Here is a 72,089-nt window from a genome sequence, read left to right as displayed (position 1 = left end):
CGCCCTGTATATATATATATATATATATATATATATATATATATATCACCGGTTGTCGAAAGATGACTATTAAAAGATTATAATTAATGTTAGTCTGGTTGGGAATTTGGTAAGCTAGACTGGATACCTGGTGAAACAGTTGCTCAGTAACGCAAGGTTAACTTCCCCAGATAGCTCACAACTTTTAACCCGCTTTTATTGTCTTGAATATCAGCACCGCTTTCAGAACAACTTAATGCATCAACATTTCAAAGTATTGCTCAGAAGATTGTATAGTTATGTGTCCAGAAGTCAATAGCTGTTGAGATATGGGCCACTTTTCTTGTGATGAGTAATGGTGTAGGCAGGCTACACAAGTAGTGGCGCACGAAATTATAACAATATGCACGTGTGGGCAGATTCAGATCCTCGAGTAATCACAAAGTATCGATGTATGGGCAGGAGTTGGCAGGCTGCTACAGACATGTACTTTGCCAAACAGATTAAAAGATGCAGAGTATCGACGATTTCTGCGTGCTAAATTGACAACACTATTCAACAATATTACCCTTTGAGAAAGACTACGACTATGGATTATGCAGAATGGGCACTGTTCTCTATGGATTGTGTGACAGTACCTCACCGCAAAGTTACGTGTGTAATAAAATGGAACACCTACAGCCGTTCTCTCGATGTTACTTATTATACGGCCACCCATCTCTGTGATTCAGCACACCATCTTCTGGCCGTAACTGACCCTGAAAGAGTTAATACCAATTGTATACACGATTCCATCAGTGGCCAACACCTATGAGCTACTTTCTGCAGACTGTAAGAACCATCACTGATGGTTGGAAGCACAACATCGTTGTTACAGTCTACAGAAATCAGAGCGTAGATGTTGGCTACTGATGGAATCGATGGTTGGAGACACAACATCGTTGTTACGTTGTAGTTCATAGATGTTATCCACTGGTGGAATAGTGTACACTACTGAAGTTAACGACCTCAGCGTCAGTTAAGGCCTGAAGATGGTGTACTGAATCCCCGCAAGTGGTAGCCATATAATAAATAACATCGAGTAATGAATGCTATCGACAGGGGCTGTCAAATTGATTCCATATTTTTAGGACACCGTTCCTCACAATCGTCTTTTAACCGAACTGCGTGCCTATGGAATATCGCCTCAGTTATGCGATTGGATTCGTGATTTCCCGACAGGAAGGTCACAGTTGGTACTAGCAGATTGAAAGTCATCGAGTAAAACAGAAGTAATATCCGGAGTTCTCCAAGGAAGTGTTATAGGCGCTCTATTGTTCCTGATCCACCCGGTGATCAAAAAGTCAGGATAAATTTGAAAACTTAAACCTTGGAATAATGTAGATAGAGAGGTAAAAATTGACACAAACGCTTGGAATGACATGGGGTTTTATTAGAACAACAGAAAAAAAAAAACAAAAAACAAAGACTCGTGAAAGATCTTTTGTGGGCGTCGTTTGGTGATGATCGTGTGCTCAGACGCTACTTTCGTCATGCTTGGCCTCCCAGGTCCCCAGACCTCAGTCCGTGCGATTATTGGCTTTGGGGTTACCTGAAGTCGCAAGTGTATCGTGATCGACCGATATCTCTAGGGACGCTGAAAGACAACATCCGACGCCAATGCCTCACCATAACTCTGGACATGCTTTACAGTGCTGTTCACAACATTATTCCTCGACTATTGTTGAGGAATGATGGTGGACATATTGAGCATTTCCTGTAAAGAACATCATCTTTGTTTTGTCTTACTTTGTTATGCTAATTATTGCTATTCTGATCAGATGAAGCGCCATCTGTCGGACATTTTTTGAACTTTTGTATTTTTTTGGTTTTAATAAAACCCTATGTCATTCCAATTTGTACCTCTCTATCTACATTATTCCGTGATTTATTCAGTTTTCAAATTTATATTGACTTTTTGATCACCCGGTATATTAACGACATAGGAAACAATCTGAGTACCCCTCTTAGATTATTTGCAGATGATGCTATCATTTACCGTCTTGTAAAGTCATCAGATGACCAAAACGAATTACAAAATCATTTAGATAAGATATCTGTATGGTGCAATAAGAGGCAGTTGACCCTGTATAAAGAAAAGTGTGAAGTTATTCACATGAGTACTAAAAGAAATCCTCCAAATTTCGATTACGCGATAAGTCACACAAACATGAAGGCTGTAAAGTCACTTAAATACTTAGGGATTACAGTTACAAATAACGAAAATTGGAACTTTCACATAGATAATGTTGTGGGTAGAGCAAATAAAAGAGTGCGATTCATTGGCACAACACTTACAAGGTGCAACAGGTCTACTAAAGAGACTGCTTCAATCATACTTGTCCTCCCTATTCTGGAGTTCTGCTGTGCGGTGTGCGATCCGCATCAGGTGGGACTCACGGATGACACCGAAAAAGTACAACGAATGGCATCTCGTTTTGTATTATCACGAAATAGAGGAGGTAGTGCCACAGACATGATACGTGAATTGAAGTGTCAATCATTAAAACAAAGTCGTTTTTCGTTGCGACAGGATTTGTCATGAAAGTTCAATCACCGTTTTTCTGCTCCGACTGCAAAAACATTCTGTTGGCACCCACCTTCGCAGGGAGAAATGATCATCACGACAAAATGTGAGAAATCAGGTCTCGCACAGAAAAATTCAAGTGCTCGTCTTTCCCGCGCGCTGTTCGAGGGTGGAACGGTAGAGAGACGAACGTGGTTCGTTGAACCTCTGCCAGGCACTTTACTGTGAATAGCAGAGTAATCACGTAGATGTAGAAATCGAGAGGACGGCTGTAGGTGTTCCATTTGATTAAATAAGCGAATGGCCGAAGTCCCTCAAACCTTCAGTCAGACGGATGGTGTGGTGTGCGTACTGTAATACCTTCGGTACACACACCATCAGATTACTTGACTTGTCGCTCTAACGAAGTAGTCGAGTGTCAGCAATATGTCTCGTGGGCTTATCGTGGCGTGTTTATCTTCTCCCGTTAGGTCAGACGATAGAAATACCACTTGCACGCTTAGAGTAGCAGGTTGACGGTGACCAACTTTAAACAGAATTTGATTAATTTTCTCACACATTTATTAAAATAATATCAAGCATAAAAATAAATTAACTTGGTTCTGGATGCTATTTACAACTGACAATCTGAAGTTCCTATAGTCTTGGTACGTTAATCTTATACTCACATATCTCTGACACTTGACAAAAGAGTCTATACATTTATCTTCATGGCTATGTACAGGACTATGATAATCTTATTAGGCACAGACTGAAACTTGACTATAGACTGGTACAGACAAATGCAGACTAATGCAGACTGATGCAGACTGGTGCAGACAAATGCAGACTGACTAATCGGAGGTCTGTACACTCGTTATAATACCTCGAGCGTTCAGGTATCACTGCTCGAGTGTGATCCGCGAGGAGAAAAGTTTCTACGTTAGCAGCAGTCTCATTGGCTGCGTTACATATTAACACGCGGATCGGCGGAAGCAGATCCAGAAAATATTAGATACAGGCTCCCAGGTAGATGCTATTTTCCTTGACTTCCGGAAGGCGTTCGATACAGTTCCGCACTGCCGCCTGACAAACAAAGTATGAGTCTATGGAATATCAGACCAGCTGTGTGGCTGGGTTGAAGAATTTTTAGCAAACAGAACACAGCATGTTGTTATCAATGGAGAGACGTCTACAGACGTTAAAGTAACCACTGGTGTGCCACAGGGGAGTGTTATGGGACCATTGCTTTTCACAAATGGTTCAAATGGCTCTGAGAACTATGGGACTCAACATCTTAGGTCATAAGTCCCCTAGAACTTAGAACTACTTAAACCTAATTAACCTAAGGACATTACACACACCGATGCCCGAGGCAGGATTCGAACCTGCGACCGTAGCAGTCCTGCGGTTCCGGACTGCAGCGCCAGAACCGCTAGACCACCGCGGCCGGCTGCTTTTCACAATATATATAAATGACCTAGTAGATAGTGTCGGAAGTTCCATGCGGCATTTCGCGGATGATGCTGTAGTATACAGAGAAGTTGCAGCATTAGAAAATTGTAGCGAAATGCAGGAAGATCTGCACCGGATAGGCACTGGGTGCAGGGAGTGACAACTGACCCTTAAGATAGACAAATGTAATGTATTGCGAATACATAGAAAGAAGGATCCTTTATTGTATGATTACATGATAGCGGAACAAACACTGGTAGCAGTTACTTCTGTAAAATATCTGGGAGTATGTGTGCGGAACGATTTGAAGAGGAATGATGATATAAAATTAATTGTTGGTAAGGCGGGTGCCAGGTTGAGATTCATTGGGAGAGTCCTTAGAAAATGTAGTCCATCAACAAAGGAGGTGGCTTACAAAACACTCGTTCGACCTATACTTGAGTATTGCTCATCAGTGTGGGATCCGTACCAGATCGGGTTGACGGAAGAGATAGAGAAGAGCCAAAGAAGAGCGGGTCGTTTCGTCACAGGGTTATTTGGTAACCGTGATAGCGTTACGGAGATGTTTAGCAAACTCAAGTGGCAGACTGCAAGAGAGGCGCTCTGCATCGCGGTGTAGCTTGCTCGCCAGGTTTCGAGAGGGTGCGTTTCTGGATGAGATATCGAATATATTGCTTCCCCCTAGTTATACCTGCCTAGGAGATCACGAATGTAAAATTAGAGAGATTCGAGCACGCACGGAGACTTTCAGACAGTCGTTCTCCCCGCGAACCATACGCGACTGGAACAGAAAAGGGAGGTAATGACAGTGGCACGTAAAGTGTCCTCCGCCACACACCGTTGGGTGGCTTGCGGAGTATAAATGTAGATGTAGATGTAGAATTTGGTCCGTCTCTAAGACAGCGCCATCTCGTAGTGCGGAGATGGACGAGCGCTGCGCCTGCGCTGTTGTGCTTAGCGGGGCGCGCTCTATTGGGAAAGTTGTGTACGCGCTGACTACGCGGAACTACACTCCTGGAAATTGAAATAAGAACACCGTGAATTCATTGTCCCAGGAAGGGGAAACTTTATTGACACATTCCTGGGGTCAGATACATCACATGATCACAATGACAGAACCACAGGCACATAGACACAGGCAACAGAGCATGCACAATGTCGGCACTTGTACAGTGTATATCCACCTTTCGCAGCAATGCAGGCTGCTATTCTCCCATGGAGACGATCGTAGAGATGCTGGATGTAGTCCTGTGGAACGGCTTGCCATGCCATTTCCACCTGGCGCCTCAGTTGGACCAGCGTTCGTGCTGGACGTGCAGACCGCGTGAGACGACGCTTCATCCAGTCCCAAACATGCTCAATGGGGGACAGATCCGGAGATCTTGCTGGCCAGGGTAGTTGACTTACACCTTCTAGAGCACGTTGTGTGGCACGGGATACATGCGGACGTGCATTGTCCTGTTGGAACAGCAAGTTCCCTTGCCGGTCTAGGAATGGTAGAACGATGGGTTCGATGACGGTTTGGATGTACCGTGCACTATTCAGTGTCCCCTCGACGATCACCAGTGGTGTACGGCCAGTGTAGGAGATCGCTCCCCACACCATGATGCCAGGTGTTGGCCCTGTGTGCCTCGGTCGTATGCAGTCTTGATTGTGGCGCTCACCTGCACGGCGCCAAACACGCATACGACCATCATTGGCACCAAGGCAGAAGCGACTCTCATCGCTGAAGACGACACGTCTCCATTCGTCCCTCCATTCAAGCCTGTCGCGACACCACTGGAGGCGGGCTGCACGATGTTGGGGCGTGAGCGGAAGACGGCCTAACGGTGTGCGGGACCGTAGCCCAGCTTCATGGAGACGGTTGCGAATGGTCCACGCCGATACCCCAGGAGCAACAGTGTCCCTAATTTGCTGGGAAGTGGCGGTGCGGTCCCCTACGGCACTGCGTAGGATCCTACGGTCTTGGCGTGCATCCGTGCGTCGCTGCGGTCCGGTCCCAGGTCGACGGGCACGTGCACCTTCCGCCGACCACTGGCGACAACATCGATGTACTGTGGAGACCTCACGCCCCACGTGTTGAGCAATTCGGCGGTACGTCCACCCGGCCTCCCGCATGCCCACTATACGCCCTCGCTCAAAGTCCGTCAACTGCACATACGGTTCACGTCCACGCTGTCGCGGCATGCTACCAGTGTTAAAGACTGCGATGGAGCTCCGTATGCCACGGCAAACTGGCTGACACTGACGGCGGCGGTGCACAAATGCTGCGCAGCTAGCGCCATTCGACGGCCAACACCGCGGTTCCTGGTGTGTCCGCTGTGCCGTGCGTGTGATCATTGCTTGTACAGCCCTCTCGCAGTGTCCGGAGCAAGTATGGTGGCTCTGACACACCGGTGTCAATGTGTTCTTTTTTCCATTTCCAGGAGTGTATGTACACAACAGATGGACATACAAAAGCCATGTTTCGTGGTCGGTGGATTGGTCTAAAAGGTTGAACAGCATGGCCCCCTTCCCCTTTCATCAGCTCTGGATCTGTTCCATTTCTGGCTCTGGGGACATATAAAGCTTGTAAGACATCCGCATTTTTGGAAGTTACATGAGCTTCATCATTATGATACAGAATAATATCCCCAGAAATTAACTCTACATTGTTAACAGGAAGCAATTGTAATAATCTCATGTACCGAATAACAAAACAATATCTTACCTTATAATGACAGATTTTTTAAAATTAATTTGAGGCAATCTGCACCTAACATTTGCGGTATTACTGGGCCAAAATGAATAGCTATGTAAAATGTCTGTTTAGCACCCTGTGTTTCAGAAGACATTAAGATACGTTATCCACTTGCGTGGGATCACAAAATAGCTTTACCCACCAGCACTTTACACACGAAATGACAAAGCATTACAAGCTATACATATGCCCATCCCAGCGACAACATGCAGACATTACAGGAGCATATGACCACAGCATATGACGCAATCAGAATGGATCCTGACGTAAATTGTAAACAAGTAAAAAAAAAGACACGTCACCACGAATGAAATATCCGAATGGAACTGAATTCGGTGGATGTACAGAAAAACAAATCATTACACTTTCAAAAAATTTTGATGATTTATTCAAGAGAAAGAGCTCCTCAAACTGAGCAAAGCAATAACATGTTGGTCCACTTCTGTCCCTCATGTGAGCAGTTATTCGGCTTGGCACTGATTGACCAAGTTGTTGGCTGCCCTCTGGAGGGAGATGGTGAGCTGGGGAGACGTCCGGAGATCTTGCTCGTCAAGGAAAGCACGTAGACAAGCTGTAGAAACTCTCATAGTGTGTGGGTAGTCATTATCTTGCTGAAATGTAAGCCCAGGATGGCTTGCCATAAACGGAAACTAAACACTCCTGGTTGTGTGGCGCTACGGTGATCGACAGTCAGCTTCGGAAAGCAACATGACTGTCACTCGCCGTAAGGCCCCATAAACGTGAGTGATGGCCCGGGATGCCATTTCTTTTCACAACAGGAGCCCTTCAGTTGTCATCAGGGCACCCACACACCACCGCAATAGTTCGACGATATTCTACACCTCGTTTTGTTGCCCTCGCCTAATGTTCCAGCAAGATAATACATGCTCACGTACGTCGAGAGTTTTCTTTTCCTCTTGTTTGCAAAACCCTGCCTTAGGATGCAAGTTCGCTGAATCTGTTCGCAATTGACAATGTTTGGAGTATTATGGACAGGGACCTCCAACCAGCTTGGGATTTTGATGATGTAACACGTCAATTGCACAGAATTTGGCTCAATATCCCTGAGGAAGACAGCCAAAGACTCTATCAATCAATGACAAACTGAGTAAGTACTTACATAAGGGCCAGAGGCGCATCAACACATTCTTGTATTACTCAATTTGTGCAACTCTTTCTCTTGAGTAAATCATTCAATTTTTCTAAACTGTAATCAATTATTTTCTGTACATACACATCACACCTATTGACTTCTGCCCCATTCGAGTAATTTCTTCAAGCTGTATCATTTTTTGTCTTAGAGTGGTTTTTGGAAGTGTATGTGAGTCACTGTGAAGAAGAGCTAATGACTGTACCATGATGCATGGTAGTCACATGCAGCACTGCTTACAGTGTGTACTTCTGCACAGAGGCAAGTGGGTATCATAGGTCCCCTGTATATCAATAAGGATTTGTTTCATTACATATCATGAGTCAAAATCATGGCCATCTCTAATGAGTTACAGAGAATACGACACATATATTGAGAGATATGGCGACCCTGACAGGACATGTAAATAACGTGCCATGAATACTGCTTTTGTAGGTTCTTCATATTGTAATCAGAAAGGCAGTAAATGGTAAAACCGTTTTTTTTTTATTTTGAAATGAAACTCATGGCAGCCTCACAGATGCCTGTCTAATAATGTATACATTCCAATCTATGAGGTGATCTTGACAGGACACGAAACTCGCGCTCTGCTGCAGATACTGCTCCACAACTTTTGGTATTGCTGGTATAATTGTAGTAAGCGGCAAACAATTTTCAAATCGTTAAAAAAAGGACATACTACAGGGTCTTAAACTGAAGTATACTAGTATAGCTGTGGCTAATTACCGCCACATACATATTGATCAAGATAATGTTTCCAAAGCTTATGATTAAATCACTCAACACATGAACCTGCTAAGAGAAACACTGCCTCACTTTCGACAAAATTTCAATATATTATATTCCCTGAGCATGCTGAAGGATGCATTCAGTAGTACGCTATAAATTGACTTGTGAAAATGTCGATTGAAATATCTTCTATAGTCCCCTCTACAAGAACAGATAGTAGTAATGAAATATCGTTTAATACGTGAGAGATAATGTGATACTTAATTATGCTATTAGTGCACACACATTTTCTTATGTGTATCCAAGGGGGAACCTAGGCAGTTGCCTTCATCTCCGTATTGCTGTTGCTGGCATAGCAGCAGTGTTCAAACATTGATGATTCGCCGACTGCCTGCAGATTTGTGAGAGTGGATGAGTATGATTTGCTCTCAATGATGAATTCTCAGAATTACAAGTAATAGCATGGGCACAGGATTCTATAAGATGTGGTACCCGTTGTTAATAATAAACCATCGACCACTGATGACATAAGACTTTTACTTAGTTGCATACATTCTTCCAGCTCTCATGTGTCTCCAGTATGTACCCTTCTTGTACGTAGTTCTTGTTGGTATTAAGGCTAGTATTCTCGTTGTTTAGGCCGTGACAGTGAGGTATTATATCACCGAAACTCGCAGCCAATAAAATAAGTTGGAAATGAATTTGTAGCTGATGGTGTTCTTGATGTTTTTAAGACTTTTCCGTCGTAGTGTTTGCACAAAAAGCTGCCTATAGCTCTACTTTCTGGCGTTAAATAGCGAACAACATAGTATACGTAAAATGGAAGCGATAAAACAAACTGCCTCCACGCTGAGATACGTATGTAGACAGTACAGAATCAATACATTTAACTATGTCAGAGATAGAACAATAGGCTTGCAACATGTGTATGTGTATGTGATTAAGTAATATCTGTTTTCCGATTTACGATCGTGTCCTGTTTCTTGTTCAGGAAAGTTTTCCTCTTCATAGCGGTCTCGTGTTCCGACCACCATGTTGTAAGCTCACGAAACTGTTACTTCTGTACTCTTATTTGAATAAGAACAAACATATGTTTAACTACATTCTTTAGCCATGTACTTGACCCTTTTTTACTACTATTGCATAAAACATGTATCAATGTTTCAGCCTGTCAAATTCATTGGAGATGATTACTTTGGAGACGCAAAGATCGAGCGCCAGCAATGCAATATCGTTTATGCACGGCCATTTTTAAATGTCGGATCTGCACTCTACTGTTCTTTATGAAGTCCTGTTATCATGCACATTATTTTTCTGCATTGAAAGTAAACATTAACACTGTCTTGTGTCAGCAGATTCATTCCTTCTCCAGGAACGACTTCCATTTCAATGAAGACGACAGGTACTTAATCCTTTGAAAACACGCTCTAAGACAAGGGAAGGTATCTACATCTACATCTACATCCATACTCCGCAAGCCACCTGACGGTGTGTGGCGGAGGGTACCTTCAGTACCTCTATCGGTTCTCCCTTCTATTCCAGTCTCGTATTGTTCGTGGAAAGAAGGATTGTCGGTATGCCTCTGTGTGGGCTCTAATCTCTCTGATTTTATCCTCATGGTCTCTTCGTGAGATATACGTAGGAGGGAGCAATATACTGCTTGACTCCTCGGTGAAGGTATGTTCTCGAAACTTTGACAAAAGCCCGTACCGAGCTACTGAGCGTCTCTCCTGCAGAGTCTTCCACTGGAGTTTATCTATCATCTCCGTAACGCTTTCGCGATTACTAAATGATCCTGTAACGAAGCGCGCTGCTCTCCGTTGGATCTTCTCTATGTCTTGTATCAACCCTATCTGGTACGGATCCCACACTGCTGAGCAGTATTCAAGCAGTGGGCGAACAAGAGTACTGTAACCTACTTCCTTTGTTTTCGGATTGCATTTCCTTAGGATTCTTCCAATGAATCTCAGTCTGGCATCTGCTTTACCGACAATCAGCATTATATGATCATTCCATTTTAAATCACTCCTAATGCGTACTCCCAGATAATTTATGGTATTAACTGCTTCCAGTTGCTGACCTGCTATTTTGTAGCTAAATGATAAAGGATCTATCTTTCTGTGTATCCGCAGCACATTACACTTGTCTACATTGAGATTCAGTTGCCATTCCCTGCACCATGCGTCAATTCGCTGCAGATCCTCCTGCATTTCAGTACAATTTTCCATTGTTACAACCTCTCGATACACCACAGCATCATCTGCAAAAAGCCTCAGTGAACTTCCGATGTCATCCACCAGGTCATTTATGTATATTGTGAACAGCAACGGTCCTATGACACTCCCCTGCGGCACACCTGAAATTACTCTTACTTCGGAAGACTTCTCTCCATTGAGAATAACATGCTGCGTCCTGTTATCTAGGAACCCCTCAATCCAATCACACAATTGGTCTGATAGTCCATATGCTCTTACCTTGTTCAATAAACGACTGTGGGGAACTGTATCGAACGCCTTGCGGAAGTCAAGAAACACGGCATCTACCTGTGAACCCGTGTCTATGGCCCTCTGAGTCTCGTGGACGAATAGCGCGAGCTGGGTTTCACATGACCGTCTTTTTCGAAACCCATGCTGATTCCTACAGAGTAGATTTCTAGTCTCCAGAAAAGTCATTATACTCGAACACAATACGTGTTCCAAAATTCTACAACTGATCGACGTTAGAGATATAGGTCTATAGTTCTGCACATCTGTTCGACGTCCCTTCTTGAAAACGGGGATGACCTGTGCCCTTTTCCAATCCTTTGGAACGCTACGCTCTTCTAGAGACCTACGGTACACCGCTGCAAGAAGGGGGGCAAGTTCCTTCGCGTACTCTGTGTAAAAATGAACTGGTATCCCATCAGGTCCAGAGGCCTTTCCTCTTTTGAGCGATTTTAATTGCTTCTCTATCCCTCTGTCGTCTATTTCGATATCTACCATTTTGTCATCTGTGCGACAATCTAGAGAAGGAACTACACTGCAATCTTCCTCTGTGAAACAACTTTGGAAAAAGACATTTAGTATCTCGGCCTTTAGTCTGTCATCCTCTGTTTCAGTACCATTTTGGTCACAGAGTGTCTGGACATTTTGTTTTGATCCACCTACCGCTTTGACATAAGACCAAAATTTCTTAGGATTTTCTGCCAAGTCAGTACATAGAACTTTACTTTCGAATTCATTGAACGCCTCTCGCATAGCTCTCTTCACACTACATTTCGCTTCGCGTAATTTTTGTTTGTCTGCAAGGCTTTGGCTATGTTTATGTTTGCTGTGAAGTTCCCTTTGCTTCCGCAGCAGATTTCTAACTCGGTTGTTGAACCACGGTGGCTCTTTTCCATCTCTTACGATCTTGCTTGGCACATACTCATCTAACGCATATTGTACGATGGTTTTGAACTTTGTCCACTGATCCTCAACACTATCAGTACTTGAGACAAAACTTTTGTGTTGAGCCAACAGGTACTCTGAAATCTGCTTTTTGTCACTTTTTCTAAACAGAAAAATCTTCCTACCCTTTTTAATATTCCTATTTACGGCTGAAATCATCGATGCCGTAACCGCTTTATGATCACTGATTCCCTGTTCTGCGTTAACTTTTTCAAATAGTTCGGGTCTGTTTGTCACCAGAAGGTCTAATATGTTATCGCCACGAGTCGGTTCTCTGTTTAACTGCTCAAGGTAGTTTTCCGATAAAGCACTTAAAAAAATTTCACTGGATTCTTTGTCCCTGCCACCCGTTATGAACGTCTGAGTCTCCCAGTCTATATCCGGCAAATTAAAATCGCGACGGAAATCAGTGGATGTGATATACAGGGTGCTCCATTGATCGTGACCGGGCCAAATATCTCACGAAATAAGCGTCAGACGAAAAACTACAAAGAACGAAAGTTGTATAACTTGAAGGGGGAAACCAGATGGCGCTATGGTTGGCCCGCTAGAAGGCGCTGCCATAGGTCAAACGGATATCATCTGCGTTTTTTTTAAAAGAATCCCTATTTTTTATTACATATTCGTGTAGTACGTAAAGAAATATCAATGTTTTAGTCAGACCACTTTTTTCGCTTTGTGATAGATGGTGCTGTAATAGTCACAAATATATGGCTCACAATTTTAGAACAGTTGGTAACAGTTAGGTGTTTTTAAATTAAAATACAGAACGCAGGTACGTTTGAACATTTTATTTCGGTTGTTCCAATGTGATACATGTACCTTTGTGCACTTATCTTTTCTGAGAACGCATGCTGTTACAGCGTGCTTATCCGTAAATACTACATTAATGCAATAAATGCTCAAAATGATGCCCGTCAAACTAAATGCATTTGGCAATACGTGTAACGACATTCTTCTCAACATCGAGTAGTTCGCCTTCCGTAATGTTCGCACATGCATTGACAATGCGCTGACGCATGTTGTCAGGCGTTGTCGGTGGATCACGATAGCAAATATCCTTCAACTTTCCCCACAGAAAAAAATCCGAGGACGTCATATCCCGTGAACGTGCGGGCCATGGTATGGTGCATCGACGACCAATCCACCTGTCATGAAATATGCTATTCAATACCGTTTCAACCGCACGCGAGCTATGTGCCGGACATCCACCATGTTGGAGGTACATCGCCATTCTGTCGTGTAGTGTAACATCTTGTAGCAACATCGGTAGAACATTAGGTAGGAAATCAGCACACATTGCACCATTTAGATTGCCATCGATAAAATGGGAGCCAATTATCCTTCCTCCCATGTTGTTGTTGTTGTGGTCTTCAGTTCTGAGACTGGTTTGATGCAGCTCTCCATGCTACTCTATCCTGTGCAAGCTTCTTCATATCCCAGTATCTACTGCAACCTACATCCTTCTGAATCTGCTTAGTGTATTCATCTATTGGTCTCCCTCTACGATTTTTACCCTCCACACTGCCCTCCAATGCTAAATTTGTGATCCCTTGATGCCTCAAAACATGTCCTACCAACCGATCCCTTCTTCTAGTCAAGTTGTGCCACAAACTTCTCTTCTCCCCAATCCTATTCAATACCTCCTCATTAGTTACGTGATCTACCCACTTTATCTTCAGCATTCTTCTGTAGCACCACATTTCGAAAGCTTCTATTCTCTTCTTGTCCAAACTAGTTATCGTCCATGTTTCACTTCCATACATGGCTACACTCCATACAAATACTTTCAGAAATGACTTCCTGACACTTAAATCTATACTCGATGTTAACACATTCCTCTTCTTGAGAAACGCTTTCCTTGCCATTGCCAGTCTACATTTTATATCCTCTCTACTTCGACCATCATCGGTTATTTTACTCCCTAAATAGCAAAACTCCTTTACTACTTTAAGTGTCTCATTTCCTAATCTAATTCCCTCAGCATCACCCGACTTAATTTGACTACATTCCATTATCCTCGTTTTGCTTTTGTTGATGTTCATCTTATATCCTCCTTTAAAGACACTGTCCATTCCGATCAACTGCTCTTCCAAGTCCTTTGCTGTCTCTGACAGAATTACAATGTCATCGGCGAACCTCAAAGTTTTTACTTCTTCTCCATGGATTTTAATACCTACTCCAAATTTTTCTTTTGTTTCCTTTACTGCTTGCTCAATATACAGATTGAATAACATCGGGGAGAGGCTACAACCCTGTCTTACTCCTTTCCCAACCACTGCTTCCCTTTCATGCCGCTCGACTCTTATAACTGCCATCTGGTTTCTGTACAAACTGTAAATAGCCTTTCGCTCCCTGTATTTTACCCCTGCCACCTTCAGAATTTGAAAGAGAGTATTCCAGTTAACATTGTCAAAAGCTTTCTCTAAGTCTACAAATGCTATAAACGTAGGTTTGCCTTTTCTTAATCTTTCTTCTAAGATAAGTCGTAAGGTCAGTATTGCCTCACGTGTTCCAACATTTCTACGGAATCCAAACTGATCTTCCCCGACGTCGGCTTCTACCAGTTTTTCCATTCGTCTGTAAAGAATTCGCGTTAGTACTTTGCAGCTGTGACTTATTAAACTGATAGTTCGGTAATTTTCACATCTGTCAACACCTGCTTTCTTTGGGATTGGAATTATTATATTCTTCTTGAAGTCTGAGGGTATTTCTCCTGTCTCATACATCGTGCTCACCAGATGGTAGAGTTTTGTCATGACTGGCTCTCCCGAGGCCATCAGTAGTTCAAATGGAATGTTGTCTACTCCCGGGGCCTTGTTTCGACTCAGGTCTTTCAGTGCTCTGTCAAACTCTTCACGCAGTATCTTATCTCCCATTTCGTCTTCATCTACATCCTCTTCCATTTCCATAATATTGTCCTCAAGTACATCGCCCTTGTATAAACCCTCTATATACTCCTTCCACCTTTCTGCCTTCCCTTCTCTGCTTAGAACTGGGTTGCCGTCTGAGCTCTTGATATTCATACAAGTGGTTCTCTTCTCTCCAAAGGTCTCTTTAATTTTCCTGTAGGCAGTATCTATCTTACCCCTAGTGAGATAAGCCTCTACATCCTTACATTTGTCCTCTAGCCATGCCTGCTTAGCCATTTTGCACTTCCTGTCGATATCATTTTTGAGACGTTTGTATTCCTTTTTGCCTGCTTCATTTACTGCATTTGTATATTTTCTCCTTTCATCAATTAAATTCAATATTTCTTCTGTTACCCAAGGATTTCTATTAGCCCTCGTCTTTTTACCTACTTGATCCTCTGCTGCCTTCACTACTTCATCCCTCAGAGCTACCCATTCTTCTTCTACTGTATTTCTTTCCCCCATTCCTGTCAATTGTTCCCTTATGCTCCTCCTGAAACTCTCTACAACCTCTGGTTCTTTCAGTTTATCCAGGTCCCATCTCCTTAAATTCCCACCTTTTTGCAGTTTCTTCAGTTTCAATCTGCAGTTCATAACCAATAGATTGTGGTCAGAATCCACATCTGCCCCAGGAAATTTACAATTTAAAACCTGGTTCCTAAATCTCTGTCTTACCATTATATAATCTATCTGATACCTTTGAGTATCTCTAGGATTCTTCCAGGTATACAACCTTCTTTTATGATTCTTGAACCAAGTGTTGGCTATGATTAAGTTATGCTCTGTGCAAAATTCTACAAGGCGGCTTCCTCTTTCATTCTTTCCCCCCAATCCATATTCACCTACTATGTTTCCTTCTCTCCCTTTTCCTACTGACGAATTCCAGTCACCCATGACTATTAAATTTTCGTCTCCCTTCACTACCTGAATAATTTCTTTTATCTCGTCATACATTTCATCTATTTCTTCATCATCTGCAGAGGTAGTTGGCATATAAACTTGTACTACTGTAGTAGGCATGGGCTTTGTGTCTATCTTGGCCACAATAATGCGTTCACTATGCTGTTTGTAGTAGCTAACCCGCACTTCTATTTTTTTATTCATTATTATACCTACTCCTGCATTACCCCTATTTGATTTTGTATTTATAACCCTGTAATCACCTTACCAAAAGTCTTGTTCATCCTGCCACCGAATTTCACTAATTCCCACTATATCTAACTTTAACCTATCCATTTCCCTTTTTAAATTTTCTAATGTACCTGCCCGATTAAGGGATCTGACATTCCACGCTCCGATCCGTAGAACGCCAGTTTTCTTTCTCCTGATAACGACGTCCTCCTGAGTAGTTCCCGCCAGGAGATCCGAATGGGGGACTATTTTACCTCCGGAATATTTTACCGAAGAGGACGCCATCATCATTTAATCATACAGTAGAGCTGCATGTCCTCGGGAAAAATTACGGCTGTAGTTTCCCCTTGCTTTCAGCCGTTCGCAGTACCAGCACAGCAAGGCCGTTTTGGTTAATGTTACAAGGCCAGATCAGTCAATCATCCAGACTGTTGCCCCTGCAACTACTGAAAAGGCTGCTGCCCCTCTTCAGGAACCACATGTTTGTCTGGCCTCTCAACAGATGCCCCTCCGTTGTGGTTGCACCTACGGTACGGCCATCTGTATCGCTGAGGCACGCAAGCCTCCCCACCAACGGCAAGGTCCATGGTTCATGGGGGGGCTTCCTCCCATAATGCCGCACCATACATTAACCCGCCAAGGTCGCTGATGTTCCACTTGTCGCAGCCATCGTGGATTCTCTGTTGCCCAATAGTGCATATTATGCCGGTTTACGTTACCGCTGTTGGTGAATGACGCTTCGTCGCTAAATAGAATGCGAAAAAAATCTGTCATCGTCACGTAATTTCTCTTTTGCCCAATGGCTGAACTGTGCACGACGCTCAAAGTCTTCTGCATGCAATTCCTGGTGCGTAGAAATATGGTACAGGTGCAATCGATGTTGACGCAGGATTCTAAACACTGACGTTTTTTAGATTCCCGATTCTTGCGCAGTTTGTCTGCTACTGATGTGCGGATTAGCCGCGACAGCAGCTAAAACACCTACTTGGGGATCATTTGTCACAGGTCGTGGGTGACTTTTCACATGTGGCTGAACACTTCCTGTTTCCGTAAATATTGTAACAATCCGGCGAACGATCCGGACATTTGTATGATGTCCAGGATACCGAGCCGCACACATAGCACACGCCCGTTGGACATTTTGATCACAATAGCCATACATCAACGCGATATCGACCTTTTCCGCAATTGGTAAACGGTCCATTTTAACACGGGTAATGTATCACGAAGCAAATACCGTCCGCACTGGTGGAATGTTACGTGTTACCACGTACTTACACGTTTGTGACTGTTACAGCGTCACCTATCACAAAGCGATAAAAGTGGTCCAACTAAAACATTCATATTTCTTTGCGTCCTACACGAATATGTAACAAAATGTGGGGTTTCCCGTTTTAAAAAAAGCGCAGTTGATATCCGTTTGACCTATGGCAGCGCCATCTAGCGGGCCAGCCATAGCGCCATCTGGTTTCCCCCTTCAAGGTAGACGAGGTCGTTCTTTGTAACTTTTTAGTTTGATGCTTATTTCGTGAGATATTTGGCCCGGTCACTATCAATGGACCACCCTGTATATGTAGAGACAAACAAATGAATACAATTCCAGATAAATTGGATTACTTATTCACGAGAAAGATCTTCACAAACTGAGCAAGCCAACTGGTCCACCTCCGACCCTTATGCAAGCATTTTCTCGACTTCGAATTCATTGATAAATTTGTTGCATTCCTCCGCAGGCATATCGAGCCAAATTCTGTCCAGCTGGCTTTATATCTTCAAAATCACGCTCCAAACGTTCTCATTGGAGACACATCCGACGATCTTGCTGATCAAGGTAGGATTTGGCAAACACAAAGACAAGACAAGCGGTAGATATTCTCGCCGAGTGCGGGCAGGTATGATATTGCTGAAAAATTATCCCAGCATTGCTTGCCATGAATGTCAACAAAAGGACGCGTTGAATATCGTCGAGCCGGCCCGAGTGGCCGAGTGGTTCTAGGCGCTTCAGTCTGGAACCGCGCAACCGCTACGGCCGCAGGTTTGAATCTTGCCTCGGGCATGGATGTGTGTGATGTCCTTAGGTTAGTTAGGTTTAAGTAGTTCTAAGTCCTAGGGGACTGATGACCTCGGAAGTTAAGTCCCATAGTGCTCAGAGCCATTTTTTTTAAGATCGTCGACCTACTGCTGAACTGTAAGGGCGTCGAGGATTACTACCAAAGAGGTCCTGCTATAAAATGAAAAGGCACCCCAGACTATCAATTCTGCTTGTCGGGCAGGATAGCTGGTGACATGCAGGCTCGTATCCCACCGCTGTCTGGTGCGTCTCCATATACGTCTTCGGCCTCTAATCTCGCTTATTGGAGTCGCACTGTCCCCAGTGATGAGTCTCGCTCCGAACTGAGCAGAGATGTGTCTGGAGACACTCCAGACAGCTTTGGAATACGAACTTGATTGTCGCCCGACTTACAACCAGGAGTGATTATCTGGAGTGCCATTGGTTCTGAGAGAAGGACCAGTTTGATTGTCATCCACGGTAGCCCTCACAGCACAGCGGTATGTCGACGATATTCTGCGCCCCGTTTTGTTGCCCTTCAAGGCAAGCCAGTCTGGGATTCCTGGGCTTCAAGATGCTTCCCGTCCCGCACACGGGGAACGTTTCTACGGCTTGTCTTCTTACTTGGCCAGCAAGAAAGCCGGATCTCTACCCAATTGAAAACGTTTCGAGTGTTGTGGTAGGGTCCACCAAACGGCTCGGGATTTTGACGATCAAAGCGCCAGTTGGACAGAATTTGGCACGATATCCCTCAGGAGGATTTCCAACAACTCTAGCTATCAGTACCAAGCCGAACAACCGCTTGGTTGAGAGCAGACGTTACTGATTTGCTTAGTTTGTGAAACTGTCTCTCTTGAATAAATTTCTAAAACTGTTAGTAGGCTGTTTAGGTTTTTGTGTTGGTAACGCCACGTAGCGCTCTGTATGAAAATCCCTCACTGCGCTTTGTGCAGTCTGTGGCTGGTTGACATTGTTGGAATATTCGCTATTGTAGTGTTGGGTAGTGGGATGTGAACAGCGCATAGCGTTGTGCAGTTGGAGGTGAGCCGCCAGCAGTGGTGGATGTCGGAAGAGAGATGGCAGAGTTTTGATAACGGACGACCTGGACGTGTGTCCGCCAGAAAAAGGAAATTTCTAAAGATGGATGTCATGAACTGATAGATATATATACGATGCCTTTTGAACATTATTAAGGTAAATGCTGTACGTTGTTTGTTCTCTATCAAAATTTTTCATTTGCTAAGTATGCGTATCAGTAGTTAGAGCCTTCAGAATCTTTTATTTAGCTGGCAGTATTGGCGCTCGCTGTATTGCAGTAGTTTGAGTAACGAAGATTTTTGTGGTGTAAGTGATTCATGAAAGGTATAGGTTATTGTTAGTCAGGGCCACTCTTTTGTAGGGACTATTGAAAGTCAGACCGCGTTGCGCTAAGAATATTGTGTGTCAGTTTAGTGTTGATCAGAATGAGTAAAGAGAGAAATGTCTGAGTACGTTCAGTTTTGCTCAGACGTTTGAAAATCAAATAACGTAGCAGTTTACCAGGACTGTCATTTATACATTTTTCTAAGGGGATGTTTCAAAACTGTAATCATTTGTCTATATGTTTACATCATCTCTATCGATTTCCGGCCGATTCGGAAAGTTCCTTTGTGGTGCGTCTATTTTTTTGTCTTAGAGTGTGTTATACGATTCAGAAGAGCGTGATTTTCTGTGATGCTGATTCATTACACCAACATTTTACTTCCAATTCTAGTCACTTATAAAATCGATAGACATGAAAATATAAAGCTGGTATTACAATATCAATTTTCATGGTGATCGGTTGAACACTATAGACATTGATGTGCTGCATCGCCATCTAGTGGCGATTTACAATAAAGTGGTGGGAATAAAAGCCTTCTCCACGAAAAAATGCATATTTCGTAAAGCTCGATCAAACGGTCCCGTATTTGAAATGAATATACCAATATCCATTTTAACTATATAAATATTTCGCATAAGGTGGGTGCTTACAAATGTGCTGAGTAATTTTTCAGTTCAGAAAAAATTGGAAAAATAAGACCAAGGTATAACAAACAAATCACTCGAATCCAGTTTCAAATAAACTGATCAACATAAAAATTCATTGTGTTGGCTTAGAAGGACTATCAGGGGATGACAGAAAAAAGTCGAAAAGGAGTTGTGCGACATAAACGAAAGTTATGTAAGTGTGTTTCTACCTGTGGGAGACGACGTCTGTTCAAATTTCGCACTAGTCGAATGACAGTGGTGCTAGCAGTGCGATAATGTAGATTGATCCTTCAAAGATTACCACTGAAATGTGTTACCTCGAGAGCTGAATTCCAAAAATTTCATTGCTCTACATTAATTATTTTTTGCAGTTGCGATTTTTTTTTTTTTTTTTTTTTGCTGCTGCTTTTTTTCCCGTCAGTGCATTGCTCTGAGATCAACGAGGATGAATATTTCCACGCTCTGCGAGAAGAATAAAGACCAGTCCGAAAGAGTAAGCGTAAATGTTTCTGTGTATGTACAACTACACTGCGCAAAGCACCTTGTGTTTCTGCTATCACTCTCATTGATCCCAGTCCCGTTCCACACGGACTGTAATGGATCCTCAGCGTCCCTCTACAATTTATTTCCTACAATTTCTTGGTGTCTCAGGATAATAGTGTAAGAGGACGTCAGTCTAGCTGTTTTTCTCATAACATGTATAACAAGTGTTCTAGAAGTAATCACCATAACTATCAAGTTGAGTAGATTATCACTAGTCACAATCTGTTGTTTGTATACTAGAAGTACCCGACAGTAATTGCTTGTCCCTATTAATGTACAGCTTGATTCATTCGAGTTTCATGACGGCTCTCCGTCTTATGTAGGTGACAAACTCTGTTCTCGCAGTTGAAACTAATACAAGCTGTTTTAAATAAATTAAATACTTTCATTGTCGTTCTCGTGCTTCAGGTTGGATCCCTGAAAGTGTTATTTAATGCGAGTGCGTTATCGTGTCGTATCGTTACAGTTCTACACCGCGTAACAGCGTTGGTATATTTTATATTTCGGCGTTGGTGTTTTAGTAGATATCACCCCAGGATAGCTGGGAGATTTTTGGTGTGCGTAGTCCTCTCGTGCCGGGCCCCTGGCCATATCAGGCGGACCCGAGTCCACTATGGAGAGGCTCGCGGAGCAGCCTTCGCGACCCTCCGACCCTTGCACCGCCGCCCTTCGGGGAGAACCGCGTCGGATACGCCGCTCGTCCCGGCCTCCCGTCGCGCACAATGCTCCGCCCACTTCACAACGGGCGAAGGATCGCTTGAATCGCGCCAACCGCCACAAATCGCCGGTTGATACCACCGGCACTGAAACCGATCATCATGAAGACTGTCCTCCGTCGCGTGTCAGGGTCCGTTCATCCGCGTCGTCGTCGTCGTCCGACGATTCACCTGACCGCCTAGTAATTGACCTCTCTCGTAGTGAGGCGGCGAACACATCAGCTCTGTCTGACCACCACCCGGCTGTACCTGCACCTCGCTCTACGCCGTCCCGCCACCGTGGCGAGTCTTCTGGTCACCCTGACCCAGTCGGAAAGTCCTCCGGCCGTCGCTCCAGACGCCCCTCCGCCCACGCGGGCTGTGGTGGCAGCGGATCGTGTTCCGATACCCCCCTGCCGGGGGACGCCGCACCGGATGGTCCTGTGGATGAGGAAATGGCTCATGCTCCCGACCGTCCTTCTCAAGAGATCCCATCAAGCCCTCTGAAGAAAGAGAAGATACCCCCAATTGTGGTATATAATGTCACTAATTATACGAAACTGAACACTGAGCTCCAGCGGCTCATTGTCGGCCAATTGAGAGCTGTTTACCAAAAAGATCACGTGAAATACCTGCTTGACAGTAGGGACGACTATCTTACCATTCTCGATTTCGTAAAATCAAAGGCGATGCCTTACTTTACCCACCAGACGTCGGGTAATCGCCGCACCAAAATCGTGATCAAGGACTTGCCACCAGAGGTTACGGCAGAGGAGGTCAAGGAAGAACTGCTTCGACTCGATTTCGAAGATCCTTTGGTCCACCAGTATAGCAAGAGGAATCCTGAGACCAGGGCATTGATCCCCTGCCCTACCCACGTCGTCTCCCTTTCCCGGAGGGAGGACATAGAGCGGATTTACCAAATCCGGTATCTTCTATACACGAAAGTCCGGATTGAATCGTACGAGGGCCGCAACGGGCCAGCCATCTGTCGCAAATGCCAACGTTTACGACATACTGGGAATTACTGCTCCCTGCCGTTGCGGTGTGTTAAGTGTGCTGGCCCACATTTAGTGGAGAACTGCACACTCCCTGCTTTGGAGAAACCTACCTGTGCCAGATGTTTGGGAACGACGCACGATCCCCACCACATGGCATCCTGGAGGGGGTGCCCTATTTACCAGAAGGCACTAAAGTCTTCTCGTCCGCCCAAAAAGAAACCGAGAACAAATCGACCTCCCCCACCGCTACGGGACATGACCAACTATCCTGTTTTGCGGGGTCAGCCTAGTGCACTGTCCTCAGCAGCCACTCTGGTACCAGCCACTCAGGCACCAGATGGCTCGGTGGCTCCTGTGCCGCTTCCTGCCCAGACTGCCACGACATCCTTTGCTGCTGCAGCCCGGTCTCCTCCTCATTGTCTGTCTTCCGTGACAGCTCCCACTACTCACCAACTACAGGAGCCAGCTGCAGCTCCCTCCAGTCCATCTGTGGCTCTATCTCAGCCCTCGGCCCCTACCTCCACTCTGCCTACTACTACACCTGCACCTGCGCGCCGTAGGGGCAAGCAGACCACCCGGGACCCTCCACCAGTGGTGGAGACTGATGCGTCTTTTCGGGCGGACATGCGCGAAATCCTCCAGGTCATCTCCTTTTTCACGAAACCCCACATCCGGGCTGTTATTCGCGACACTGCACAAAAAATCCGTCAGTCGGAGGACGGGCTCTCCAAGGTAATCGCCCTAGTGGAAGGGCTTAGTCAAATATTGTTGTAATGGCGAATGGACCTCCACACCACCACCAGCCCCCTCGGGATCTTGGCACTTGCATTTTTAATGCCAATGGCATAAAACGTATGAAGACAGAATTGAACACCTTCCTCCATGACTATCGTGTGGATGTTTTACTGGTCACAGAAACACACCTGAAACCGGCAGACGATTTCCGCCTTCGCAACATGGTATGTTACCGTTCTGACCGCCACGACCGCCGTGGTGGAGGCACAGCTGTATTCCTCAACAAAGCTCTTGTCCATACCCAAGAGCCCCTCCAGCCAATGGAACACATAGAGGCCACAGCAGTTACCATCTCCACACGCCTTGGTGCCATTACCTTTGCAGCAGCGTATTTGAGCCCAAACAAGCCGCTGCTGGAAGCAGACCTCCGCACATTGTCATCCTTCGACAGGCTCATCATTGGGGCAGATCTCAATGCCAAGCACCCAGCTTGGCATTCTCGCGTGTCGAACCCCAAAGGCCGGCTCCTCCTTGACCTGGAGGATACTTTATCACTATCAGTCTATGGCCCCCACGAACCTACCCATATCCCAGTCCGTACTAACTGCCAGCCAGACGTTCTGGATGTGGCCATCTTCAAAAACATCACCGCTCAGTTTTCACTGGAAGTTCTCCACGAACTGGCCTCTGACCATGAGCCAGTACTCTTGCACCTCACCAATGCTGCCCTTTCATTTGATGTTCGTTCCACTGCGACCCTCACCAACTGGGACAAGTTTGCCAGGGTACTAAATAACACCACTCGACACGACCTCAATTTGACAACACCGGCCAACATAGTCCGTGCTGTGGACTACCTTACTGCCAAAATACAGAAAGCAGTGAAACTCTCCACCTCCACTGCACCTCGAAATTTAACACCCCTGGACGACTTGCCCCCTCTGTTACGAGAGCTGAAGGTGCAGAAGAACCGCTACCGCCGGAGGTGGAAGCAGTTTCGTGACCCTCAGGACAAACGCCAAATGAAACGCCTCCAACGCGAATTCAGCCACCGGTTCGCCGAATGGAGGTCTGAACAGTGGGAGGACAGGATGTCCACTTTCCTACTCCACCAAAAATCTGACTGGGCTGTCATTCGCACCCTGCGGCGTTCTAAGCCAGCGACTGCTCATCCTATTCGCACAGCAGCGGGATTGTCTTATGATACCCTGCAAATTGTGGAAACGCTGGCAGATGCGTTCGAGGCCCAAAACCGCCCTCTGGTCCAGGACCTTTCTCCGAACGAATTACAGGAAGAACATGAAGTCCTGACAGCTGTTGCTGCTTTCCGCAACCACCCACCCCAGTCTGCTCCCCGTCTTACGTCCATGGCAGAAATACAGCGCATCCTTCGATGGAAACGTGGCCGGTCGGCCCCTGGATTAGACGGAATTTTAAATGAACATCTTTGCCACCTTCCCCGCACACCACTCATCTTGTTCACCAAGATTTTAAACTGTTGTCTCACATCTGGCCTTTTCCCCCCTCAGTGGAAACAAGCCAAGCTGATTGCGATCCCCAAGAGGTTCAAGGACCCTACAGTCCCCACCAACAACAGGCCCATCAGCCTCCTAAACACTATGGCGAAGGTCCTTGAATCTGTGATCCTTCACCGACTTTCCCAACCTCTTGCAGCAGCTGGGACGATCCGTCCTGAACAGTTTGGATTCACTTCGCACCTCTCTGCTGAACTTCAGGTCCTACGGATCACTGAACACATCAGCAAAGGCTTCAACACTGCCAAGTCGACAGCTGCCGTTTTTCTGGACTTGCAAAACGCCTACGACAAAATCTGGCAAGACAACCTCGTACACAAGATGCTGACACAGACCCCTATTCCGGATATTTATGTCAAGATCGTTGATGACTTCCTCCGTGGCAGGACTTTTCTAGTGGCTCAACGGGGAATGCGTTCTGGCATTCGCCAATTGTCGGCAGGCACTCCGCAAGGATCGGTGCTATCTCCCATCCTTTTTAATATCTATGTCAATGATATGCCGGTCATCCCCGAGTGCCACCTTGCACAATACGCTGACGACACAGCACTATACACCACTGGCCGCATTACTGAGGCCGTCGTCGCCCGCCTCCAGCGACAGGTGGACGCCACTATCACCTGGTGCCGGACAAACAAAATAGCTCTCAATGCCGCCAAAACTACGGCAGTTTACTTCACGAAACGGCGCCCAGTCCTCCGCCGCAATATCTCGATTGCAGGTGTACAGGTGCCGTGGTCCCCGACAACCACCTATCTCGGGGTCCACATGGACCACAAGTTGCTCTTCCACTGTCATGCGGAGTATGTCAACAACAAGGGGCAAAAGCTAACCAGGGCTTTGTACCCGCTCTTTCGTAGTAGGGAACTTAACCTGCAGACCAAACTCCGCATTTACCGAACAGTTATCCTGCCTGCCCTCACGTATGGATCTGCTGCATGGGCCACGATTAGTGTCACCAGGATGCGGACATTGCAGCGCCTACAGAACAAGGTGCTCAGGTGGAGTCTGCACGCCCCGCCACTCACGAGAATTGTCACTCTCCACGAGGAAGCTGATATCGTCCCCCTAAAGATGACCATACGCAACAACGCGCGGCGGCTCTATGAGAAAGTGGATGCCTTGCGGGACACTGTCCATGGGTTACGCCACGTTGGGACCACACTTCCACGCCGCTGGCATCGACATCCGGTTCCCCTAACCATACTAGAGGAATCGGATTCCGACCATGGCTAACGATAGGTCTGGCACGCCCACCACGGACGCATCATTTGGCGGGACTAGCCCCCATTCTACGTCCAATACTTTCCAATCATACCTGCCCACGTTAGGCTAAATTTTTCTGCCTGACTCATGTAGTACTGTCATCGTCAGAGGGTGGTACGGGACTACAAGTCCCACCGCCACACCTCCAAAGTGAATTGCAGTGACGCAGTCACTGCCCTGTGGATAAATTTACTGCCTCACCAACACAGTTAGACCGCAATAGACCGGTGATGCTGTATTGTAACATATCACAAAAAAAAAAAAAAAAAAAAAAAAAAAAAACATTGTCGTTCTGGTTTGTTTGAAAGTACCATCATGTTCACCAACGAACTTACGGATGTAACTGGAAAGGGACTGATTGGGCAGTCTAAAATAAGAGGGATGGACCAGATTAATGAGAATTTCAAGAGGACAGGAGTAACGTGGGATGCAGTGGTGAGAGAAGAGATATTTCAGGATAGAAATCAATGGAAGCATATGGTTCACGAAGCTCTCTCCAGGCTCGTTGAAAGAAAATATTTCTCACAGTAGCTTAATGGTGTTCACGATGCTAACTCATCCTGTGCATCCCTCGTCTTATTGATGTTCTGGTCTTCAGTTTGAAGACTAGTTAGGATGCATTTCTACGCGCTATTCTATCTCGTGCAAGACTACTAATCATCGAATAACTGCTGCAACCTGCAGCCTTCTTAATCTGCATTTATCTCTTGGTCTCTCTCAACTATTTTTAGGCCCTCCCTCCCCCCCCCCCCCCTCCCCACACATACACTTCCCACCAATACTACGTTGGTGATTCCTCGATGTCTCACAATGTGTCCTATTAATCGATCCCTTCTTCTAATCAGGTTGTGCAACAAATTTCTTTTCTCCCCAATACTATTCAGTACCTCCTCATGAGTTACGTGATCTACTCATATAATCTTCAGTAGCACCATATTTCAAAAGCTTATATTCTTCTCTTATTTAAACTGTTTATTGTCGATGTTTCACTTCATACATGGCTACACTCCATACAAATACTTTCAAAAAAGAATACCTAACAATTAAATTTATATCTGATGTTAACTAATTTCTCTTCTTCAGAAACGCTTTTCTTTCCATTGCCAGGCTATATTTTACGCTCTCTCTGCTTCAGCCATCATCTGTTATGTTACTGCTCAAAAAATGAAAATCATGTACTACTTTAAGTGCTTCGTTTCCTGAGCTAATTCCCTCAGCTTCAACTGATTTAATTCGACTATATTCCATTATCCTTGTTTTGCTTTTGTTGATGTTCATCTTAGATCCACCTTTCAGGACACTGTCCTTTCCGTTCAGTTCTTCCTCCGGGTCCTCTGCTGTCTCTGACACAATTGGAATCTCATCGGCAAATCTCAAAGTTTTTATTTCTTCTCCCTGAACTTCAATTCCATTCCAAATTTTTCTTTTGGTTCCTTTGGAGCTTGCTCAATGTGCAGATTGAAAAATATCTGGGATAGACTACAACCGTGTCTCACTCCCTTCTCAATAATTGCTTCCTTTTCATATCTCTCGACTTTTATAACTGCCGTCTCATTTCTGTACAAGTTATAAATCGCCTTTCGTTCCCCGTATTTTACCCAAGATACCTTCAGAATTTTGTGTCCCGTTCAACGTTGTCAAAATCTTGCTCTAAGTCTACAAATGCTGCAAACGTAGAATTACTTTGCCTTAACCTATCTTCTACGATAAATCATAGTGTAAGAATTGTCTCGAGTGTTCCTAAATTTCTGCTGAATCCAACTGACCTTCCCCAATCTGGCTTCTATAAATTCTTCCATTGTTCTCTAAGGAATTCGTGTTAGCATTTCACAACCATGACTTATTAAATTCACACCTGTCAGCACCAGCAGTCTTTGGAATTGGAATGACTGCATTATTTTTGTAGTCTGAGGGTATTCCGCCTGCCTCATATGTCTTTCTCACCAGATGAAAGAGCTTTGTAATGGGTGGCTGTCCCAAGTGATAACGGAAAGACGTCTACTCCTGGGGCCTGCTTCCGCCTTAGGTCTTTCAGTGCTCTGTCAAATTCTTCTCGCAGTACCATGTCTCCCATCTCATCTTCATCTACGTCCTATAATATCGCTTGCAAGTTCATCTCCTTTGTATAGACCCTCTACATACTTCTTCCACCTTTCTGCTTTCCCTTCTTTGCTTAGGACTGGATTTCCTTCTGAGTTCTCGATATTCATTCCAGTACTTCTCTTTTCTCCAAAGGCCTCTTTAATCTTCCCTTTAGAAGTATCTATTTTCCGTTTCGCCTGCTCCATTTAATGGCTTTTTTATATTTTCTCCTTTCATCAATTAATTTCAGTATTTCCTGTGTCAGACAAGTTCTACTAAGATTCTCGTTTTAGCTATTTGCTCTTCAGCTGCCTTCACGATTTAATCTCTCGGGTCTACGCACTCGCCTTCCGTTGTGTTCCTATCCCCTGTCCTAGTCAATCGTTCCCTAATGCTCCCTCTGAAAATCTCATACTTTCAACTTATCCAAGTACCATCTCCTTAATTTTCATTTTTGTGATTTGTTTAGTTTTAATTTACAGTTCATAACCAATTAATTGTGGTCAGAGTACACGTCAGCCCCGCAAATGTCGTACAATTTCAAATTGCTCCCGAAATCTCTGTATTACCATTATACAAACAGTCTAAAAGCTTCCAGTGTCTCCAGATCTTCTCCACGTATACAACCTTTTTTTCATAATTCTTAAACAAAGTGTTAGTGATGATTAAATTACGCTTGGGCAGAATTCTACCATGCGGCTTTTCTCTTTCATTCCTTTCTCCCAGGCCATATTCACCTACAATTTTTCCTTGCTTATCCTACTATCGAATTCCAGTCCCTTGTCACAATTAAATGTTCGCTTCCCTTGACTATCTGTAGAATTTCTGTTAACGTGTACTTTTTCAATCTCTTCTTCACCTGGTGCTATAAACTTAAACTGCTGTGATCGGTGTAGCCTCTTAATCTCTGAATAACTGCTGAAATCTACAGCGTGATTAACAGCTGTAGAAATAACACTACTGGGCAGAATGACGTCAAACTGCAACGGAATATTATCGGAGAAGGGGGAAAACTTATGGCAGAAGAAAAATAAATAGGTACAAAATGTAGCAATAGATGGCGCTGTAAGCATCATAATTTAATAGTGGTCGACTACAAATGGCAAATTGTAACGTTGTTGCTTTAGTTTGTGGTGTAAGCGGTGCTGATAGACAATAAAAGCGGTTTAAAAGCTGTGAGCTATCTGAGGAAGTTAACCTTGCATTACTGCGCAACTGTTTCACCAGGTATCCTGTCTAGCTTACAAAATTCCCAACCAGACTAACATTAATTATAATCTTTTAATAGTCATACGACAACCGATGATATATATATAAAAAAGAGAATTTAAATAAAAAGAAATAAATCAATTTATATTTGGAAATTTATTTTAACATTGATCATTGAAATTTCAGCATATTAAACGTGAGTCATAACTAAGCTGGTGCCTTATTTAGGACTGTGAAAATGTGAGTTTGTAATCTTACGGAAGACATCAAATATGGAGCCAAGATTGGGAGACTGCAAACAACACTGCATTCATAAAATAACACATGAAGAACGTTGAAACATATGCAAGAAGAAATTAAGCACAACCAACCGATTCAATTTTCAACCACAGAAGTTACGTTCGTAGCACAATCCTGTCCGTCGTGTAATTACCACACACTGGTATACTAAATTCATACTAACTCTCTGTGAAATCTTCCCGAAAACAATAGCTGACGGCTACTTTGATGATTACACCACATGCTTCACGTGGTCAACTTGGTTTACACAAAGAGTGTAACTCCACAATAATTTGATAATTAAAATAAATTAGATCGAAAAGCAATTTACAAAAGAGAAACCTCGAACTGGTTACTAACGTCTTACTATTAACCTGATGGGTCAAACAATTGTATAAGCACGTGGTACTGGTCTCACAAAGTACACCCCACGTGGGCTGAACATAAAGAAAAGTTGCTATATTGCAAAATATTGTCAAGACGAAACGTTATAATCTCACGCACATTCGCATTTAAGATTGATGATCTTAGTTAGAGTTACTGATCAACACGTGGCTCCACTTTACTCACAAAGTAGTGACAAAGCAACTACCGGAAAATAATCTGAACTTCACACGCGAATTACACTGCGTTGCAATTTAAGATAACATTAGATATTTTAGAGCTAAACCTGAAATAAAGGTGATTAAATTTTCAGTTAGGCTGAACTTAAGAAATCCATTGTCCTACGGACTTAGCAGACACGCGCTTAGCCGGAGATCTTACCACTTCAGACGCTCTCCACGAACCGACTGACCTGGTCCCTTCCAGAGGGGGGCTCACAAATACAAACGGAAGTGGCCAGAGGGGCAGCTTCCTATACCAACATGATAAGCGACGGACAGGACCATACTAAGGACAGAAACCTCTTTGCTTTTAGAAAGCGTAGCTACCTGTTCCGACGTTGGTCCTACTGTTCTCTAGCAGACAGGCTTGTCTGCTACCCTCAAGCATGCAACTAGAAATACATTTGCTCATCCATCCTCTCACACAGAAGGGAAGGGGGATGACAGTATCTTATTATATACAGTATATAAAAGAAAGCTGATGTAGGTTCAGTATGAGACTGTGTGACATGAATTACATATAAACTGTGTTTTAAAGTGTAGCAGTGTGACAGATCGTTCTTGTTTGTGTGTAAAAGCAACACGTTCCACTACTCAGTCTCCTCCCAGATAGTCAGAAACGCCACAGTAAATTTAGAAGAGGAATTTATGCCGTAAATGGCAACATATTTCAGAAATCAACATGAAAGGAATCCAACAGAGAACTTTCAAAATGAATCATACAACAATGCCTAAGGTGTACGTTTGATGTCAAACAAACTGGACTACTCAGTGTGAATGGGTGTGCAGGTGTGATACTGTTAGTTCCGTAAGCCCATCCACCACGGTAAGATCACACCACATTGGATGTGAAAAATCGGTTTTTAATTGAGGCTAAAAACAGCATAAAAATCATCAATCAAAACCAAATCGGATAATTAATTTTCGTGTAACTGGCTCAAAATTTGTTCGATATGCTGTCCACCGTTCTCTGCAACACGTTGAAATCGAGAAACAGCTTGTTCCACAAATGATCGAGGTGCTTCCGGGCTCACGTTAGGAATGTATTGCGCAATGCGTGTCTTCAATGCAGGTAATTTTGCAATCGGAACACTGAACACAACACCTTTCAGATAGCCCCACAGCCAGAAATTAAGATCAGGTGATCGGAACGGCCAGGCTGTACGGAAATGGCGGCTCATAATTCCAGCATTTCCGAAATGGCGCTTCAGCAGCTGCTTAACTGTATTTGCAATGCGCTGAAGTGCTCCATCTTGCATAAAAATCATCCCATCCACACATTCACGCTGTTGTAGAGCTGGAATGAGGTGGTTGCGCAGCAGACACTCATAGCGCTTACCAGTGACAGTACCGGTAACAGGACCGGAAGCACCTCCCTCTTCGAAAAAATATGGCCCTATGATAAAAGACGCCGTAAACCCGCACCACACAGTGTTTCTGGTTGATTTGCGTGTGGATTTTCCGTTGCCCATACTCGACAATTCTGTGTACTGACATATCCTGTCAGATGGAAGTGGGCTTCGCCTGTCCAAAAAATCTTCCACGGCCGTTCATTGTCCACTTCCATGCGAGCAAAAAATTCTAAAGCAAAGGTCTCTCTTGTTGGCAGGTCAACAGGAAGGAACTCGTGCACACGCATAATTTTGAACGGATAGCAACGTAAGGTGTTTCGTAGGATTTTACGATCCGTGCTCAATGATATGTCCAGTGTTCGGGCAGTTCTCCGTGTACTGCACGTTTGCGCACCACCACTCGTCTCCTCCTGCATTGCACCTTCCACCGACGTCGAATCAATTCCTTAAAGTCAGTTCCGCCATTGTTGTTGTTGTTGTTGTTGTGGTCTTCAGTCCTGAGACTGGTTTGATGCAGCTCTCCATGCTACTCTATCCTGTGCAAGCTTCTTCATCTCCCAGTACCTACTGCAACCTACATCCTTCTGAATCTGCTTAGTGTATTCATCTCTTGGTCTCCCCCTACGATTTTTACCCTCAACGCTGCCCTCCAATACTAAATTGGTGATCCCTTGATGCCTCAGAACATGTCCTACCTTCTTCTGGACAAGTTGCGCCACAAACTTCTCTTCTCCCCAATCCTATTCAATACTTCCTCATTAGTTATGTGATCTACCCCATCTAATCTTCAGCATTCTTCTGTAGCACCACATTTCAAAAGCTTCTATTCTCTTCTTTTCCAAACTATTTACCGTCCATGTTTCACTTCCATACATGGCTACACTCCATACAGATACTTTCAGAAATGACTTCCTGACACTTAAATCTATACTCGATGTTAACAAATTTCTCTTCTTCAGAAACGCTTTCCTTGCCATTGCCAGTCTACATTTTATATCCTCTCTACTTCGACCATCATCAGTTATTTTGCTCCCCAAATAGCAAAACTCCTTTACTACTTTAAGTGTCTCATTTCCTAATCTAATACCCTCAGCATCACCCGACTTAATTCGACTACATTCCATTATCCTGGTTTTCTGGTTTTACTTTTGTTGATGTTCATCTTAAATCCTCCCTTCAAGACACCATCCATTCCGTTCAACTGCTCTTCCAGGTCCTTTGCTGTCTCTGACAGAATTACAATGTCATCGGCGAACCTCAAAGTTTTTATTTCTTCTCCATGGATTTTAATACCTACTCCAAATTTTTCTTTTGTTTCCTTTACTGCTTGCTCAATATACAGATTGAATAACATTGGGGAGAGGCTACAACCCTGTCTCACTCCCTTCCCAACCGCTGCTTCCCTCTCATGCCCCTCGACTCTTATAACTGCCATCTGGTTTCTGTACAAATTGTAAATAGCCTTTCGCTCCCTGTATTTTACCCCTGCCACCTTTAGAATTTGAAAGAGAGTATTCCAGTCAACATTGTCAAAAGCTTTCTCTAAGTCTACAAATGCTAGAAACGTAGGTTTGCCTTTCCTTAATCTTTCTTCTAAGATAAGTCGTAAGGTCAGTATTGCCTCACGTGTTCCAGTATTTCTACGGAATCCAAACTGATCTTCCCCGAGATCGGCTTCTACTAGTTTTTCCATTCGTTTGTAAAGAATTCGTGTTAGTATTTTGCAGCTTTGGCTTATTAAACTGATAGTTCGGTTATTTTCACATCTGTCAACACCTGCTTTCTTTGGGATTGGAATTATTACATTCTTCTTGAAGTCTGAGGGTATTTCGCCTGTTTCATACATCTTGCTCACCAGATGGTAGAGTTTTGTCAGGACTGGCTCTCCCAAGGCCGTCAGTAGTTCTACTGGAATGTTGTCTACTCCGGGGGCCTTGTTTCGACTCAGGTCTTTCAGTGCTCTGTCAAACTCTTCACGCAGTATCGTATCTCCCATTTCATCTTCATCTACATCCTCTTCCATTTCCATAATATTGTCCTCTAGTGCATCGCCCTTGTATAGACCCTCTATATACTCCTTCCACCTTTCTGCTTTCCCTTCTTTGCTTAGAACTGGGTTTCCATCTGAGCTCTTGATGTTCATACAAGTGGTTCTCTTATCTCCAAAGGTCTCTTTAATTTTCCTGTAGGCAGTATCTATCTTACCCCTAGTGAGATAAGCCTCTACATCCTTACATTTGTCCTCTAGCCAACCCTGCATAGCCATTCTGCACTTCCTGTCGATCTCATTTTTGAGACGTTTGTATTCCTTTTTGCCTGCTTCATTAGACTATGTTAATTTCTTAAATCTGTTGTCATTTACGGCATACATTCAACTTCTAAATTTACTGTGGTGTTTCCGACTCTATCTGGGAGGAGACTGAGCAGTGGTATGTGTTACTTTTACACATAATCAAGAACGATCTGTCACACTACTACACTTTAAAACACAGTTTATATGTAATTCATGTCATACAGTCTTATACACAACCTACATCTGCTTTCTTTTATATACTGTATATGATAAGTTACTGTCATGTCCTTTCCCTTCTGTGTGAAAGGATGAATGAGCAAATGTATTTCTAGTGGCATGCTCGATGGTAGCAGACAAGCTGGTCTGCTAGAGAACAGTAGGAACAATGTCGGAATGGGTAGCTATGCTTTCTACAAGCAAAGAGGTTTCTATTCTTGGTATGGTCCTGTCTGTCCCTTGTCATGTTGGTATAGGAAGCCGCCTCCCTGGTCACTTCCGTTTGTATCTGTGAAGCACCCTCAGGTGGGGCCCACGGTAGTCTGTCTGCGGCGAGCATCTGAAGTGGTTATATCTCCAGCTAAGCACGTCTCTGCTAAGTCCATAGGACAATGGATTTCTTAAGTTCAGCCTAACTGAAAGTTTAATCACCTTTGTTTAAGGTTTAGATCTAAAACATTTTATGTTATCTTAAATTGCAACAGAGTGTAATTCGAGTATGAAGTTCAGAATATCTTCCAGTAGTTGCTTTGTCGCTACTTTGTGAGCAAAGTGGAACCACGTGTTGATGATCCGTAACTCTAAGATCATCAATCTTAAATGCGAATGTGTGTGACATTATAACGTCTCGCCTTGACAATATTTTTCAAAGTAGAAACTTTTCGCTATGTTCAACCCACGTGGGGTGTACATAGTGAGACCAGTACCATGTGCTTATACAATTGTTTGACCCATCAGGTTAATAGTATGATGATAGTAACCAGTTCAAGGTTTTTCTTTTGTAAATTGCGTTTCGATGTAATTAATTTTAATTATCAAAATTATTGTGGAGTTACAGTCTTTGTGTAAGCCAAGTTGACCACGTGAAGCATGTGGTGTAATCATCAAAGTAGCCCTTAGCTATTCTTTTTGGGCAAATTTCACAGACAGTTAGTATGAATTTAGTATGCCAGTGTGTGGTAATTTCATGATGGACAGAATTTCTTTGGGTGAAAATTGAATCGGTTGGTTGTGATTAACTTCCTCTTGCATATATTTCAACGTTCTTCGTGTGTTATTTTATGAATGCAGTGTTGTATGCAGTGTCCCAATCTTGGCTCCATATTTGATGTGTTCCATAAGATTAAAAACTTACATTTTCACAATCCTAAATAAGGAACCAGTTTAGTTATGAATCAAGTTTAATATTTTGAAATTTTAACGGAACAACAATCAATGTTAAAATAAATGTCCAAATATAAACTGATTTATTTCTTTTTATTTAAATTTTCTTTTTATATATATATCACCAGTTGTCGTAAGATGACTATTAAAAGATTATAATTAATGTTAGTCTGGATAACTTCCCCAGGTAGCTCAAGCTTGTAACCCGCTGTTATTATCTTGAATATCAGTACCGCTTTCAGAACAACTTAATGCATCAACTTTACAACTGTTCTGTATTTGCAGTGTTACATGTACACTAACACAATCATGATTTCGGCTTCAAAGTGCCATTATCAAGTGTTTTAAGTGTTATACAGTGCCTAAGTTGGCATACTGTCATGATTGTGTAAGTGTAAATGTAACACTGCAAATTAACGACAGTCTAACAGCGGTACTGCCTTTATGGAAATATACGAAAAAATTATCGAATCAACTCGTTTCCTCCGTCTACCAGGTTGCACACGAAAAGGACCCGTCTTTTCGAATTTCCGAATCATTTTGTCCAGACCGACAGCATTCATCGGTCCAACGCCTTTTTTCAAACCCTTCAGTGTCCAGGACTTCTGCAGAGCGACGTATGCACAGTCATCATTCTTGTAATACAGCCTTGAGAAAGACATGGAGATCGTCGCAGACGCGGATGGAGGATAAAATCGTGTACCCGCCGTGTTTACACCAACTTCAATGGGTCGTGCGCATGACAGGTCTTTCGATTTACGTATTCTGAGACATACAGCGCAATCTATTGATCAATTTTCACACTATTTTTTTTTTCTTCTGCCATATCTTCTCCTCTTTTCCAATAATATTCCGTAGCAATTTGACGTCATTCTGACCAGTGGTGTTGTTTCTATAGCGTTTTCAAAGTTTAACTCTTTATTATAATCACCCTGTATAGCTATTTAAAACTGATAACTCCATGATGTCTTTTCATCAAGCTGCACCTTCAATATCTTTACTCTCCAATTCATTTCATCACTTCTTAGTTAGTGATTTGCTCTCTCCATCTAATCTTGAGCCATCAGATCGCTTATGTACAACCTAAAACGAAGGAATCTAAGATATTTTGGGTCAACACCTCCGCTTTTTTTAGAAAAACAGCCCTAAATGTTATGACGAGCAATCGATTCAAAATTGGCGGGATCGATAGATAATTGTAAATAAAGCATTTTTCATCATCAGGCATGGGGTCCGAAAACGCATACTTTTCCAGAAATCGAGGTAAGAAACTATTACAACCTACACTTCTGTACCCGCATGGTAAACGCTTTGCGCCGACAGCGCTAAGGCCAAGGTAACTGACTGGGAATCGGAGAACCCGGGTTCGAATCTCGAAGAAACCTAGTGGATGTTATTCTTTTCGTTTGTATTTTTCCGTATCTCAATCGATAGGGATAGGAGGGTTAATAAGGTAAGTAAATCAATAAGGAACGATAATAATAAGGTGGGCAAATAACCCTCCTATCCCTATCAATTGAGATCTGGAAAAAATACAAACGAAAAGAATAACATCCGTTAGGTTTCTTCGAGATTCGAACCCGGGAATTCCGATTCCCAGATTCCCACACAGTTTTGATCCATCCACTCTTTTTTTTTTCTTTATTACAGAGACCAACCAGCTCTCTGAGCGAACACACTGAGCTACCGTGCCGGCTTTACCTTGGCCGTTGGGCTATCAGGCTGTCGGCGAAAAGCGTTTACCATGCGAGTACAGAAGCGGCAGTTATAAAAGTTTCTTTCCTCGATTTATGGAAAAGTTCGTGTTTGCGGACCCCATACCTGATGATGAAAAATGCTCTATTTACAATTATCTATCGATCCTTCCAATTTTGACTCTATTGCTCGTAATAACCTTCAGGGGTGATTTTCTCAAAATCTCGGGGGTGTTGACAGTAAATCTCTTAGATTCCTTCGTTTTGGGTTGTACACAAGCGACCTGCCAAATTTGAGCCGAATCGGTTGGCCGTGTCTGAGGCCTTCCCCTTGTAAGCTGTTTATCGTCGACGCTTCGCTTCCACATAACGATACACTCTAAATAAACTTTCAGAAAAGACTTCATAATTTATGTTCCACGTTTATGCATTCCTCTTTTTGAGAGAGAGTTCTCTTCCTGTTACGATGATACTCTGTTTTCCTTACATCGTCGTCATTTCAGGAGACGTAAGCACCAGAAATAAATGGTCAACTCACACTGATGTGGCCACGCCTATTTTCGACGTTAAGGTGCAGTAGCCGCTAACACATGGCAGGTGGCAGCACCAGCACTGAAGGTTATATAAAGCGTTGTAACTAACCTGTTTCTACGGGTTATTACGTTAAGATTAGGGTCGCCACCGACTCTAACCATACAACTAATCAAAGGTTTGGCCGAATCAGAAAACAAATGAATTTGATCACAGTCCAAAAACTCATAAAAATGCATACGTCGTGTCATCGCTCATAGGGGATGCGATGTAATTAATAGCATTGCCCGTGTACTGTTCACGAGAATCAAACATTTAAAATATAAAATGCATCAACACTGTGCATAAGATCAGCTTCCAGCAACACACCTGAAAATCAGACTTAATCTAAAGCAGAATGAGATTTTCACTCTGCAGCGGAGTGTGCGCTGATATGAAACTTCCTGGGAGATTAAAACGGTACGCCCGACCGAGACTCGAACTCGGGACCTTTGCCTTTCGCGGGCAAGTGCTCTACCAACTGAGCTACCGAAGCACGACTCACGTCCGGTACTCACAGCTTTACTTCTGCCAGTACCTCGTCTCCTACCTTCCAAACTTTACAGAAGCTCTCCTGCGAACCTTGCAGAACTAGCACTCCTGAAAGAAAGGATATTGCGGAGACATGGCTTAGCCACAGCCTGGGGGATGTTTCCAGAATGAGATTTTCACTCTGCAGCGGAGTGTGCGCTGATATGAAACTTACTGGCAGATTAAAACTGTGTGCCCGACCGAGACTCGAACTCGGGACCTTTGCCTTTCGCGGGCAAGTGCTCTACCAACTGAGCTACCGAAGCACAATATCCTTTCTTTCAGGAGTGCTAGTTCTGCAAGGTTCGCAGGAGAGCTTCTGTAAAGTTTGGAAGGTAGGAGACGAGGTACTGGCAGAAGTAAAGCTGTGAGTACCGGACGTGAGTCGTGCTTCGGTAGCTCAGTTGGTAGAGCACTTGCCCGCGAAAGGCAAAGGTCCCGAGTTCGAGTCTCGGTCGGGCACACAGTTTTAATCTGCCAGGAAGTTTCATATTAATCTAAAGCATTTGTTTTAAAATAAAAGGGGAAACTAATCATTCAACCTGTGCGTAAAGAAACGCGTTGGATGTGCTAACGGGAAAACTATGGGGTGAGTGGCTTAGGTGCAAAAACGTAACCTCGGAACACAAGAGAAAATTGCGGATAAAATCATTTATTCCTAAGATATGGATGTGAGGCATGTACACAGTTCCTGATAACATTAATTCCTAAAACATTAAAGAAAAGTATCGATGCATTCACATTATAATCTATACCTAAAATCAATGATGTGAATCATTCATACAACTGCTGGTGCCTGATAACTGATAGCAGTAACTCGTGAAGCGGTACACGTTTCGCAGTACAACCGCGTGCCCACGTGGTTTGTGGAGACGCAATTTGTAGGTATCGTGGCCAAGTTGCAACAATATCACATCACACTATCATGAACAGTTAACATTCTTTAACACAAACATGAGATCAGACAGTTAGTGATGACAGTAGCCCAACAAACTCTAATGTTCTAGTACGTGATTGGCTCCCCACGCACGAAAGATAAATAAAGCAAGGAAAATTTACGAAAAAGCAAAGTTATTAATATTTAGAAAAATGAAAGCTTATACAGGCACAGCTGAAGGCAAACACACATTCATACAGAAGCGAGGGCTCACTTCTTATCGACACCTTTGTGTGGCGCTCTTCAGGCGGATCCAAGTCTGCTATAGAAATTTTCTGAAAGAAAAATCTGCCAAAGTTTTGCATTCCCTGCTGCGACAAGGCAAAGCAATCTATCAGAGCTGAAGTAACAGCGCGCCACGCGGTCAGTCTAACTCATCCTTCTTCGACTGGAGCACAGCTGTGGACGCTTCCCGTACCGGCGGCAGACTGCCCCCTTTTTCCTCTCCAGCCTCTTCCACGCTCCGCGTGGCCCGGAAAACCCAAAGATGCCATTTTCGCCACCAACCTAACGCAGGTGGATTTCTCACAAGTAGTGCAAACCTCTTTGCCTACTTGACCACTACGAGATTTGGCTATTGTGTACAACTGCTGCTGAATCTGTACGACTATCGCAGACTTTCTGCAGCAGACTACGCCACCATCTAGCAACGTGACACACAACGACATTCATTCAATCACACCACTATGAGAGTTATGAGAAAACAGAAACAAGGAAAAAGAGAAATGCTAGTGAAAATGGGCTACCGGACTAATGAAAGGTGGCTACAGGACCCTTTCAGCGTGTCGTGTAGAAGCGGAAGAGAATCTACTCATTTTAAAGTGGAAACGGAGTGATTTATCTGACATACAAAGGGACATCTACATATACATCTACATCCATACTCCGCAAGCCACCTGACGGTGTGTGGCGGAGGGTACCTTTAGTACCTCTATCAGTTCTCCCTTCTATTCCAGTCTCGTATTGTTCGTGGAAAGAAGGATTCTCGGTTTGCTTCTGTGTGGGCTCTAATCTCTCTGATTTTATCATCATGGTCTCTTCGTGAGATATACGTAGGAGGAAGCAATATACTGCTTGACTCCTCGGTGAAGGTATGTTCTCGAAACTTCAACAAAAGCCCGTACCGAGCTACTGAGCATCTCTCTTGCAGAGTCTTCCACTGGAGTTTATCTGTCATCTCCGTAACACTTTCGCGATTACTAAATGATCCTGTAACGAAGCGTGCTGCTCTCTGTTGGATCTTCTCTATCTCTTCTATTAACCCTATCTGGTACGGATCTCACACTGCTGAGCAGTATTCAAGCAGTGGGCGAACAAGCGTACTGTAACCTACTTCCTTTGTTTTTGGATTGCATTTCCTTAGGATTCTTCCAATGAATCTCAGTCTAGCATCTGCTTTGCCAACGATCAACTTTATATGATCATTCCATTTTAAATCACTCCTAATGCGTACTCCCAGATAATTTATGGAATTAACTGCTTCCAGTTGCTGACCTGCTATTTTTTAGCTAAATGATAAGGGATCTATCTTTCTATGTATTCGCAGCACATTACACTTGTCTACATTGAGATTCAATTGCCATTCCCTGCACCATGTGTCAATTCGCTGCAGATCCTCCTGCATTTCAATACAATTTTCCATTGTTACAACCACAGCATCATCCGCAAAAAGCCTCAATGAACTTCCGATATTATCCACAAGGTCATTTATGTATATTGTGAATAGCAACGGTCGTACGTCACTCCCTTGCAGCACACTTGAAATCACTCTTACTTCGGAAGACTTCTCTCCATTGAGAATGACATGCTGCGTTCTGTTATCTAGGAACTATTCAATCCAATCACACTATTGGTCTGATAGCCCATATGCTCTTACTTTGTTCATTAAACGACTGTGGGGAACTGTATCGAACGCCTTGCGGAAGTCCAGAAACACGGCATCTACGTGGGAACAATAAGTACATCGTGTATGACAAAATGGCTCTCACCAAAACTGGCACCAGAGCAACTGTGATGCAGTACAGTCCGTAGCTGGCAGGGTGAACGACGGATGCGGATACGTGTACGGGCGAATAGACGTACAACTATTGAGCAACTTATAGCACATACGAAGCAAGGGGCTACGAACAGTGTCTCCTCGACAATCCTTCAGCGAACGGTGCAGGCTGTGGGCCTCCACACGTGATGCCTGGTTCGTGCCCCTGTGCTGACTGCTGTTCATAGGCGACGAAGGCTGGAATCTGCATGCCAGTATCGCAGTTGGAACTCCACTGAATGGTAACAGGTGACCTAGAGAAGTGGCATGAGCCCCCTCTCATATTTCTATCTTACTCTGAGTAATTCGATTTTCCTTTCTAATTGCATGCGCTGAAAAGTTGCTATTCCTTCACACGCGGACTTCCCACGCAGCATCTGTCGTCACCCGGGTGGTGCGGTGACAAGCGGGTTCTGCTGATCTTGAAAGGATTAAGCCGACGGGTGTGAGGGAGTGGAGTGGATGCTTTCCAGATGCCGACATTGTCATAACAGCGGCAGCGACACGCCCAGAGGGGCCAGAAGGAGCGGCTGGGCTAGAGATTCCGTTACTTCGCAGTAACTTAGTGAAAACCGTTTCTGGCGGGCTACCAGCGAGGCGTGGGAAAGAATTGTGTTCCCAGGCAGTCTTGGCGGGCATATTCCCGCGTTTTCTGCAAAATCGGAACTGTGATTGGCTTGCTTAGGGAATAGCTCTGTGACGCAGCAAAATCGATGCAGAAATTGGCGCCAAGTATCTCCATCTACATCTACATCTACTACATCTACATCTACATGATAACTCTGCAATTCACATTTAAGTGCTTGGCAGACGGTTCATCGAATCGCAATCATACTATCTCTCTACCATTCCACTCCCGAACAGCGCGCGGGAAAAACGAACACCTAAACCTTCCTATTCGAGCTCTGATTTCTGTTATTTTATTTTGATGATCATTCCTACCTATGCAGGTTGGGCTCAACAAAATGTTTTCGCATTCGGAAGAGAAAGTTGGTGACTCAAATTTCGTAAATATATCTCGCCGTGACGAAAAACGTCTTTGCTTTAATAACTTCCATCCCAACTCGCGTATCATATCTGCCACACTCTCTCACCTATTACGTGATAATACAAAACAACCTGTCCTTTTTTGCACCCTTTCGATGTCCTCCGTCAATCCCACCTGGTAAGGATCCCACACCGCGCAGCAATATTCTAACAGAGGACGAATGAGTGTAGTGTAAGCTGTCTCTTTAGTGGATTTGTTGCATCTTCAAAGTGTTCTGCCAATGAAACGCAACCTTTGGCTTACCTTCCCCACAATATTATCTATGTGGTCTTTCCAACTGAAGTTGTTCGTAATTTTAACACCCAGGTACTTAGTTGAATTCACACCCTTGAGAATTGTACTATTTATCGAGTAATCGAATTCCAACGGATTTCTTTTGGAACTCATGTGGATCACCTAACAATTTTCGTTATCTAGCGTCAACTGCCACCTGCCACACCATACAGAAATCTTTTCTAAATCGCTTTGCAACTGATACTAGTCTTCGGATGACCTTACTAGACGGTAAATTACAGCATCATCTGTGAACAACCTAAGAGAACTGCTCAGATTGTCACCCAGGTCATTTATATAGATCAGGAGCAGCAGAGGTCCCAGGACGCTTCCCTGGGGAACACCTGATATCACTTCAGTTTTACTCGATGATTTGCCGTCCAATCCATTGGTGGAATAGTACTGCGTCGGCAATAGAGCGGAATTTTCCGCCGGTTTTCGAGTTGCTGATTGGAACGTTTAACGACGGCCACTGTCGTGGGGGCGGGAATGTTTTGTGTTCGGCTTGTACAGGTGCTCTTGATAGGGTCCGCTCTCGCCTTTCGGTCGGAGTAGATTACAAGACTGAGATCTCGCTGCTCTGGACAGCCTGCCTTCCATTGGCTGTCTAATATAATTTCATTTAATTGTAACTGTTTGTTGCTGAAGTTTCGACTTCAACGTAACTTTCCGAGTACAGTTGGCAATTGAGCGTTCTGCGTACAAGCGACCTATGTTGTCCGTCTTGAGCAGTTTTGGCTAAAGTTGACTGTATCGGAGTTACTGTGTGACTTCGCTTGTTAAAATCACTCACTGTACCGTCAGTGATTGTGTGGCGAGCCTTCTTCGTCTCCCTCAGGGGCGCTTTTGTATTGCTAGGATGTCTTTAGTCTGGAACAACCAGATCAGGAGAATTTGTTTCGGGCTATACTCGTGACATTATCATCACCACGACGGGACGTCGAAGCAACCAGCCATCGCCTCCGGTACGCCAGATCGTGTCCTTGCAGTTAAGAAGACAGCTTGGTAATGTACGTCCGCAGCACCGGCGGATTAGAGAATTTGCTCTGTGATAATCTGAGCTCAGCAGAGCGCGCCTGTTCCCGTCTTTTCTAACTTTGTTCTGTCTTGGGTGTTCATTGTCTGTGTTATCACTACTGTAGCAGCAATTAATGTTAGGTTGGCTGGGTGTTTCTCTTAAGATTTGAGTTGCAAGGAACTGGCTCCACGTACCACTTCGTCATAAATGTCACAATCTAGTTTATGGACAACTTCACCTTCACAGCATTTATTTGAGTATCCAATATGATATATTGTAAATGTTTCATGTGTTTTCTTTATTATTTTGAGTTTAGTCATAATAAATCAAATCGTTATTTTGGACAGAACTTTCATTCTATTAATCGGTTGAGGAACTCTTTCGTTTCTCACTACGTTGATGAAACTTCCCTTTATTTAATTAATTTCCATTAAATTAAATTATTGCAGGTGCCAAACTCTTGTCTACTCCACTTGCAGGGTCGATTACAGTCAGTTCGCTTTTCTTCTTAATCCATGTGCAACAGCAAAAGTCGGAGTTAAAAAAGGGGGGGGGGCTTAGAGCATCATTTCCATATGAAGATTCTAGAAGAATTTAGTGTTAAATACACTGCTAGCCCCGGCACCTTGCAACCTTTCCAGATGAATCTCGTTCTCTGGTCTATCGGACGGATGGCGATTTCGGTGGCAGTTGCCTGTACTTTCCGCCAATTCTCTACGCTGGTCTGCAGGTCGTTGTCTGTGCTAAAGTGTTGTCTTCATAGCCAGCGATTCATGTGAGCAGGGATGAACAACGGAGGGTTATATTCCGGGTGATCAAATAATTTCCACCGAAAACACTGTAGGAGCGTCTTCATTGTCCATACGGAGTGCGGCCGTGAACTGTCACGAATAAAGCTCACAAGGGGAAGGACTAAGACACGACCAACCGATTCGGCTGAAATTTGGCAGGTCGCTTGTGTACAACCTAAAACGAAGGAATCTAAGATATTTTGGGTCAACACCCCGGCGTTTTTGAGAAAATCACCCCTAAAGGCTATGACGAGCAATCGACTCAGAATTGGAGGGATCGATAGATAATTGTAAATAGAGCATTTTTCAATATCAGGTATGGGGTCCGCAAACGCAAACTTTTTCAGAAATCGAGGAAAGAAACTTTTACAACTGCCGATTCTGTACCCACATGGTAAACGCTTTTCGCCAACTCTTCGGAAGCAGTGTAGCTGTCGAAAGATTGCATTCATTAGATGATCTTGGTGCCGTGATTTATTTATTTCGAATGTTTAAATGACAAGTCCCATCCATCTAGTTGTTCGAAGAAAAGTGAGGACACGTAACAGTGACTGGAAGAGCCATTGCAAAGTGACCTGGAGTAACATTTTAGTTGTTGACTATCTCAAGAGATTTGAGAAATTTATTTTGCCTACCTTATTATTATCATTCCTTATTGATTTACTTACCTTATTAACCCTCCTATACCAATCAATTGAGATATGGAAAAATACAAACTAAAATAAGAACACCTGCTACGTTTCTTCGAGGATCGAGCGCGGGTTCTCCAATTCCCAGCCACTTACGTTCACTGTTGCGCTATCTTTTTTTTTTTAATCTCATTTTTTCGCTTTCGTTCGTTGCATCTCCTCGGGGCGGACGTCGTAAGACATCCGTTTAAGCTGCAAAAATGGCTCTGAGCACTATGGGACTTAACATCTATGGTCATCAGTCCCCTAGAACTTAGAACTACTTAAACCTAACTAACTAAGGACATCGCACAACACCCAGTCATCACGAGGCAGAGAAAATCCCTGACCCCGCCGGGAATCGAACCCGGGAACCCGGACGTGGGAAGCGATAACGCTACTGCACGACCACGAGCTGCGGACCGTTTACGCTCGTTGTTGATCGATTAACTCAGCTTTATTATTGCAGAGGGCAGCTAACCCTCTGACCAAACACGCTGAGCTACCGTGCCGGCGATATCGGTGCTGTCGACGAGAAGCGTTTACCTTGTGGTTACAGAACGGCAGTTGTAAAAGTTTCTTACCTCGATTTCTGGAAAAGTATGCGCTTGCGGACCCATACCTGATGATGAAAAATGCTCTATTTACAATTATCTATCGATCCCGCCAATTTTGAGTCGATTGCTCGTCGTAACCTTTAGGGGTGGTTTTCTCAAAAACGCGGGGGTGTTGACCCAAAATATCTTAGATTCCTTCATTTTAAGTTGTACACAAGCGACCTGCCAAATCTGAGACGAATCGGTTGGCAGTCTCTGAGGCCTCCCCTTTGACAGTGTAAGAGGAAGTATGGTCATCCTTTTCCCCTGCGTTTGCCGCCGTCCGCAGTTCAGGACTGGCTGAAAACGCGTCACGTGACTTTAGCAGCCATTGTGGGCCCAAGCGTTACGTGTGAAGCATAGGAAGTGTTGTGTATCTTCTAAGTTCTTTGCTGTTGGTTGTTCGTTTCGAGGCGAAAAGGGGGGAAAACTGTACAGAATTCCTTCTGAAGGGTGAGCTGCAACAAGAAGGAGAATATTGGTCGCAAGGGGAAAGGTTGCACGAGCTCGAATTAACCGTTCGGTTAATTGTACTCATTTCTCGTGTTTTATCTTTGTTTCCGTTTTACGTATCTGTTACTTAGTCTCCAATCCGCTTGAACAGCGAAAAAAAAGTCAGAAGAGCTAATGCTCACAATAATAAATTGTTATTTGTTCCACTCAACATACAAAAAAATAATAATAATTTTGCACTAGGCAAGTACCAAACCGACGACCTTTCGTTGAGTAACCACTATTACTGTTGCGTCTTCGCCGCTAATCTACATTGTATGAATATGAATTTAGTTGTTACTGCTTCTTACAGCCTACTTTTGATCCAAGACCTAGTTTTATTTGAACACATTTAAAAAATATTGTGTTCTCTTGTACTTTCGTAATCATTCTCCTAATGCTGTAGAACAGTTTGCAGACAAAATTTTACGGGATAGATCTGAGAAAAATATAAAGTATGCATAATCATACAGGCACATTTATCAATTCTATTTACTAAAAAAATGGTTCAAATGGCTCTGAGCACTATGGGACTTTACTGCTGAGGTCATCAGTCCCCTAGATCTTAGAACTACTTAAACCTAACTAACCTAAGGACATCACACAATCCATGCCCGCGGCAGGATTCGAACCTGCGACCGTAGCGGTCACGCGATTCCAGACTGAAGCGCCTAGAACCGCTCGGCCACTACGGTCGGCTATTTACTAAGGTACCGCGCATATATATATTTGTATCCAGCGCTGTATTTCGTATAATAAAAGAGATGTTGGGCGAATTTTCACAGTACTGAGTAGCAGGAACAAGAAGTAAGTCGATATACAGGGTGGTCCATTGATATTGACCGGGTCAAATATCTCACGAAATAAGCATCAAACGAAAAAACTACAACGAACGAAACTCGTCTATCTTGAAGGGTGAAAATAGATGGCGCTATGGTTGGTCCACTAGAAGGCGCTGCCATAGGTCAAACTGTTTATCAACTGCGTTTTCTTAAAAGTAGGAACCCCCATTTTATTACACATTCGTGTAGTACGTAAAGAAATATGAATATTTTAGTTGGACCACTTTTTTCGCTTTGTGATAGATGGCGTTGTAATAGTCACAAACGTACAAGCACGTGGTATCACGTAACATTCCGCCAGTGCGGACGGTATTTGCTTCGTCATACATAACCCGTGTTAAAATGGACCGTTTACCAATTGCGGAAAAGGTCGATATCGTGTTGATGTATGGCTATTGTGATCAAAATGCCCAACGGGCGTGTGCCATGTGTGCTGCTCGGTATCCTGGACGTCATCATCCAAGTGTCCGGACCGTTCGCTGGATAGTTACGTTATTTAAGGTAACAGGAAGTCTTCAGCCACATGTGAAACGACCTGCAGCAAGTGATGATGCCCAAGTAGGTGTTTTAGCTGGTGTCGCAGTTAAACCGCACATCAGTAGCAGACAAACTGCGCGAGAATCGGTAATCTCAAAAACGTCGGTGTTTAGAACCCTGCATCAACATCGATTGCACCCATACCGTATTTCTACGCACCAGGAATCGCGACGACTTTGAACGTCGTGTACAGTTCTGCCACTTGGCACAAGAGAAATTACGGGACGATGACAGATTTTTTTCACGCGTTCTATTTAGCGACGAAGCGTCATTCACCAACAGCAGTAACGTAAACCGGCATAATATGCACTATTGCGCAACGGAAAATCCACCATGGCTGCGACAAGTGGAACATCAGCGACCTTGGGGGGTTAATGTATGGTGCGGCATTATGGGAGGAAGGATAATTGGCCCCCATTTTATCGATGGCAATCTAAATGGTGCAATGTATGCTGATTTCCTACGTAATATTCTACCGATGTTACTACAAGATGTTTCGCTGCATGACAGAATGGCAATGTACTTCTAACATGATGGATGTCCGGCACATAGCTCTCGTGCGGTTGAAGCGGTATTGAATAGCACATTTCATGACAGGTGGATTGGTCGTCGAAGCACCATACCATGGCCCGCACGTTCACCAGATCTGACGTCCCTTGATTTGTTTCTGTGGGGAAAGTTGAAGGATATTTGTTATCGTGATACACCGACAACGCCTGAATTGTCAATGCATGTGCGAACATTACGGAAGGCGAAGTATTCGGTGTTGAGAGTAATGTCGTTAGACGTATTGCCAAATGCATTGGTTGACGGACATGATTTTGAGCGTTTATTGCATTAATGTGGTATTTACAGGTAATCACGCTGTAACAGCATGCGTTCTCAGAAATGATAAGTTCACAAAGCTAGATGTATCACATTGGAACAACCAAAATAAAATGTACAAACGTACCTACGTTCTGTATTTTAATTTAAAAAACCTACCTGTTACCAAATGTTCGTCTAAAATTGTGAGTCATATGTTTATGACTATTACAGCGCCATCTATCACAAAGCGAAAAAAGTGGTCCAACTAAAACATTCATATTTCTTTACTTACTACACGAATATGTAATAAAAATGGGGGTTCCAACCATAGTGACGTCTGGTTTCCCCCTTCAAGAATCCAGTGATGTATTTCGTATAACAAAAGAGACATTTGGCGAATTTTCGCAGTACCGAGTAGCAGGAACAAGAAGTAAGTCGATATAGAGCTTTAAATTAGCCATGAATTAGCCATGAATTTTTCCTTGCACTTGCGAACTAATATGGGTTCCCTTTTGTCCTCATGGCTGTTGGATAAGACTCATTTAACGCTAATTATGAAAACAAGTGTTCAAACTCGATAGCACAACATGAACTACGAAATTTATTTTCGCTGTTAATAAAGGATAGCAGGGAAAAAACTGTGTTTCATGCTCTCCACAACGAAAGCTTTTCGACCTATTTAGCACAAATTTGTTGAGATTTTTTGCTGCTAAATATCCGACATCTTCCGTTTGAAGTCACTGATCAGTTTTAGCAGTGCATTAGACGGCTGAGTGCGCTCCTTTAATATACGCGTCTAACTAAGCTGCAGAAGTCAATGTAACAGCAGCGGCGCATTGGACCCAAAATGGCGGCAACTGGCAAGCTGGCTGTACTTTCCCTATACAGAGCTTTAGTCATGAAGAAGGAAGCGCATTACGTTGGCCGCATGACATCCAGTGAAATCTCTCACCAGCCCCTCGTACTCGGCAGGAGACACTATGTTTCTAGGCAGCTAGGTGCTCAATGTGCGCTCATAACTGAAAAGAGGGACGTGACGCGTCGACGGGTTTACTAGAGACACTGCCCAACACATCTGTCCAAAGCTTCATGAGGTTTTCATTGTGGTTTCCATTTCTCGCCCGATCGGACCTTACTTCCCGAGTAGCACTTGATCCAGAAAGTAAGCGGTAGTCCATGCACTGGAACGGCCCAATTTCACTGAGAAAGGAAAAAAGCTCGAATGAGCAAATCAAGATTCAAAGCGATGTCGATAGCTTTTTTCGATATTCGTGGAACTGCGTATCTTCACTATATATTTCTAAAGGTCAGACTATTAATCAACATTGGCCTACTACGTTGAGGTTCTTGCTCAACTTGGTGGGAAAATAAGAAAGAAATGATTCGCATTGTGGAAAAACAAATAATGGGTTCAGCACCAAGACAATTCCCCAGCTCATACCACATTGTATGTTAAAAAGTTTCCAGCTAAGTACAGCATCTCAGTGAAGGTTGACCTACCACCATGTGACTTATCTGTTCCCCAAGGTCAAATCTGCCTTAAAGGAACAAGCTTTCAGTCTGCTGAAGCAGTGAAACAAAAATCGGCACATGTCATCGAGAAGCTCACAGAATTACAGCATTGTTTCCATCACTAGAAAGTTCGCATAGCGCATTGTAGTGATAGAGCAGGGGAGTATATTCTGCATGCACTCCGTCTATGGGCCACGAGTGGCCAACCGCGACCATCCGACCGCCGTGTCATCCTCAATGAGGATGCGGATAGGAGGGGCGTGGGGTCAGCACACCGCTCTCCAGGTCGTTATGATGGTATTCTTGACCGAAGCCGCTACTATTCGGTCGAATAGCTCCTCAATTGGCATCACGAGGCTGAGTGCCCCCCGAAAAATGGCAACAGCGCATGGCAGCCTGGATGGTCACCCATCCAAGTGCCGACCACGCCCGACAGCGCTGAACTTCGGTGATCTCCACTGCGGTAAGGCCGTTGCTATATTTAGGATGACAATAACTAAATACATAAGCTTTTGAAATAAAAGATTTTGCAACAATAGTCCCGTTATTTCACGACCACATCTCATATCACGTGCCGTTGTGCGACTAGACCCTGTTAGATTACGCAAAGCTTCTTGATTCTTCATCCTTTTTTTCCAGACTGCTCTCAATTTTTTTTTTTTTTTTTTTTTTGCATGGGCTCTCTTCTTTTCATCTGTCCATTTTGTTCCTGCTTTCTTCGTGGCTTCATTTTGTGACAACTTCCCATATGCCAACTTTTTGCTTAAATACCTTCCTGTCCAAAATATCTGGATAATTTATCTCAGTTTCTTGTAGGTCCTTTTTGACCTCTTGTATCCCAGGTATAGTTTGAAGTCCTCCTATGCATTTAAGAATTTTGAGCGTAAGTCTTGTTATGGGAAGCCTACAAATGTGCCCATAAAATTTTAATCGCCTTTTGCTAATGTCTGCTGCAAGGTTGGAGAGTTTCACAGTTGATTGACGAGATTGTAGTCTATAGCCCTCTTCTGTTTTCTTTGGCCCTAGTATCTTTTTTTTCTGATGATTTTACGTTCTTCCTTTGATAAGTTTTCTAGGTCACCTTTTATGTCGACTGTCAGGGTTTCACAGGCATGAAGGACTTGCGGTTTTAGTACTGCGTAATAGTGCGCAATTTTAGAGTTTTTGGACAACCATTTTTTATTGTACATCTTGTAGGTTCTTCCATAGGCTCTCTTTAGTTTTTGGAGGCGAATGTTTTGTGCTACTTTCTCTCGCCCCGTAGGTTCAAGGACTTCACCTGAGTATTTAAAATATGGAACTCTGTTGATATGAACGCATTTTGTAGCCAAATTTTGGGTGCCAGTTTTTGTGGCGATGAACTCTTTAGGAAAGATATTTGCAGACCAACTTTCTCTGTACATTCGTTAAGGGTTTCAACTTGTTCGTTTGCTGTTATCTCATCATCCGCTATATACAGAGTGGTCCATTGATCGTGACCGGGCCAAATATCTAACGAAATAAGCGTCAAACCAAAAAACTACAAAGAACGAAACTCGTCTAACTTGAAGGGCGAAACCAGATGGCGCTATGGTTGGCCCGGTAGATGGCGCTGCCATAGGTCAAACGGATATCGTTCTTTGTAGTTTCTTCGTTTGATGTATTTCGTGATATATTTGGCCTGGTCACTATCAATGGACCACCCTGTATAGTCTGTCGGTAAACCGAAAGGCGTTAAGAGTATAAGGAAAGCAAAAAAGCGATAGCTTCTGCGAAACGAAACATTATAGAGTAAATAATATTAACGTAAGAACGGAAGTCAGGATTCTACTACAAACATAGAACCGAATGCCTATTCATATGAATGTATGTTCCTCTATTCGCAAGACGAGCCAGATACAGTGCAATCAGTCTGTAGAATTTAAGGCTTGTTCCTACTTTGTGTTTCTACTAAAAGGTAGAAGTTTTCTTTGAAGGGCTGGATTGAAACATAACAATTCTTGCAACACGAAGAATGTTTAAAAAGTAACCAGAAATTAATAATTTCGTGTGTTGTATTAGTTCGGTTCGCACTGCTTTTTTTTTTTTTTTGGCACTGTCTTCGTAAACATGTCTGAAAAGTATTTCCAGGTAAACCCCATTTCACGCAATGTCTTGTGTAAAACATCTTTCTGCCAAGGTAAACGTATTTTTTGTTTCACGCCAGTAAGTAATTTCCGTAATGTCGGCACTATTTTTTGATTTATGTAAAAGTCCTCCATCGTTTGTCGGATGACCGATTTTGTGCAACTGTCTATAACGACGGGTTTCCTCCCTAACTTATTAGTTTTCCTTCGCGGCGATTCCAGTAAACCATGCGCCTTGTTTTCGCGGTCCTTCCGTATACGTGCTATTGTGGCGAGGTTGACGTTTGCATAAACTGCAGCTTTTTGATTGGTACTGGTAACATTAGCCAACAGTTCTTTTTGTGTCGCCTCGCTAACACACGCTGTAATAACGTTAGAGACGATCGAACGCTCTTTCTCCGCAAATACCTCCTCTTCGTATTCTGCACATTTTCTTTCAATGCAGTGCGATTATCCATCACTTCCGGATACTGAAGTATATCAGTGAGAACACAAAGTCAACTGACTGAGATTGGCAACTAAGATCCCACGAACAGAAACGACGTATATCACTGCACGCCCAACTACACCGCTAGACAGGTAACGGGCAACTGATTTTGGATTGCCCTGTAGGCCAGTGGCAGGGTTCTTCCGGGAAAGGCCACTTCCGCCGCCAAAAGCGCTGCTCGCTCTTGAGTTTACAGACAGACTATACATACGCTCAGGACCGTTTGTCCTAGAGTATGGCCGTCCGGGGTGGCCGAGCGGTTGTAGGCGCTACAGTCTGGCACTGCGCGACCGCTACGGTCGCAGATTCGAATCCTGCCTCGGGCATGGATGTGTGTGATGTCCTTAGGTTAGTTAGGTTTAAGTAGTTCTAAGATCTAGGGGACTGATGACCTCAGATTTTAAGTCCCATAGTGCTCAGAGCCATTTGAACCATTTAAACCTAGAGTGTGGTGCAACCATGGAGGTAGAATAAGGGGAGATGGCGCTACAGACTTACGCTGTACGTTGTTTTGAAGCCAGTGGGCGGGGCCTGCCGCCATCTTGGATCCCCCAAAACATTAGCAGACGAGTGTTTACAATTGCTTCTTGTTCATTATTTCTGTCGTGTACACGCGATATTCGTTTTATATAGTAAATGTTACACTGGTTTAGTGAACAAAGAAGCATAAGGAACGCAACTTCAAACGTTTTTCTGGTCTTAAATGCGTATTCGATACAGTAATACGACACGAAAATATGACGCTTCGGGCCTCAGTACAGTAATTCCTTTTTGCTTATACACTTCGAATAACCGAGAAGAGAAGTATGTGCTATGAAAAGCGTGCTTTCGTAATCCATTTCTACTCACTTTCATTGTGTTTGTGTCGATAATTGATAAAGCCAGAACTCCAAAAGCAATGATTGATAGTTTACAGGCACCGATTTGTATTCGTTGTATTTTCAAGTCAAATGCAAATTTTAAATGTTCCAGTTTGCAAAAAATTTACCTAATTTCCTTTGGTGTCCCTTAGCTGTATGCAGGCATGGAATAAACAAGCTGTCATGTCAACAAAGTGAAAGATTCGTTAAATTACGAAGGAAAAGAAGTGAATTAAGATTGTCAGGCCCATTGTAGTTTACACATCTGCTTCGTTTTTAAATTGTACCTACCAAATGACATTCAGTGTGGCAAATAACAGCAATTTACAGGGTAACACGACAACACAGTGATTAGTGTAATTATCTAAGACTGGTCTTAGATAGGGAACTTTGCTTTAACAAATATGTAACCCTTTATAATTTAACCACTGTAACAGGTGTTCCACACATTTTACTGAAGATTTAATTAACTAAATGTAGTATATTAAATTATTGCATTTTAAAACCTTAGTCCTCATTTCCAGGATATTTCTAGCCAGGACTTTTCAGTTACTTGGGAATAACCAAACGATGAAAACCAAGTGTATTGCTCACCTTCAGAGAGCTCTTCGCGTTGGATTGATAGGAAATCTAAAGTCAAATCATAGAAATAAGACCATACTGTAAAACTTTACAGTGCATCAGAATTTCAAGTATATATAAGAAAATATCGCTTAAATAAGCCCACTTACGAATGAAATGTGATTTGTTTAAACTGTAGACTACAATCACAACGATTATAACACCAGTAAGCGACGCAAGCCGGCATTTTTTATCAAAACACTTCACGACTACACGGAATCAAACCACCAGAAGCGAATGTTTTGGGGTAGCTAACATGGCGGATCTTCACTTGGGTCGGCTTCAAGTTTGTGACGTCATGACAACTCCTCTTATTTTTACCTCCATGGGTGCAACGGTGCTACACCCTGGTAGTGCCACCCTGGGGCAGTGAACTCTTACGTGTTTGACCTACCCCCCCCCCCCCCCGGCCAACCATTCCTACAGGCACCACCGCCTCTCACGCTCACAACTGGACAAAAACATTGCCGCCCGCTAGCCCCCCCCCCCCCCCCCCCCCCCCCCAGTGGAGTTCCAGCGGAGCCGCGAGCAAACTGGGACGAATGAGGCCGTTTGCGTTTCCTGCGGTCTGCGGCTTTCCAGGAACTGTCACAGCAGACTTTCTCGCCCAGCGGGCCGTCCACTCTGTCGCGCAACAGGGTGTTGCCCCAGTCCGAGTGCTGTCCCCTGTTCTCCGGCCACTATTAGAAAAAATAAAAAAATAACAAAAATCTGAGTTCCTCACTATACATACACTACTGGCCATTAAAATTGCTACACCAAGAACAAACGCAGATGATAAACGGGTATTCATTGGACAAATATATTATACTAGAACTGACATGTGATTACATTTTCAAGCAATTTGGGTGCATAGATCCTGAGAAATCACTATCCAGACCAACCACCTCTGGCCGTAATAACGGCCTTGATACGCCTGGGCATTGAGTCAAACAGAGCTTGCATGGCGTCTACAGGTGCAGCTGCCCATACAGCTTCAACACGATACCACAGTTCATCAAGAGTAGTGACTAGCGTATTGTGACGAGCCAGTTGCTCGGCCACCATTGACCAGACGTTTTCAGTTGGTGAGAGATCTGTAGAAGGTGCTGGCCAGGGCAGCAGTCGAACATTTTCTGTATCCAGGAAGGCCCGTACAAGACCTGCAAATGCGGTCGTGCATTATCCTGCTGAAACGTAGGGTTTCGCGGGGATCGAATGATGGGTAAAGCCACGGGTCGTAACACATCTGTTGACTCAGGGATCGAGACGTGGCTGCACGATCCGTTACAGCCATGCTGATAAGATGCATGTCATCTCGACTGCTAGTGATACGAGGCCGTTGGGATCCAGCACGGCGTTGCGTATTACCCTCCTGAACCCAACGATTGCCATATTCTGCTAACAGTCATTTGATATCGACCAACCCTGGCAGCAATCGCGATAGGCTACAATCCGACCTTTATCAAAGTCGGAAACGTGATGGTACGCATTTCTCCTCCTTACATGAGGCATCACAACAACGTTTCACCAGGCAACGCCGGTCAACTGCTGTTTGTGTATGAAAATCGGTTGGAAACTTTGCTCATGTCAGCACGTTGTAGGTGTCGCTACCGGCGCCAACCTTGTGTGAATGCTCTGAAAAGCTAATCATTTGCATATCACAGCATCTTCTTCCTGTCGGTTAAATTTCGCGTCTGTAGCACGTCATCTTCGTGGTGTAGCAATTTTAACGGCCAGTAGTGTATATACAACCTACGACGCTATAAAAACACACAGTCGTATTCAAACGCAACGTCATGTCAATATTTCAAAGCAATCGGTGGAGAACTGTCGGAGATATACGATTTTAAACAAATAAAGATTTACATTTTTACTTATATACATTACGCGTACTGAAGAAACGTGGATTGGTATAAATAAAAATACATAAGAAAGTGTCTGGACAGCCGTGCCGCAAGTCTCTAGAGGAACGGAAGGTTCCAAATGATCGGAAAAGAGCACAGGTAGTCCCAGTCTTCAAGAAGGGTCGTCGAGCAGATGCGCTATAGACCTATATCTCTGACGTCGATCTGTTGTAGAATGTCATTTCTGGAAACCCAGAATATACTCTGTAGGAATCAACATGGATTCAGGAAACAGCGATCGTGTGAGACCCAACTCGCTTTATTTGTTCATGAGACCCAGAAAATATTAGATACAGGCTCCCAGGTAGATGCTATTTTCCTTGACTTCCGGAAGGCACTGTCGCCTTATAAACAACGTAAGAGCGTACGGAATATAAGACCAGCTGTGTGGCTGGATTGAAGAGTTTTTTGCAAACAGAACACAGCATGTTGTTTACAATGGAGAGACTTCTACAGACGTTAAAGTAACCTCTGGCGTGCCACAGGGGAGTGTTATGGGACCATTGCTTTTCACAATATATATAAATAACCTTGTAGATAGCGTCGGAAGTTCCACGAGGCTTTTCGCGGATGATACTGTAGTATACAGAGAAGTTGCACCATTAGAAAATTGTAGCGAAATGCAGGAAGATCTGCAGCGGATAGGCACTTGGTGCAGGGAGTGGCAACTGACCCTTAACATATACAAATGTAATGTATTGTGAATACATAGAAAGAAGGATCCTTTGTTGTATGATTATATGATAGCGGAACAGACGTTAAAGTAACCTCTGGCGTGCCACAGGGGAGTGTTATGGGACCATTGCTTTTCACAATATATATAAATAACCTTGTAGATAGTGTCGGAAGTTCCATGCGGCTTTTCGCGGATGATGCTGTAGTATACAGAGAAGTTGCACCATTAGAAAATTGTAGCGAAATGCAGGAAGATCTGCAGCGGATAGGCACTTGGTGTAGGGAGTGGAGCCGGCACAAGTGGCCGTGCGGTTAAAGGCGCTGCAGTCTGGAACCGCAAGACCGCTACGGTCGCAGGTTCTAATCCTGCCTCGGGCATGGGTGTTTGTGATGTCCTTAGGTTAGTTGGGTTTAACTAGTTCTAAGTTCTAGGGGACTAATGACCTCAGCAGTTGAGTCCCATAGTGCTCAGAGCCATTTGAACCATGGCAACTGACCCTTAACATAGACAAATGTAATGTATTGCGAATAAATAGAAAGAAGGATCCTTTATTGTATGATTATATGATAGCGGAACAAACACTGGTAGCAGTTACTTCTGTAAAATATCTGGGTATGCGTGCGGAACGATTTGAAGTGGAATGATCATATAAAATTAATTGTTGGTAAGGCGGGTACCAGGTTGAGATTCATTGGGAGAGTCCTTAGAAAATGTAGTCCATCAACAAAGGAGATGGCTTACAAAACACTCGTTCGACCTATACTTAAGTACTGATCATCAGTGTGGGATCCGTACCAGGTCGGGTTGACAGAGGAGATATAGAAGATCCAAAGAAGAGCGGGTCGTTTCGTCACAGGGTTATTTGGTAACCGTGATAGCGTTACGGAGTTGTTTAGCAAACTCAAGTGGCAGACTGTGCAAGAGAGGCGCTCTGCATCGCGGTGTAGGTTGCTGTCCAGGTTTCGAGAGGGTGCGTTTCTGGATGAGGTATCGAATATATTGCTTCCCCCTACTTATACCTCCCGAGGAGATCACGAATGTAAAATTAGAGAGATTCGAGCGTGCACGGAGGCTTTCCGGCAGTCGTTCTTCCCGCGAACCGTACGCGACTGGAACAGGAAAGGGAGGTAATGACAGTGGCACGTACAGTGCCCTCCGCCACACACCGTTGGGTGGCTTGCGGAGTGTAAATTTAGATGTAGATGTAGATGAAAGTAATGTAGTCTGAAGCCACGGAGATCAGCAACTGGTAAAGTGGTTAAATCAAGCAGGAATTCGTGTTAAGCTGCGTCGAAACAGCAAGACGCCCCCCCCCCCCCCGACCTCTCCTCCGCCCACCCCCCAAAAAAAGTTCCAATCAGACGGCGAGACAGTGAAAACCCCACTGTTTACTGTAGTGGAGGGCAGGGCAGGCTACACGGAGCAGTCTCCAGCCAGCGTCGAGCACCCCCGCAAACTGCGCTGTTCGGCGTGCTTCCTGCTACGCTTTGTTCCAGAGTTGTCCAGCGCCGGAGCCGGAAGGAGCCGGCCGCACACGTCGCCGGGCTCTTTGTGCTCCAGCCACTTCCTGCCGGCACAAAGGCGTCCAGCGCTGGAATGTCGAGGAGTCACCGCGACTCGCACAATGTCCGCGCTTTCATCCCGGCTCTCTTCTGGCGACCGCTACAGCAATCGCCGTCCTGCTGCGTGTAGCCCACACAATCCTATTCATCCTGCCTCTCTATCCATTCCTGAATGAAGAGTCTAACAGCTCCAATAACGAAAGAATGCTATAATCCCAATAACGAGGTAGGCATGCGAGACGAATGAACGTTTTTCTTTCTTTATTGCCCTCCAGACACACCAACACAGCTGCATGTTTTTTGAAGGCGTCTTACTCTCTTTTATACAATTTCTGACGGACTTAAGAAATAGATTTCACTGACATGCTTATTAACACGTAATTAAGTACAGTGGCTCTTAGGTTAATCACCCAGTCCGCCACATCATTTATGTAAATAGGGAATAGCTAACACTTGGTTCAAGAATCATGAAAGAAGGTCGTATACATGGAACAACCCTGGAGATACTAGAACGTATCAGATAGATTATATAATGATAAGACAGAGATTTAGGAACCAGATTTTAAATTGTAAGACATTTCACGGGGCAGATGTGGACTCTGACCACAATCTATTGGTTATGATCTGTAGATTAAAACGGAAGAAACTGCAAAAAGGTGGGAATTTAAGGAGATGGGACCTGGATAAACTGACTAAACCAGAGGTTGTGCAGAGTTTCAGGGAGAGCATAAGGGAACAATTGACAGGAATGGGGGAAAGAAGTACAGTAGAAGAAGAATGGGTAGCTTTGAGGGATGGAATAGTGAAGGGAGCAGAGGATCAAATAGGTAAAAAGATGAGGGCAAGTATAAATACTTGGGTAATAGAAGAAATATTGAATTTAATTGATGAAAGGAGAAAATATAAAAATGCAGTAAATGAAGCAGGCAAAAAGGAATACAAAAGTCTCAAAAATATCGACTGGAGGTGCAAATTGGCTGAGCAGGGATGGCTAGAGGACAAATGTAAGGATGTAGAGGTTATCTCACTAGGGGTACGATAGATACTGCCTACAGGAAAATTAAAGAGACCTTTGGAGAAAGGAGAACCACTTGCATGAATATCAAGAGCTTTGATGGAAACCCAGCTCTAACCAAAGAAGGGAAAGCAGAAAGGTGGAAGGAGTGTATAGAGGGTCTGTGCAAGGGCGATGTACTTGAGGACAATATTATGGAAATGGAAGAGAATGTAGATGAAGATGAAATGGGAGATATGAAACTGCGTGAAGAGTTTGACAGAGCACTGAAAGACCTAAGTCCAAACAAGGCTCCCGGAGTAGACAACATTCCATTAGAACTACTGACAGCCATGGGACAGCCAGTCCTGACAAAACTCTACCATCTGGTGAGCAAGATGTATGAGACAGGCGAAATACCATCAGACAGAAGAATATAATAATGCCAATCCCAAAGAAAGCAGGTGTTGACAGCTGTGAAAATTACCGAACTATCAGTTTAAGAAGTCACAGCTGCAAAATACTAACGCGAATTGTTTACAGACGAATGGAAAAACTGATAGAAGCCGACCTCGGGGAAGATCAGTTTGGATTCCGTAGAAATGTTGGAACACGTGAGGCAATACTGACCCTACGACTTATCTTAGAAGAAAGATTAAGGAAAGGCAAACCTACGTTTCTAGCACTTGTAGACTTAGAGAAAGCTTTTGACAATGTTGATTGGAATACTCTCTTTCAAATTCTAAAGGTGGCAGGGGTAAAATACAGGGAGCGAAAGGCTATTTACAATTTGTACAGAAACCAGATGGCAGTTATAAGAGTCGAGGGACATGAAAGGGAAGCAGTGGTTGGGAAGAGTGTGAGACAGGATTGTAGCCTCTCCCCGATGCTATTAAATCTCTATATTGAGCAAGCAGTAAAGGAAACAAAAGAAAAATTCGGAGTTGATATTAAAATCCATGGAGAAGAAATAAAAACTTTGAGGTTCGCCGATGACATTGTATTTCTGCCAGAGACAGCAAAGGACTTGCAAGAGCGGTTGAACGGAATTGACAGTTTCTTGAAAGGAGGGTATAAGATGAACATGAACAAAAGTAAAACAAGGATAATGGAATGTAGTCGAATTAAGTCGGGGGATGCTGAGGGAATTAGATTCGGAAATGAGACACTTAAAGTAGTAAAGGAGTTTTGCTGTTTGTGGAGCAAAGTAACTGATGATGGTCGAAGTAGACAGGATATAAAATGTAGACTGGCAATGGCAAGGAAAGCGTTTCTGAAGAAGAGAAATTTGTTAACATCGAGTATAGATTTAAGTGTCAGGAAGTCGTTTCTGAAAGTATTTGTATGGAGTGTAGCCATCTATGGAAGTGATACATGGACGATAAATAGTTTAGACAAGAAAAAAATAGAAGCTCCCGTAATGTGGTGCTACAGAAGAATGCTGAAGATTAGATGGGTAGATCACATAATTAATGAGGAGGTATACTCGGGGAGGGATTTGTGGCGCAACTTGACTACAAGAAGGGATCGCTTGGTAGGACATGTTCTGAGGCATCAAGGGATCACCAATTTAGTACTGGAGGGCAGCGAAGAGGGTAAATATCGTAGAGGGAGACCAAGAGATGAATACACTAAGCAGATTCAGAAGGATGTAGGTTGCAGTGTGTAATGGGAGATGAAGAAGCTTGCACAGGATAGAGTAGCATGGAGAGCTGCATCAAACCAGTCTCAGGACTGAAGTCCACAACAACATTGCCCTCCAGACTCACCAACACGGCACGTCCGCTCTTTGCTGCGTATTTTTTGAAGGCATCGTACTCTCTTTTATACAATTTCTGACGAACTTAAGAAATAGATGTCACTGACATGCTTATTGACACGTAATTAAGTACAGTGGCGCTTAGGTTAACCACACAGTCCGCCACATCATTTATGTAAATAGGGAACAAGAGCGGCCCTCTCGCTCTTCCCTTCGACGCTCCTGACGAAACCTTTGTCTCTGATGAACACTCGCCGTCGTGGACAACGAACTGGGTTCTATTGTTCTATTATTTAAGAAGTCTTCAAAATGGTTCAAATGGCTCTGAGCTGGAGCCATCAGTACCCTAGAAGTTAGAACTATTTAAACCTAACTCACCTAAGGACGTCACACACATCCATGCCCGAGGCCACCAAGTTTCTATTAAATCGAAATCCGGAACACCGCAAGAAAATGTGATAGAACCCTTGTTTCCAGAATGAGATTTTCACTCTGCAGCGGAGTGTGCGCTGATATGAAACTTTCTGGCAGATTAAAACTGTGTGCCGGACTGAGACTCGAACTCGGGACCTTCGCCTATCGCGGACAAGTGCTCTACCAACTGAGCTACCCAAGCACGACTCACGCCCCGTCCTCACAGCTTTACTTCTGCCAGGCAAAGTTCCCGAGTTCGAGTCTCGGTCCGACATAGAGTTTTAATCTGCCAGAAAGTTTCAGAACCCTTGTTCTTTACCATGTGTACAAATGATGTAGTAGAAAGCGTCGGACGTTCCTTTAAACTTTCGAAAGAACAGACTACCAGCACCTAAAGACAGTAGCGATTTCCAGCATAACCTGCAGAACATTCATGCATGGTGAAGGTTTCGGCTGTTGACACTGAGTATAAATAAATATAACGTATTGTGCATACATGGGAAAAAAGCCAGCCGGTGTGGCCGAGCGGTTCTAGGCTCTTCAGTCTGGAACCGCGTGACTGCTACTGTCGCAGGTTCGAATCCTACCTCGGGCATGGATGTGTGTGATGTCCTTAGGTTAGTTAGGTTTAAGTAGTTCTAAGTTCTAGGGGACTGATGACGTCAGATGTTAAGTCCCAGCCGGCCGGGGTGGCCAAGCGGTTAAAGGCGCTATAGTCCGGAACCGCGTGACCGCTACGGTCGCAGGTTCGAATCCTGCCTCGGGCATGGATGTGTGTGATGTCCTTAGGTTAGTTAGGTTTAAGTAGTTCTAAGTTCTGGGGGACTGATGACCTTAGCAGTTTAGTCCCATAGTGCTCAGAGCCATTTGAACCATTTTTTTGTTAAGTCCCATAGTGCTCAGAGCCATTTGAACCATTTTTTGAGTAGTCGTTGGTCCCGTTGTTGTATCTTTTTCGGGCCGCAGCGATGTCAGAGATGTTTGCCGGATTCTTGATATTCACGGCACACTCGTGAAATGGTCGGACGGGAAAATCCCCAGTTCATCGCTACCTCGCAGATGCTGTGTCCCATCTCTCGTGCGCCGACTATGACACCACGTTCAAATTCACTTAAATCTTGATAAACTGCCATTGTAGCAGCAGTAACCGATCTAACAACTGCGCCTGGCACTTGTTGTCTTATATAGGCATTTCCGACCGCAGCGCCGTATTCTGTCTATTTACATACTGTATCGCTGTATTTGAATACACATGCTTATACCAGTTTCTTTGGCGCTTCAGAATAAAACAAATAGTAGGTAAGGTAGATGTCAGACATTCATAGAAAGACCGTTAAGGAAACGCAATTCATCCACGAAGAAAGCGGCCTATGAGGCGCTTGTTCCACCGATTCTTCGGTACTGTTAATTAATCTGTGAACCTTGCCAGGTAGGGCTGATAGAACAGCGACGGTTTTCGCCGCGGAATCGTTTAATCTGCGCCACACCGTTTCCGAGACGCTCAGCAAACGTCGTTTAAAGAGGTCACAAAAAGAGACGTTGCGCTTGACAGTACTGCAAGTTTGAAATTTCAAGGGAGCACTTTGCGGGAAGAGTCGGACAGTACATTACTTCCTCCCACATACGTCTCTTGTAATACCACAACGAGAGAATTCAAGAAATTAGTGTCAGTACAAATGGTTATCGACAATCATTCTTCCCACGCGACAATCGCTAGTGGAACATGGTGGGGGAGGAGGGGGGGGATCGATTAGTGTTACCAGAAGTACTCACCGCTACACACCATTACATATACATCTACATGGATACTCGGGAAATCATATTCAAGTCTATTATTCCAGTCTCGTATAGCGCGCGGAAAGAATGAACACCTACATCTTTCCGTACGAGCTATGATTTCCCTTATTTTATGGCGGTAATCGTTCCTCCCTATGTAGGTCGGTGTCAACAAAATATTTTCGCATTCGGAGGAGAAAGTTGGTGATTGGAATTTCGTGAGAAGATTCCGTCGCAACAAAAAACGCTTTTCTTTTAATGATTTCCAGCCCAAAGCCTGTATCATTTCTGTGACACTCTCTCCCACATTTCGCGATAATACAAAACGTAGATGTACTCCGTCAGTCCTATCTAGCAAGGATCCCACACCGCGCAACAGTATTCTAAAAGAGGACGGACGAGCGTAGTGTAGGCAGTCTCCTTAGTAGGTCTGTTACATTTTCTAAGTGTCCTGCCGATAAAACGCAGTCTATGGTTAGCTTTCCCCACAACATTTTCTATGTGTTCCTTCCAATTTAAGTTGTCCGTAATTGTAATACCTAGGTATTTAGTTGAATTTACGGCTTTTAGGTGAGACTGATTTATCGTGTAACTGAAGTTTAGCGAGTTCCTTTTAGCACTCATGTGGATGACCTCACACTTTTCGTTATTTAGGATCAACAGCCACTTTTCACACCATTAAGATATATTTTCTAAATCGTTTCGCAGTTAGTTTTGATCTTCTGATGACTTTATTAGTCGATAAACGACAGCGTCATCTGCAAACAACCGAAGACGGCTGCTCAGATTGTCTCCAAAATCGTTTGTATAGATAAGGAACAGCAAAGGGCCTATAACACTACCTTGGGGAAAACCAGAAATGACTTCTGTTTTACTCGATGACTTTCCGTCAATTACTACGAACTGTGACCTCTATGGCAGGAAATCACAAATCCAGTCACGTAAGTGAGGTGATATTCCATAAGCACGCAATTTCACTACGAGCCGCTTGTGTGGTACAGTGTCAAAAGCCTTCCGGAAATTCAGAAATTAGGTGGCTTCCGGAGTATAATGGAGACGTAGATGAAATGAAGACACACACACAGACGCGAAATCGGACGCACACGTACACATAGACCTAAAATGTAGGGGTCCAACTTTTAACACGACTCCCACAAGCAAATGTATAGATGTACATGTTCACTATAACCGCGAATATTACCACATACGAGGAAAATTCTTAATTCATCTGGACCAGCTCCGTAACTAGCACTAGCCGCTCTGACGTAGAACTGGTTGACGTCTTGGATTCCCCCAGAGTCCCAGCACGGTAATAGAATGACGCGAATTCTGTAAACGTGTTGTCGATAGCAGTTGTGGTTGAATTCCAACCTAGCAGCGATGCTCACAAACTGCCTGTTGTTCCCCACGCCAGTTGAGTTACGTTGCAGACCCCACTTTCCATCGTACTATTGGGCCTTCGGCGAATGCGATTCGATTTGTCTCCAGCACGTGCCACTGTGCAGATCTTCGGTCTCCCATTCCTTGTTCCATCCGCTTTCGGCCATGTGTCTGACAACAGCGGCATTCTCTAACTACTCCCCACACCATACGACATAGCATTTATATACACCAGATGTGTATGTGGATCCATAACTGACTTGAAGAAATACAGCTACAGCGGACTATTGTACTTTTAATTTCGTTTTATATTTAATAATTTTTCCACCTTCATTAAAAAGCTGTTTACTATATGAATTGTCAAGCAATCACGTATAGCAGTTACATCAATTACATCATCCGCTGCAATGCATCGCTCTTGTACTCCATTCCTTCTTTCCTTGTTGCGCTCTTTGTCAGCTGTGCAGATTTCTGATTCCTCACCATCGTCGCATAACACTAGGTCCGCGCCGATAGCTGAATGGTCAGCGTGACGGACTGCCGTCCTAAGCTGCCCGGGTTCGATTCCCGGTCGGGGATTTTCTCCGCTCAGGGACTGGGTGTTGTGTTGTCTTCATCATCATTTCATCCCTATCCGGCGCACAGGTCGCCCAATTTGGCGTCGAATGTAATAAGACCTGCACCAAGGCGGCCGGACCAGCCCCGTAAGGGCATCCCAGCCAATGACGCCAAACTGTCATTTCCATTTCCACTGGGTCCATACAAATGATGGCTCCTCACCCTGCCTTTGTACAGTGACTCAGGATAACTTTTTACCGGTCAGGGCATCACTTACTACTTTGGTTTCAAATGGCTGGAGTACCGCCTACTTGCATTATTTTATACTAAAAGTAACAGTATTACTGCCTATGTGATTTCTAGTTCGCATTTCGGTTGTATTTCCACCATCAAATAAGTTGTCGCAATTGTAATTGTTCTTTAATTGCGTCGGCTTTGAACAGAGCTCCTGATGACAGTGACTCAACTGAACCGTTCCAGGTCGATACAAATATCCTGATATCTCAGAATAAATGTCCGATATTGAATTAACACCGTTTGTTTTTAGTTATTGTTAATGCCTTAATTCCTTTTGATATGGTCTAAACTTAGCCAGAGCATTAAATACAGAAAAGTAATATGTATTTCTTTATTAAGATTGGTCTCAACCTGAACGACAGTGTAACTTTGCGCTAGTAAGAAAATTGAAATTTTACCTAAATAGGGCATAATTAGTACACATTTACACTTCCCCAAGTACTCAGTAACTATAGATGTAAGCTGTTACAGTGTGTGCTGTGATGTGTAAGTTATTTATTTTGAATTCAGTATTTCCGAAAATGTGGAAAGGGTACAAAGTTACCACGGCTGACGGTAGCTCTGATGCAGCATCGATACGATGGCCATTCAATAAGTAAGGCAAAACATTTGTTTTCTCGGCCAATTTCGGTTGAAAAAGCTCAGAGGAGATCGATACCTCGCCGTCCCCGTCTAGTCCGAAGACGCCGGTATGGGAGACCTCGTCAGATGAAGCGTCGTGTTACTCGCAGGAGGAGACGATGGAATCGTAGGCGGCCTCGTATGATATCAATTATTAGCATCAGGGAAAATGTGTCGATGGCGTACACAATTTGTTGAGACAAAAAAATGTTCAAGTGTGTGTGAAATCTTATGGGACTTAACTGCTAAGGTCATCAGTCCCTAAGCTTACACACAACTTAACCTAAATTATCCTAAGGACAAACGCATACACACCCATGCCCGGGGGAGGACTCGAACCTCCGCTGGGACCAGCCGCACAGTCCATGACTGCAGCGCCCAAGACCGCTCGGCTAATCCCGCGCGGCTGTTGAGACAAGTAATGTAGAATTCAATTACGGTGGTAAAACAGCTAATGTTGACGGCAAGTTTGATTCGTACGCCGCTCAATTTCCTTCATTTATGCATTATAATATTAAGGACTAAATTGTATTTTTCAGTAACAAGTATCAAAATGTAATTATTAACAAGGTTAATAACATTTTAAATAAGATAGTTCTTATATAGGAAAACAGAGATCTGTAATTATTATAAACGAACTGGAAGTAGTCTTGATCGCTTAACTTTTTTAATGGTCACCGGCTTCGATCTTTTTACCAGATCATATTCGGACCAACCAGCCACAAACAAGAGGACTGCCATGCACCACAGTCTGCGGCAGACATTCATGGTCCGAAGATGATCTGATAAAAAGATCGAAACCGGTCACCATTAAAAAAGTTAAGCGATCAAGGCTACTTCCAGTATATATATATATATACTCTCATAAAAACTGGAGTACGTCAAGGTGACGGGCTATCTCCACTTCTGTTTAATATAGTCCTGGATAAAGTCATTAAGGAATGGGAAAAAGAATTAAAAAATCAATCCTACTGGAAACCAATCCATCTTGGTAGAACCAAAGACAACGTGGAGGTATCTTGTTTAGCATTCGCGGACGACTTGGCCATACTTGCAGATGATGAAGAAATCGCCACCAAACAAATAGAGATCCTTAAGGAATGCTCGGATAAAGTAGGTTTACAAATTTCGTTTCAAAAGACAGAATTTTTCTGTAGGAAATTCCATATACACAGTTTGAACACAAAATATGGAAAAATAAATAGAGTAAAACATTTTAAATACCTAGGTGAAATTTTGGAGCCAACCGGAGGAGAGAAAGTTGCACAGAAGATCAGACAACAGAAAATGAAGAGAGCATATGGTATGACACATGAAATATACAATAAAAAATGCATCTCCTCGAACACAAAAATCAGACACTACTGCGCAGTAAATAAGCCAGCAGCACTATATGCTAGTGAAACGCTCACACTCCACACAAAATGTGACTTAGAAAAAATACTAAAAGAAGAACGCAAAATTATGAGAAAGATTTTAGGTCCAAAATTAACAGAAGAAGGATACCGGATACAATCAAGAAGAACCACAGAAACTATATCAAACCTGGCAGCAGACATAAGAAGGCGAAGATTAAAATTTTATGGACATGTCACTAGACTTCCCCCCACACGACTCACCAACAGAATTCTCACTTACATAGAAAAAGTCAAATCAACAACACCATGGATTAGCCAAGTAAAATTAGATTTACAAAAAGCAAATATTGAACTTAAAGATGTCAAAGATAGAAAAACTTTTAGAAATAAGGTGGAAAAGTGGATTGTATTGTCGGAGAAGGAAGCACTAAAGAGACCAGGAACAAAATGGACAGAAGAAAGAAAAAGAAAACATGGAGAACGAATGAAAGAAGTATGGAAGAAACGACGTCAGAAAGCTTTGCGTGATCCTTCTGGGTCCATTCGCGATAAGTAAGTAAGTAAGTATATATGTTAGGGTTGAGAGACTAACCTTGGATAACAGTGCTAACAAAAAGTTCTTTGAGGAACAAAGTAATATGGAAAAAGTGAAATTGTGTGTCAGTAATAAACTAGTGCGTTTTAGTTGGCTTCAAAAATGGCTCTGAGCACTATGGGACTCAACTGCTGTGGTCATAAGTCCCCTAGAACTTAGAACTACTTAAACCTAACTAACCTAAGGACGGCACACAACACCCAGCCATCACGAGGCAGAGAAAATCCCTGACCCCGCCGGGAATCGAACCCGGGAACGTTTTAGTTGTCAAGACCTCGATTCTACAGGCGTTCCTTGGAGGAGGTATGCTGGTAAAAGTTCGTATCGTTTTGTTACCTATAGTAGGCTACAGAAATCAGTGGCTTTGGATAAAATAACAGACTGGACTAGTACTGAGAAAGAATGGAATGTGGAGCTCGTGATAGTGTACTTGTTAGTGGTAGCGAACCTAAAGCTGACGATAATGATCAGTCGGAAGTTAAATTTATCATTTATGACTAAAAATATTGTAACACTAACGTTTTGTAAGACGGCATACATACGTCTTGCTTACGCTCCAACACTTTTTCAGTTAAGGCTGGCTTGCCAATATTTGTATCACAAGATAAGTACAACTGAGGTTTCCTCACCTTCGTAGACTGAAAGGACACATTAAACCACGAAACTACGTCTTTAGCCCAACCGGTACACAGAAAGTCACAACGAGGCAGAGCACGACGTTCCTTCCTATTTTCTTGAAACGCTTCCCAATACTTCTGGTTAAACTTCGCGCGGCACCAATTAGAAATAAGGAAAGGATTCGTGTAATCAAACTTCTTAGTGCGCTTCGCCCATCTATGTAATCCAACATTAAAAGAGACATTCCAGATTCATTAAATTTACAATTCGTAAATGGCTCTGGATCATACTTGGTAATATACAGAGGGGTACAAAAATGCATCCACTGTTTAAAAGTCCATAACTAGCGAACTAATTGATGGAGTTGTATCATCTTTGGTAGTGTAATAGTTTGTAGTTCCGGCAATCGCCACACAAGCGTTGTATTGCATTTTTTTTTTTGTCAGATGACAGTCGCCAGATAGTGTTTTGTTCTTAATTGCACCTAGTTACTCGAGTAAACATGGCTGGGGCAAGGCTTACATTCGATGAAAGGAAGTAAGTTTTGAAGTGGTATTTTAAGTACGAAAACATTAATGAGGTTCAACGGCAATGGCGAAATGAGTATCAAACAGAGCCACCGACACGTTTAACGATTCGTCGCATTCGAGAGAAATTTGAAGCCTAAGGCTGTGTTAAAGATGTACCCAAACAACGATCTGGACGACCTGTAACACTAACAAGTCCAGCTAACGCCCGTCGTGTGTTACAACAATTCAGCCGCTCACCACAGAAGTCCGTGAGACAGTGTGCCCGTGAAACTGGAGTGAGTCGCTCAAGCGTTCGGCGAATTTTGAAGACAGCAAAGTGGAAGTGCTACACCCCACGATTGCTACACGCAATGAACGAGGACGACCCAGAGAGTAGAATGGAGTACTGCGAGTGGTTTACTAACAAGGTGCGCAAGGATAAAGAGTTTGCAGAGATGATTGTGTGGTCTGATGAGGCACAGTTCAAACTCAATGGTACAGTAAATCGACACAATTGCATCTACTGGGCCGCCGAAAATCCGAACGTCCATGTAGACAAAGCCGTGAATTTGCCAGGAGTAAATGTGTGCTGTGGGTTGTCTTACCGGGGCTTAATTGGGCCATTCTTCTTTGACGGCACAGTTAGCGGTGAGGTGTACCTTCAGAAGCTTCACACATCCATTTTACCTGCCATCCGAGACTTGTATGGAGACCGAAGAGTTTACTTTCAAGAAGATGGTACCACAGCCCACTACCAAAATCGTGTTAGGGTTCATCTCAACAAAAATCTACCAGGAAGATGGATAGGCCTTAGAGGTGCTGTGTAGTATCCAACACGTTCCCCGGACCTAACTCCTTTGGACTTTTACCTGTGGGGAACACTAAAGGACGTCGTTTATCGACAAAAGCCATGCATTGGCTAAACTTCGAGGATCCATCGTACATTCACGTGCAAATATCCAACTGAACACGTTGCAGTCAGCAGTTCGTGCTGCAGTTCGGCGGCATCGTTTGTGTGTGGATGTTAATGGTGACCATTTAGAACACCTACAGTCATATCTTTCAGTTGGACTTTAAGCTACACTTTCACCAAAAAAGAGACAACTCCGTCAATTAGTTTGCAAGTTATGGACTTTTAAACATTGGATACATTTTTTGGTGCCCTCTGTATCAGAGCTGTTTTCCTACTCTGACACGACTGCATATCAAATATGCCTACAATAAGTGCAAATAACCACATCAATTTCGTCCTCATATCAGGCGACAAATACATATTAGAAGTCTTAAAATAAACATGAATATGCGTTTTCTCACGTAAAGTAAACTTCTCCTCACTAACACAATACTCAGGAACGCCAAGGGCTGCCAATAAAGCCTGTTCGAAAAATACTTTACCACGAACAGACTCAGAATGAGCCGGTCGGTGTGGCCGTGCGGTTCTAGGCGCTCAGTCTGGAACCGCGTGACCACTACGGTCGCAGGTTCAAATCCTGCCTCGGGCATGGATGTGTGTGATGTCCTTAGGTTAGTTAGGTTTAAGTAGTTCTAAGTTCTCTAGGCGCTGATGACCTCAGATGTTAAGTCTCGTAGTGCTTAGAGCCATTTGAACCATTTTTGGACTACAACGACATAATTTTGCACGTACATTCAGTTACTGCCCGCAAAATATGTTGCAATATAGCTAGTCGTAAAGAAGTGATAAAGTAAAACGTTGTCCCTGTTCTTGAAGATTTATTGGAAGAACAGCGAAAAAATAGTGAGATGTCAGAGAGAAAATTTCGAAAATGTCTGAAATCATGTGTGACGCGCGATGAACCTCGCTAAATGCTCTCATTGTCAACTACTGGATGGATGTAGTTTTTTATTTATAAGGGAGCCGCGGTCAGTAGTACCTGGTTATAGACTCATGACATTGCGGTCTTTTTGCACCCATTTATCTTTGTATGCGCATTGCACTGGAAATATCTGAACAGCATTTATATGTGAGTGCAGGCTTTCTCGAAGAATTTCATATATGAAGTCTTCAAGGCTTGTCAGACGAGTAGCGTCGTCGTCTCTTAGCAACGTTCCAATGGAATGCGTCTCCATCATCTTCAGGCGCCTGAACATGACGGAGACGCATTCCATCGGAACGTTGCTAAGAGACGACGACGCTACTCTTCCCGTGAAGACTTCATATATGAACAGCATTGCCAATTTCGACGGCACGCGGTGTGTGTGTGTGAGTGTGTTGTCTGGAAATAATCTCGTTCCTTTGTTGACAACACTAAAGTCCAGTTTACTCTTCGGCCTCGAGTTTCCATTCAGTACTGCTCCGTTCGGTCTCGGATTTGTTTTACCAGCGGTGTTAGTTGTACGTTCTTCTTCAGTTCCTAATTTTTCTCATGTATTCTCATTTCTTATTGACTGTCCCCCTCCCCTGAGCAACCTTTGAGAGACACGAAAAATCTCATACCAGCAAATTGTTTACTGCTTTGCCTTCTTTTTTTTTCATTCACTGCCTGAGGTCAAGAAAGGCATGGCCATTTTTTTTTTTGTAAAACCTTATTTTGGTGTCTTTTCTCAGGGGGGGGGGGGGGGCGGTCCCTTCCTCTCACCAAGAAAAAAAACGCTGACGGTGCCGGATTCGAACCCTGGACATCAATACAGTAGTCAGATGCGCAGGCCACCCAGCTATGAAGGCGGACCCTTCATCAACGCACGTAGAGAATGTCCCTGTGCAATATCCGAAATTATGTGCGTGGACCGAGTGGGGTGGCGCAGTGGTCAACACACTGGACTCTTATCCGGGCGAACGACGTTTCAAACACTCATCCGGCCATTCTAATTTAGGTTTTCCCTGTTTTCCCTAAATCGCTTCAGATACATGCCGGGATGGTTCCTTTGAAACGGCGCGGCCGACTTCCTTTCCCATCCTTCCCTAACGCGATGGGACCGATGACCTAGCTGTCTGATCCCGTCCCCATATACATACCAACCTATATGTGCGCTGTTCAGGTCCACCCCGTAGATGTGGGTGTAGATATACGCTCAGGAACATTAATAATAGCGCGCCCCGAGGAAAGAAAGATACAAACGCGTAACTTTGAAAATAAGTACAGCAAGATCCGATATGCAAATCATCCAAGTTTGGTGGAAATGTGCACTCCCAGACACCCTGCAGGAGCGCTGAAATCGCGCAGGGAACCCTATTTAAACAGCGCATAGTGGAAGAGTCATATACACGACGATAACATCCCGACTCATCTAACACTTATACCTGGCAGTCCGCGTCTGCTGATGTCTTGGGTCGGTAGGCGCAGACTGCCAGATAGACGACGTTTCTCACAGATAAACCAGTTTGAGTGGAACCCAACCAACGGCATGAAATCAGCAGTGCTGCTCCCCAGCTTGATCGTTAAGAGTGTTCAGTCAGACGATGTTGGGGCAGTGGGCACTAGATGGCTCCAACGTGCGAAGTACCAGATCTGGAGCGACCAGGACGAGGCAAGAGGATTGAAGGATCTTGTGGCGAGCGATCAGGGATCTTACAGTGACTTGCTCCACTTGCTCAAGGAT

Source organism: Schistocerca cancellata, chromosome 10, assembly GCF_023864275.1.
Source record: "Schistocerca cancellata isolate TAMUIC-IGC-003103 chromosome 10, iqSchCanc2.1, whole genome shotgun sequence".
Classification (NCBI taxonomy): Eukaryota; Metazoa; Arthropoda; class Insecta; order Orthoptera; family Acrididae; genus Schistocerca; species Schistocerca cancellata.
Note: the sequence above shows the minus strand (reverse complement) of the source record.